General features: G+C 43.1%; 1 protein-coding gene across 1 annotated transcript; it reads left to right on the plus strand.

The window, feature by feature from the left end:
- The first annotated feature begins 4970 nt into the window (after positions 1–4970).
- SOCS5 (suppressor of cytokine signaling 5) lies at positions 4971–59435 on the plus strand. Its single transcript, XM_040993209.1, has 2 exons — positions 4971–5165; positions 55267–59435. The coding sequence occupies exon 2, from the start codon at positions 55279–55281 to the stop codon at positions 56887–56889; it is 1611 nt and encodes a 536-aa protein (XP_040849143.1). The 5' UTR covers positions 4971–5165; positions 55267–55278; the 3' UTR covers positions 56890–59435.
- The last annotated feature ends 12654 nt before the right edge of the window (positions 59436–72089 follow it).

Genomic DNA, 72089 nt, shown 5'->3' on the forward strand with positions numbered 1-72089 from the left:
TCTAGGGGACAGGCAGGCCCAAGTGTTAGGCCCAGATGAAGAAGGGATATAAAGATGACAGATGTTGGCTTTGCACTCAAGACACCTGAAGTTTATCAGGAGTTATAGCTTGAAATTATATCTGATATCTACACAGTGCAAATCACATTCACATTCACAATAACCTCATCCAATCACCATGAGAGTCCCATGAGGTAGGGCATTATTATGATTGTTTTACGACAATCTTATAAACTATATAACTGAAACTCAGAAAGGTGATATGCACTGTTTTGGGTGGCACAGTGAAAGAGAATGACAGTCATTTAAATCTAGATTTTCTGATGGGGCTCTCCTGTTTTATTTCATCACCATGTCTACTCAATGGGATGAACGTATGTGCAACATGTTATGAAAGGCTTGGGTGACACAGAGGACTGTTTTAAAGGAAAGATCACTTGAATGGGACTGTGAAAGAAAGTTAAAGTTTTCAGGTGGTACAAAAGGCCCATTTCAAGCAAAGAGTTGATGAATAGCACAAAAAGATGAAAATGAATCAGGTACTACATTGAGGAGGGGCAAAGGAGGCCAGAAGGCAAGAGTGGGACAACACAGTGAAAGATTTCGGTGCCATTCTGTCTGCAGATGAGCAGTCCAAGAAAGCAGGAGCGTGTCAGGTTGGTGGCTGAACTGGAACATGAAGAAAAGGGTAGATTTCTTATTTTTGCTTTTGTTTTGGAGGAGGCCATCATGAAGGTGAGATAAGTGTGTGAGTAAGGATGGCAGAAATGAGAAATGGAAGGAGGTTTGTGTGAGTTAGAATCATTTATTGACTTGGGGAAGTAAATGGAAGGGGGAGAATAGAAAAAAAAATTTTATAAGCTTCTGGTGTATGTGTCTTCCTTAGCTAAATTGGGTAGTGTTGAAAATGTGGTTTGAGAAGTAAGTGGCAGGTATGAGACAAAACTTTTTTTTTTTTCTGGTACTTAATATAGAGCATTTGTCCATAGTCATGTTTGGCTTGAGGTGCCTATTTGTAGCATCCAGGTAGACATGTTTCGCAAGTAACTGTAAATATAGGTATAGCATTTGAAAACAAAATTGAAGCTAGAGATTTAGATTTTGGAATCACCCAACTACACATTATATTAAAATTTGTTTAGGCATTAGGGTATTCAGGGACCCAAGCACTTAAACCATATTCTGCTACTTTCTCTATTGGTAGGGAGCTGGATAGAAAGTAGAAGGGACAGGCAGGACTCGAACAGGCACCCATCTGGGATGCTGGCATCATAGGCAGCAGATAGCTTGCTATGCCACAGCACTGGCCCTGACAGTGATACACAAAGGTATATATGAGATTACTTCAAAAAGTTTACGGTAAATGGAATACAAAGGTAAGTTTATTTTGGTGTGAAAACATTTTGAAATCCATGTATAGTTTTGACGTAACATGCATTTCTAGGAACTTTTTAAAGTACCCTCCTATGTCTCAAAACATATCAAACTGGTAGTAAAACTTCAGTGAATTGCCTTGTAAAACATCCTAAATACTAAATAAACTGCTTACAGATTATCAATTATTTCAGAAAAGAAAGAGAAATTGTTCTTCCCCTATCAATTAGAAAGCAGTGGCTGGCAATATGGAGGCCACCATGATTTCAGCTGATTCAGAAGCCAATGCTGGATGCACCCTTTTCCTGGCTATTTTGGGAGTTCTCTATTCAAAGAGACTTGCTCCTTCCCAAAACCACCTCCACCCTCCTTGTATCCTTCCTCAGCCCACGCCTCCCAACCCTGTACCACGTGGGATGACTTCCTCATTTGGAGTAGCTCAGATACCTGAAGAATATACTATGACTCATTGCCGGACAAGAAGTCTTTCCTCATTGATTGATTTTAGGCTCCTGGCCAGTTTGGCCTCCTCATTTGGCACCATTCCTTCAGCATCACTTCTGAATTGTGCTCAGCTGAAAATCTACTTTGTACAAGAAGCCATTTTAATTTGATAGAAGAGCTGAAATCTGATACCTATAATCCACTCTAAGGATACAATTACCAACTTCTATATTTGTGTGGGAAGCTCAGTTTCTGTAATTCACTCTTTGTGACCTTGAGGAAAAGAGGGATAATGAAATCTACCTTTCAGGGCGGTGCAGATTAAGTCAGAAAGCACAGGTGAACATGCCAAGTATAGTACCAAGCAGCCGCTAATAAATGGCAGACTTCCTGTCAACCATGACAGCGCCTTCTGAATTATTTAGCCTATAAATTTCTTGAAAGCAAAAGGGTTCTTTCTTATGCGTTGTATTCACATCCTAATACAATGTCATATATCCTCAGGAGACACTGTGGAATGATGCTTAGGAAGCAGGTCAAGGATAAAGCTGGACAAGATTTATGGGACAAATATGTAAATGAAAAGAGGTCATTCCGGGGAGATGGAAAAAAAGAAATTCGATTCAGAGGCGGTGGCAAAGGTCTTTCCCTTATTTCCTCTTTCCATTCATTTAAAATTTTATCTTTCTGAACAGAGGGAAAAGAAAGTCTCATTCTGATGAATGCGGAGCAGCAGGACTATGTGCCAATACACCTGGTATTGATTCATGCCAGCTGGGAGAGGAGCTTGGCTTCTCAGTGTTTTACTACTGTGGTTTCCTGGGCTGGGCAGCTGGGTGCCTAATAATGATTAAAAAAAAATAATAATACTTCATAATACATACTGCCCTTTGCCAGAACTTGGATTTAACTACAATGATGATGATGGAACTGGCAATATCCAACTCCCCGCTGGGGTGCAATACCCAAGGGCCTGGAAATTCAAAGTGACATGGCAAGTATAACCTACTGCAAGGCCTTATCCTGGCAACTCACTCAGGATCTCCTGGAGGTGAAGCTCATCACCAGAAGTAAAGAGGAATTTTAAACGGCCCACATATTTTTGATCCCTTTATGAAGCAACAACTACAGCAAGTGGTGCAGAGCATCATGGAGCCCCCAAGGCGTGAAAGGGACCAAACCAGGTCATCTCATTCCTGACCCTATCCCCTGCCTCGAGGTATCAAGGCACATTTACACTCAGACTGGCTTTATACTCAGACCTTCCCGCTCTGTTTGGGCAGGAGGAGCTTGGGGGATAGCATGTTTCAGCTACCAGGGCACCCACCAATTCCCTCAACACTCATTCTGTAAACACCTATTCTGACTCATCGCCCTGGAGGGGCACTGTGTTGTATAAAAGATGACACCTGACCTTAAAGAGCTTATATCCAGCTGCAGGATCTGTATTCAGGCAGCTGTATAATACAAGAAAAGAAAGGTCTAGGAAAGTCCTCGCAGATGAACAAAGGTGATTATTGTGCTGGACCCCACCAACTCTCAATTCTATTACTTACTAATCTACTCACCATCTGCCTCACCCTTTCAGGATCCTTGTCAGTTTTGTTCACCCTGAGTTCGCGAGCACCTCAAAACAATGCCTGACACATTCGGCAAGTAACCAGCCTAAAGAATAAATGATGCAAGTGAGGCAGTGGCAGTAGACAAGGAGAACCATGAGCACTCAGCAAATACAGGTATCATCAATACAGCCCGGGTAGAAGGGTAGATATGAGAGCACTGGAGTGGCACTGGAGACTACTCCCAGGTCCCGGGGTGAGGTAAGTGAGTGCATGGATGGGGTATTGTCACAGAGGACCAAGCACACTGCTTCTCCAGGTTTGATGGGCTTCCAATTTGGGCATGTCATACTGGACTGCAAAGAGCGGATCTCCCACCAGCCTGTGCAGAGCTGGAACTCACTGCCCGTCTGCTCAGCTGTTAGAATGCTTAGATCACCTGCTTGTACAGGACTATGCACCTTCTGGGCAGAGGTCAGATACTGTGATTGTCTTACAGAGTGGAGGGAGAACTGGAGGAGAAAACCACCTAAGGGCACAGGGTGGCCAGGGAAAGCAGGGAGAGAAGTCTTCAAGGAGGCTGATAAAATTGGCCCTCCCACTGAGTCCTGTGGTACAGTGATTTAGCGAGAATAATGTAACCTCTACTTTAAATGAAGGATGAGGGTCTCAGAGGTGCTTCTGGGGTTACCTCCTTAAGGTTGCACGTGTTGGAACACCATCACGGGTAGGTTCAGCCCTGACGACGGGGCGACAGAAAGGGCAGTTCTAAAGGCATCCGCCACTAAGCTTCCCTACGCCATTTCTCAGGCCAGGGCCCTTCCATGCAGAGTGCAGCCAAAAAGAGGGAGATAGAATATCCTTCCCACTGATTTCTGAGTCATGTCTGAAGCGGAGGGAAGTTAGAAGGGACTTGAATTAGATGAGGTGCCAGAATTCCCGTGGATCTTGGAATGGAGAGACTGGATGGTTCCATGCTAGAGGGAGCTAGGAAGACTCATTCACATTTTCCTACCCGACACTCACGCACTCCATTCAGCATTTTGCTCTCCTTCTCCTTGATACTCTGGGAATCAGGGACGAAAATTTCTTTCTCCCACCTCACACTAACCTTCCACCGCTGGCCCTTCTCCTAACACGTGACCCTTCTCAGCCCCGTGACTCGTCGCCACCGACCCCTCCCCTTAGGCTGCAGCCCGCTTTGCCCCGCCCCTGGGCCACGTGACCGCCTCTCTCCCACCTGACTGGCTCCTCCCTTTCACCGGACCGTACCCGGTCTCCGTCGCAGCTGCCCGACTCCAAAATGGCAGCCGCGCACCGCGAGCACCCGAACGGCCGGACCTGCCTGACTCCCGGGCCGTCTCAATCTCGCTCCCTGCCTCCCTCCTTCGGCCTTCACCTACCCGCCTCCGGATTGGCCGCCGGAAATCCCGCCCCTCCAAGGCCCCGCCTGCTATTGGTCACGGTAGGCTGTCCTTCAGAGAGGCGTGCCCCCGCCCGCCCCCCGCCCCGGGAGGTATTTTCCATTCCGGTGGGGGTTGGGGGGAGGGGGGAGGGGAAGAGGGTGAAGAAGGGGGAGGCGGCCGGGAAGGGGGTGGGGGCCTGGCGGGGGCATCCGGCGAAGCTGGGGTCCCCGGGCTCCGTCCGGAGGAAGCGAGGCTGGGCCGCCAGAGGGGACGGGACGCGCTGGCGGGCGGACTCGCCCTGTCGGTGGTGACTGCGCCGTCCCGGGCCCGTCCTGCCTGGCCGCAGGTGCCCTGGATGAGGCCGCCCCGCGCGCCGCGACCGGTGAGTATCCCCGCAGTCGCGCCCGGCTGGCCGCCCGTAGCGGCGCCTCTCAGTCCCCGCGTGCCCGCGCCCGGCACAGTCCGCCTTCGGTCAGCGCTGCCTCGGCAGTCCGGGCGGGCGGCAGCCCCAGCCCTCGGGCCGGGATGGGCTGACCGGGGGAGAGGACGGCGAGCCCGGGCCGAGCGCCCGTGCAGCCCACGCCGCGCGTAGTGAGAGCTTGCATTCAGCCGACTGTCGGTGCATTTCCGTGGAACTGCTTGTCTGGTTGACGAAACCTAGGGCACCTGAGGGGAAGAGGGGGTCGTCTCAGGCTATGCGGAGGGCGTTCGATATCCTGGTCGCGGGGAGGCGACTGGACACAAGCAGCAGCAATAAAGGGGTGACGGACCGGCCAAATCACTTGGGCTTGTAAGTCCCCGATGGGGGAAGGGGGTCAAGGTCGCCGAGAAAAATTCTTGGGGGGTAGGGGAAATAAGGAAGGGAACCGGAAAGCATGGATGGGGAAGCGACTTGTTCACCTTGGGGACCTTAACCGGAGCTAGTTAGGGATGTGGGGGCGGTCGCTGAGAGGAGCCCTCTGCAACTCCCGGGGCTCCTAAGATTATTTGGCCCCGGGGTTTCCGCTGTCCCAGTGGTTGGAGAGGAGAGGCAGTTCCAGGTAAAGAGGGATGCTCTTCTTGGTTCTAAACTTTAGCTTGGGGATGGTTGGGCGTCCAGAGGAGGAGGTTTTGACGTTTGTCTATGTTATTTAAGCCAAAAAAAAAAAAAAAAGTAGCTTGCTAATGGACTCCATCAGTGGTCCTTCTCTTCAACATGCATATGTATGTTCGATGGTGTTTTTTTTTTTAAATCAGTTATCGATTATGCTGGGAACCCTCGTGAGTACATTCTGAGATTCTTGTAGCAGCCTCTTCATCTATAGTGATGTCCCAACTTGTTCCCGTTGAACGTTTAGACTGGACTGGGCGATTGTAATTTATTACTGATTTGTTCTAGAAGATGAAGAAGTAATTCACATGCTTTCTTTTCCTTTTGCCTCTTTACAAGGTCATGCAAGATTGAACTGTAATACTATAGAAGCTTTCACATCTTTTAACTTTAGGGCACTGAATGGGGAAGGAGATGTTGGTAAGCTGAGCTCTAGGAAGCCACACTGAAATCAGGTTTAGTTTTCTGATAGTTTGGGATCTGGACGTTGGGTGCAGTCACGTATTTACATAACACTCTTGAGGATGGATCAGGCACCTAGAAAAGCACCTGTTTGCCAGTGGTCTGGTCTTAGGAGGACCCCAGGGTCTGCCTCTGTGGCTGTGGGTGGGGGTCTTGATCTCATTCCACTCTGAAACGTAAGCTAAGGATTACACAGCTAGATCTTTTATCTTGTTAGCATTTTCTTGGTCGTGTATGGTACTAATCTCTCAAATTTGTTGAGTAATTTACAAAACAAAAAGTCTGTTTGATTGGAGAGTACTTGAAGATATTTTAGAAGAATGTGTAGATCATATCCTGCCCTTCAGTGCATTAATCAGAGAAAACATTGCAGAAGGTTGTTAATATTTTCAGTTGGCGCCTTCTCAGTTCTTGAACAGCTAACTAATTGCGAGTTGGTGGGGTTTTTGTTTGTTTTTTGTTTTTTCCTTCCCCTCCTTCCTATTGTCCTTGAATTTTACTATTTGTCCTTAAGGGAGAATGTACTGGCATACAAAACAGCCGCCTAAAATATTGAAACCTAACACCTTTTAACATTATAATAGCTTCTACATAAATCACCTTGATAATCATCCCAGCCAACCAGTGGCCAGGAATGCTTTCCTCTCCCATGCTGCGAGAGGGCTGTTTTCTCTTGTAGAAGTGAGAGAAAATAGAGCTTGCTGGCTGCGAAGTGGTGGTGATAACCAAGCAGCAGCGAGTGGTGTGTGGGAATCACATTTCCTTTGGCGCTGGAAGAGTACCTCATACAGGAGCCTAGGGTCCACAGGAGCCTAGGGTCCGCAGCAGCTGGAGGAACTGAATGGCTGCTTACTGGGGGAGCCAGCATTGACAGGCAGGTCTCTGGACTCAAGTCCAAATTGTTTTCTGCTCTGTGATATTCACATTGTTTATTTCTGCCAAACTGTACATGATTTTCAGATCATTTGTGATACCGGTCCCTTCTAAGGATCAAGAGCTTCGAGTTAACAATTTTTAGGCATAAAATGATGTAAAACTGGGTGGATTTAAAACTTCAAAAGGATGTGCTGCCATATTCGTGGGAGTGCTAATTCCCTCACATTGGAATAAGACAGACAGCTAAAATGTTGGACCAGTCTTAGGGTTGGTCTGTATTCTTTAATTTTTATGTTAAAATTAATTGTTTTGGGCCCGGCGCGGTGGCGCAGTGGTTAAGGTCCTCGCCTTGCACGCCCGGGATCCCATATCGGCGCCGGTTCTAATCCCGGCGGCCCCGCTTCCCATCCAGCTCCCTGCTTGTGGCCTGGGAAAGCAGACAGGACAGCCCAAAGCTTTGGGATGCTGCACCCGCGTGGGAGACCGGGAAGAGGCTCCTGCCTTCGGATCGGCATAGCATCGACTGTTGTGCTCACTTGGGGAGTGAATCATCAGACGGAAGATCTTCCTCTCTGTCTCTCCTCTCTGTATATCCGCCTTTCCAATAAAAATAAAAAATAAATCTTTAAAAAAAAATAAAATTAATTGTTTTAAGGATCTTCAGAATTCAAAAGGCCCTTCTTTCCAACTGAATTGTAAAGAATTATTTCCAGTTAAGTATGAGGGTTTTGTTAAATTGAGTTTTAGTATGCTTAGGCAGTAATAGAATTACATAATAATTATGAAAATAATTTTTGTGAAGTTATAGCAAAGAAAGACAATGTTTTTATCTCAGTCACTTAATATGGACTCAGCCAAGGGCTTTAGCCCCCAAGTCTCTTGAGTTTCCTCATCTGATAAGTGAGGAGCTTATTACCATGGTGATGAAGACCAGCTACCCAGCACCTGTAGGGGCGTGGTGGACATTGCACATTATTCTCTGTGTTGGTGTGAGCAGGTACCGCTGTGGGCTTCCTTGTTGAATGCATTCACCGTAAGGGAACAACACAGTCTTCCAGCAGTCTGCCTTTGGGGACAGTCATTGCAAATGCGCTCTTGGGCTTCGTTGGTGTTTTGCTTGCACTGGACCATCATCGGGGCTGCACATCATGTTAGCAGACCGGGTCTGCTGTTCTGCACGCTGTGGCAAATTCAGATATCCATATCAAAGTGTGCTTCTTTGGGGTATTTTGCGATGGCTATTCAGAGGGACTTCAGACATAGGAATAGCTTTGAAAAGCCATCCTTGTCCAGGGGAAATTTTCCTCTCTAAAGGAAATCTGTGCTTGTGAAGTAAACAGCAGATGTACACAGGCTTTGCCTGAGGTCCCTTATCTGCTTGTATAGCACCCATGCACTTTCAAATAAGAAGTGTATATGTCTTTTCTCTTGCTAATCTGTTTTCAGTTTATTTTATAGACTTGGATATTGACTTGAACTCAAGGAGGGAACCTTTCACTTCTGCAGTGTCACTGGGAGACCCTTGTTGCAGTTTCATTATTCTAGAGCCAAGTGAATAATTGATTTGAAGAAGTTATACATGGAAAAAAAGAGCTAATTGATATGCAGATATTCTAGTGAAAATACAGTAAGTTCTAGAGATCTACAAGGTAATCTTTTTTTAAAGTTTCTAATTAAAAGATTTTTTTTCTTGTTTTATGCCACTTTTTTTTTTTTAAGATTTATTTATTTATTGGAAAGTCAGACATACAGAGAGGAGGAGAGACAGAGAGGAAGATCTTCCGTACGATGATTCACTCCCCAAGTGAGTGCAACGGCTGATGCTATGCTGATCTGAAGCCTGGAGCCAGGAACTTTCTTCCAGGTCTTCCACACGGGTGCAGGGTCCCAAGGCTTTGGGCCGTCCTCAACTGCTTTCCCAGGCCACAAGCAGGGAGCTGGATGGGAAGTGGAGCTGCCGGGATTAGAACCGGCGCCCATATGGGATCCTGGGTGCGTTCAAGGCAAGGACTTTAGCTGCTAGGCCACGCCGCCGGGCCCTTATGCCACATTTTGATAGGCATTGGCTCTCCCTTCCCCTCCCCATGTTTCATTCCCTCCCCATTGTTCTCCCCTCCAGTTCGACAATAAGTCAAGATAATCTTAAACGAGGAAGTCAGTAATTTAGAAGGTCTGTTTTTGGTTACAGCTCTTCCACCAATGGAACTAAGAGAAAAATCTTTGAACTTTAATTTTTTTATTATATCCATATGTATTTGCTTTTAAGGTCCATTCATTTTCATTGGAAAAGTAGACACAGAGAAAAGGAGACAGAGAAGGATATTCCATCCATTAGTTGACTCTCCAAGTGGCCACAACCCTGGAGCTGAACCATTCTGAAGCCAGGAGCCAGTAAGATTCTTGATCTCCTATACGGGTGCAGGGTCTCAAGGCTTTGGGCCACCCTCTACTGCTTTCCCAGGCTGTATGCAGGGAGCTGGATGAGAAGTGGAACAACTGGGACACAAACTGGTGCCCACATGGGATTCTGGGCATGCAAGACCAAGGCGAGGACTCAGCCACTAGGACATTGCACCAGGCCCTACATCTGTATGTTGATAACTTCACTAAACTGTTAAGTTTTAGTGATAAAATTCATATAATTAAAATTTTCGAACATTCAATTGTTTGTTTTTTAAAAGACCCATCTATTTTTTCTTGAACGTTAGAGTTACAGAAAGAGAGGGAGATACGAAGAGAGAGGTCCTCCCTCTGCTGGTTCACTGCCCGAATGGTGACAGTGACCAGAGCTGAGCCAAAGCCGGAAGCCCCCTCCAGATCTCCCACAGGGCCACAGGGGCATAAGGCCTCAGGCCATCCTCCACTGCCCTTTCAGGCCTCCAACCAGGAGCTAGATCAGAAGTGGAGCACCTGGGACTTGAACCAATGCCCATATGGAACACCAGCACTGTGGATAGAGGATCAGCTTACTATGCCACCACTTCAGCTCCCATACAGTTATTTTATAACTCCGGTCCTGCTAGTGATGACCATGTAATATATCAGATCGTTTTTTATTTTACTGATTTATTTCAAAGGCAGGACAACAGAAAGAGAGAGACAGAGATCTTCATCAGTAGTTTATTCCCCAAATGGCCACAAGAGCCACTGGGACAGGCTGAAGTTAGATAACAGGAACTCCTTCCTGATTTCACAAGGGTGGCGGAACACAAGTACTTGGGCCATCTTTCCCTCTCCCAGATGTATTAACAGGGAGCTGAATTAAAAATGGAACAGCCAGGACTGGCACTCTGCTTTGGCGTGCCGTTGTTTTAAGTGGCGACTTACAGTATCAAAGTTGTTGCCAAGCCTCCCCTCACCATTTTGTTTTCTTCTCCTCTTTACTCCTTTCTTTGCTTTTCTTTTTTTTTTTTCCATACACAGCTTTCATCTATTTACCCAGTTCTCAGATCCCCATAATCACTGGGGCTGTGCTATGGCTAGTACGTGGGAATTCAGTCCAGGGCTCCCATTGGGTGGTAGGAACCCAAGTAATTGGAACCATTATTGCCATTATTGTCTCCCAGGGTCTTTGTTGCTAGAGTCAGGAACTGAAGCTGGGAATTGGACCCAGGCACTCCTTCGTGGTACACAGGCATCTTTAACCACTGGGCCAAAACCTATTCCTAACAAGTGCTTTTGGTGGAGACAATTTGAGGTTAGTGATCTCAGAGTCTTGGTCAGTTGTGTAATACTTAGACAATGGTGGATTTGGGGGAGGTATTTGCTTTTGTATTCTCAGCTTCTATAGTAGCTTTTTGTGTGTGACTCTTCCATAGTAGCTCTCCTTCCATGTGTAGGCATCAGTATTTGAGTCTCATGTCTCTTTGTGGTCTTTTACAATGTCTTGGCCTTGTGTCATCATGCATGGCTTACCTGTCACTCAGGAGCTTTAAAAATTATTTTGTTTATTTTAAGAGTGAGAGAAAAAGAAAGATCTTCCATCTGCTGGTTTGCTCTCCAAATGGCTACAACAGCCAGGTCTGGACAGGATAAAGCCAGGAACTCCATCTGGGTTTCCCACATGGGTGTCAGGGGCCCAGGTACTTGGGTCATCTTCAACTATCTTCTCTCGGCACATTGATAGGGAGCTAAGTTAGACATGGGAGTAAATGGGACTCAAACTGGTGTTATGAAATAATGTGCTGGTGTTACAAACAGTGGCTTAACCCACTGTACCACAGAGCTTACCATTAACTTTATTTTTAAATGTATCTCGCATGGTTTCTTTTAATTGCTCTTATTTTTAGAGTTTTGTTCAAGTTAAAAATGCTTTGTAGCTGAGGGATTAAAATTACAAGCTAGTTTTAGCTCAAAAGCATTTTTATTATGGCAGTAGGAGTTTTGCTGTTGTTTTACATCTCAGACAGGTATGTTTCTGGTGGAACTTCAGATGTTAAATACGTGGGACTAACAAAGCGATGCTAGTAGAACTAAGAGTGACATGGAACCATCAGAAGTTTGTGTAGTTGATTTTTTTCTCCAATGCATAATTTTGATTGTGGATTTTGATTTTGACTAAAAAGTAATCAGTTCTTTGATGAGCTATTAAAAGGGTTATATAATTATAATTTGTTGGACATTTCTGAATTTTGTACAGTGCAGACAGGTAAGTCATTTTATAAGGTCTGTTATAGTATAATTATGCGAATAAGTAGTTTAGTTATAGTTTTCAGGAACATTGGAGAGGAGAGACAGAGAGGAAGATCTTCCTTCCGATTGTTCACTCCCCAAGTGGCCACGACAGCTAGAGTTGAGCCAATCCAAAGCCAGAAGCCAGGAACCTCTTCCGTGTCTCCCATGTGGGTACAGGGTCCCAAGGCTTTAGGCTGTCCTTGACTGCTTTCCCAGGCCACAAGCAGGGAGCTGGATGGAAGTAGAGCCACCAGGATTAGAATCGGCGACAATATTGGATCCTGAGGCTTGCAAGGTGAGGATGCTAACCACTATGCTATAGCACTGGGTCCTGTAGGCTGCCTCTTTAACTTCTAGGTGGGTGTTAAAGCATGAAGGAAGAAAATATGAATTGTTGCTCAATACAACTTAATAATAATATTCTTCATCTGCCTTTGCCAGCTATCCTGCTTAGGGAAGAATAGTTTTTGAATTAGGTGACAGCAGTGGTGGTCTTGAAAGTGTAGTTAGGGTGAATTGTGCTTTCGTTTAAGATTTGTTTATTGTTGGAAGGGCAGAGTAACAGATGGGGAGATGGAGAAAGATCTTCCATCCACTTGCTGACTTCCGAAATGCCTGTCAAAGCCCAGGTAAGGCCAGGCAAAAACCAGGAGCTAGGAACTCCACTGGGGTCTCCATGTGGGTGGCAGGGACCCCAACTCTTGGGCTGTCACCCAGAGCCTGAATCAGAGGCACAGAGCATTTGACACTCGCATGGGCATTCTGCCCCGTGGGATGTCCCAGGCAGCACTGGCAGGCTCTGCCCTCGTCCTGGTCCTTGTGTTTTGTCCCATGTATGTACATAGGCAGTTGGCCTGGTGTTTCTGAGGATTCAAGCAACCATGGATCTAAAATATTTGGGGGGAAAATGTGCCTGCCCTGAGCTCAGGTAGAGTTTTGTTTTCTTGTCATACTCCAAGCAATACAGCATAGCAGCTAGTCACAAGGCATTCACGTTGCGTCAGGGGAGTATGGGCAACTGGAGATGATCAGTTTGGGGATTGTTTGCTAACACTGGGCTATGTTATGTAGGGATTTATGCATCTGCAGGTTTGGTGTCCACTGAGGTCCTACAGCATGTCACACAAAACTGAAGGATGCCTGGGTCCTCTAACCTTAAAAATTGAATTCACCAATCAGAAACACAAACTTAGAAGTGTCCACACATTTTTAAAGGGTTAATTTATGCATGCAGACAAAAGGGAGCTGGCTTTCTTCATTATTTGCCCTTTGGGTTTGGCTACTGTGTGAGACGGTAGGCCAGTACCCTTCAGGTGATCAGTGCTGGGACCAGTCTTACTCATTTTTATAAATGACTTAAAAGATAGACTGGCAGTGAAAGTTGCCAGATTTGCAGCAGACTCTGTGCCGTTCCAGGTAGTTAAAAGCCAAGCCAATAAGGAGAGCTGCAGCAGCTTCCTTTGATGCGTTGTCATGTGGCATAGAGAAAGAGAATACATTTAGGAGAAGATTTTCCAAATTGTATTTATAGGACCTGGGTTGTGACCCAGGAAGGGAATCCAGAAGTTATATAGATGACTTCCTTGAAGGCATTCATTGTAGTAGTTCCTGGGCCAGCAAGTCCAAGAATATGTTGGATATTGTTGAGCCTGGCTCTGAAACCAAAAATGATATTAAATATAAAAAGTTGTCATGGAAGAGGTTATCATTTGTTGACTGTTACGTTCAGGCTAAGTGATTTACAGCCCTTTTAATTAAATTCACTGATTCTGAAAGATCTGTGGCCTTATCCACTTTTACAGCGGAGGAAGTTTGACACAAAGTTGAAGGGGTGTTCCCCAGCGAGCCAGTCTGTATTGGAGTTGGAAACTAAGACTTTCATCTTCTGATTATTAATCCTGAGCATTTCCCACAATGTTAGGAGGTATCTCTTAAAAAACTTGTAATGGGTTAATTTAGGGTTTATAAAGTATCACTCAGAGTTGCTGTGGTCAGACTGGAATGTCATTACCCACAAGGATGGTCTCTAACACTTTGAATGGATTTAGAGACATTCCTTAAATTCTTGATTTTTAGAGGATGGCTAGAGAGGTATTGGTATACTGTTTTTGCCCGTTGAGATTGGTAAATCAGTTCTGGCTACTCATGAAACGTTTTCACCTTGAATTTATAAAATGCTTGTTCATTAATAGTCACTAATAAAAGGTAACAATGAATGGGGGAAGATTGTTGAGTGGAAAACTCACCAGAGTAGGAGTTTGGAGACCTGGATGCTTCTTGGTGTATGAAGTGGTAATGTGAAAAATATTGCAGTAGTGTTAGGACAAGCGGAATATTCTTGCTGTAGGAGTGCAGGAAGCTTCAACGGTGTCTTGAAGAGCTGAAGAGGGATTGTGGAGGCCGAGGCAAAGGGGCCAGAAACATACTACATGAATCACTGCAATTTTTAGAACTGCAGTTTCACAACTGAGATATATAAAACAAAGCAGCAAGGGCACCGTTCCTATATATAAACTTTATACATACTGCTAATTAATGCCGTGTATTCTTTGGAAGTACATACACACATAATTGTATTGACTGTTTTTGGAATCCCAAGAATGCGCTTGTAAAGACCAAGTAGAAATATGTGATAGTGATTTGTAGTTGTTAAATGCTGTGCAAGTGAGGGTGATGGAGGCACACGGACGTTCTGATGAATAGTGACACAGAGAATTCAGTAAACACAGAGGTGGTGGAAGAGAGAGGAACAGCAGAAATGAGGGAAGATGTGTGAAAGAGGAAGATGGAATTATCCCAAAAGGTAGGGAAGAAGTTGTTGAAGAGTTTGTGCCTTAATTGCTGTGGGGAGGAAACTCAGCAGGCAGCGGATAGATTTTATTCACCCTTCCCCTTTGTCTGCCCTGACCCTGTTAATAAAGCAGTACAAATAAGCTGGCCTAGAGTGGGCTGCATTGTCTGATTGTTTTTTCACTCATTACCTCTGCACAGCTTTAGCTGATGCCTTGAAATGGTGTACGAGGGCTCATAATAGTGAAATAAGCTGGACAGTGTTTCTATTTATTCTAGATTATTGCAAATGAAAGGGCATTGTGTCTAAGGAGAAGGGAGGGATTTAATCTTCAAGTGGATGTAAAAGAAAATTAGGAAATCAGGCAGAAGCAGGTTTGAATGGGGGCAAAATGCCAGACATCCTAGGAGTTTGGATGTTCATTTTGTTTTTGGAGGTGGGGAAGTAATGCAGACAGCTCCGTGTTTTAGAATTGTTTACAGCAGTAATAATAATCCAGAGGAGAAGAAATTGGACATATATTCATCAAATAATTATTGAGCAAATACTACAGAGACAAGGTGAGTAAATGAGGCAGTTCTCTCTGGCTTGTGACTTTTGGTCTGAGTTGATATATGAGGAATTTGAAATGGGGACGGAAATCACTGATTTCAGAGAGTTTGGAATTTTAAGTGCTGCAGACATGATTAGCGTTTGGGGTAGTAGAAACTGAAGGTGAGTCTGAAGGTGGCAGAAGCAAATTTGGGAGACCGAGGGTACTGAGTTGGATTCCGGTTGAGTAATGATGCTTTAAATAAGTAAACGACATGAACAAGATAACAGTTGGAAAGAAGGATCTTGTCAAGTTTAGTTTATGAGGCTTGGAAGGCATGTAGTTATAGTTTAAAATCATGGAATTAGACAAATCATAATCATTTCTAAATGTTAGTGCATTCACAACAAATCCAATGTCCAATAATACATTTGGCTCAAGAGCATAGACCTTTTAAAACTACTTCTTTATTGTCCACTACCACCCGAAACTCCACTACCTAGCTTTATGAAAAATATATAAAAATATTCACTGTTAGAAATTCAGAAATATTGTGTTGCCTTTGAAACAGTGTGCCAGCTGAGATGTTGCCTCCTGCCTTGGGCACTCTATCTAGCCCTCCCGAACAACGTAGGAATTCTTAGACAGCCGTCCTGTTCCTCACTGAGCATTGCTTTTGGAATCCTTGTTTGCTTGCTTGGGCTGATAAGCTGGCCTGAACGAATATTGACTTCTGAGGACTTTTTTTTTTTACCCGGTTTGAAACCTAGATCCCTGAGGAACCAGCTCTTTACCTCTCTCCTTCAGTCTGCTCCAGCTTAAGGCCCTGGTAACTCAAAAAGGGAAAGGAAAAAAAACAAGAGGGCTGTAACTTTATGCTTCTTCCCCAGAGGTTCTACTCTCTGAACAAGGATAGGGAGTTTGTGAGTCATTTACATGAGATGTCCAGTCTCCACAAAATAAATACACCCATTAGGAGCAGATTCTTCAAATGCTGAGGGAATCCAGAAAGAATCTGACTTAGGTGGTTTAGTATTAGGTGGAAAAGATGGGTTTTGGTTCAGTTTTAAAGAAGGTAAAAAGAAATGGTTGTGTAGAAAGAAAAGGTCGTGCCATAAAAAGTAGGAATCACACCATTAAGAGATGGGGAAAATAAGACTATGAAAGCAAAATAGTATGAAGAAAAAGCATAAGATGTGACCAGATTTCCTTAACTAAAATATACAGTTTTTTTAAAAAATTTTTTCTTTTAATTTATTTGAAAGACAGCTACAGAGAAAGAGGAGAGGGAGAAGGAAGGAGGGCTGAGAGATGGATCTTTCATCTCTTCTGGTTCATTTCCCAAAGAACCTCAGTGGCTGGGGCCAGACTGTGCCAAAGCCAAGAGCCAGAAGCTATGGGTTCACGGGCCCAAACAGTTGAGCCATCTACAACTGCTTTCCCAGGCCTTTAGCGGGGACTGGCCAGCATCACAGGCAGAGGCTTAACCTAATATGCCACTTTGTTGGTCCCTAAAATATACAGTTTGAGTTAGGATAAATGAGTAATTAGGGTAGGTTGAAAACTAAAGTTTAGAATTGGAATTCCTTGAAGATTCTAAGTAGGAAGTTGTGAACAGAACACTACAGTAACAATTTAAATAACTGTTCAGCACTTAAATGACAGCTGTTATTGTTTTGTAATGTATATAGCACTGACTACTGAATTCATACTGAATCTGAATCCTCTGCAACAGTGATCCTCAAGCTTTTCTGGGCCTGAGAATTGTATGGGACTCCTGTTTAAAATACAGATTTCCAGGCCCATATGCCTTTACCCACTCCTGAATTCTGGTTCAGTAAGTTAGGAATGGGGCCTAAGTGATTCTGATAAATATGGCCCACAGGCCAAACTTTCTTCTAGGAGGTGGGCAGAGAGCAAGGAAGTATAATTCTAATTTTTAGATGTTGTTTCCTTTTGTATATATGTATATATATAAAGTATGTGTATAATTCACATATAGGAAAATATGCAGCTGATCAGATACAGTTCCATAGTTTTATATCCTTGTAATTCACAGTTGCCATCATCCCAAAAGACCCTTTGTACCCCTTCCCACTCTGTCTTTGCTGTCTCTTCTCTCAGCCAAGGCCATTGTTGTTTCTTTCACCGTAAGATTAACCGCCTGTCTAGGATTCCGTACAAATGGGATCGTGCAGCGTGTTCTCTTTTGTGTCTGGTTCCTTTTGATTAGTTTGATGTTTTTGAGGTTTGCCCATGTTGTGTGTGATAGTGCTTTGCTCCTTTTTGTCACAGACTAGTATTGCAAGGGTCGGTTATCATACGAAGGGCTGTTTGCAGTTTGCAACTGTTATGGATAAAGCCGCTGAGAACTTTCTTGCACAAGTCTTTTGTGACACAGGTTTGCTTTTGTCTTGAGTATCTCCAAGTGTGATTGCTGGATTGTAAGGTATGTGTGTATTTTGCGTAAGGAACTTCCAGGACAATTTCCGAGATGATTTTGCCTTTTAAGTTCCACTACTGATGTTATGACAGCTCTGTTTACTGCGTATCAGTTTGCTCCTTTGAGGGCATCACATTGTGGTTTGAAATTTGCATTTTTTGGTGGTAACTGTCGAGCTCAGAGGCCATCTGTGAATCTTCCTTCCTTTGTGACATGTTCGTTTAGTTGCCAGTTTTAAAGGGTATTTTTTCATGTTACTACTGTGTTTTGGGATTTATATACTTGTATATTATTGAATATGAGTTCTTTTTCATGCATATGTGTCAGATTTTTCTCCCACTTTGTAACTTGCCTATTCATTATCTTAAGGATATCTTACAGTGAGATAAAATTTTGAACTTGATAAAGTGTTCTGTTACTGTTGTCTTTATCATTAGTGTTTTCTGGATCCTAAGACTCTTACTGTTCACAGTTGTGAAGATACTCCTGTTCCCTTCCGGGTGCTTGATAGAAGTAGCTTTTATTTTTAGGTTTATGCATTATCTCAGTTTAAGTTTTGTGTGTTGGAGTGACGTAATGGTTGAGGTTATAGATAGCCAGCTGTTCCAGTACAATGCAGTAAGAAGATTTTCCTTTCCCAGTGAGTGTTGCTGTCTTCATCAACGACTATGTAAACCCATGTAGGTTTGTTTCTAATTCTATTCTGTTCAATGATCTCTATGTCTTTATGCCAACATTATCCTGTCTTAATTAACATGCCTTCTTTGAGTCTCAAAATAAGGTGATGGGTAAGTACTCTTGTGTGGTACTTCTTTTTCAGAATTGTTTTGGCTTTTCTAAAAACACCATGAGTATTGCATAATTCTATATAAGTTTTAGTAGTACTTTATAAACATCTTTAAAAAGCCTGCTGAAATTTTTGTTGGAGTTATATGAATCTATGAATTTAGAGAAAATTGACTTCCTTAATAACAGGATCTTTTTATGAACATGATATAGCCCTATTTACTTAGTTCGTTAACTTTTTGTCATATTTTATACTTTTTGGTTTTATGACAATTTTCTAAATCATTATCTAAATTTTATACTTAAGCATTTTTATGGTGGTATACATGGTATTTAATTTTTCAGTAGTGGTGTGTTGCTCATCCATGGATTCAGTGAGGAATATTGGTTTATAGCTTTTTTCTGATGCCATTAACTTACTATGTGTCTTGCTAAATAACAAAAAATAAGGAGGCAGGTAGGAAAAATAATGTTACTTTTTTGGGACTAGCAGAGCATTGTCTTGGGAATACACATTACATTATAAGCCTGTTGTAAGAGGTTGAGTGCAAAGGAAGGTTTTTTGTTTGTCTTTTTAAGTTTTTTTTTTAAAATTTATTTTAAAGGCAGATTTTATAGAGAGGTTTTTCCATTTGATGGTTCACTCCCCGACGGCAGCAATGGCTAGAGCTGAGTCAGTCCGAAGCCAGGAGCCAGGAGCCTCCTCTGGATCCACCGTGTGGGTGCAAGTGCCCAAGGAGTTGAGCCATCCTGCATTGCTTTCCCAGGTCATAAGCAGGAAGCTGGATTGGAAGTGGATCAGCCAGGACATGAACTGGTCCCCATATGGGTTCCCGGTGCCACAGCTGGAGGATTAGCCTGCCTAGCCCCTGTGGTGGTGTTTCTTTCTTTCTTTTAAGTCTTTTTTTAAGGAACATAAGGCAGATTACATCAGATATGTTGAAACAGTAATCTTTTGTCACAGTGATTAACAAGGGTGGAGGGTGGTGTTAATGTTCAGTTAACAGACAGTTGCTGGGCACATGCCTGTGAGGCATGCTTTTTTTTTGCAAAAGGTTGTGGTAGCCTCCATGTAATGTAGTTCTGGCAGTCTTGTGATAATTACTAGCAGGCAACTAAATGTAAGAATGTTCCTTAGAGTCATGCTGTGGTGTAGTAGGTTAGTTAAGTCCCTGCTTACGATACTGGATTCCATTTGTGCACCAAATTGTAGTCCTGAGTGGTCCACTTCCCTTTTAACTTCCTGCTAATTCACCTGGGAAGGCAGCAGCAAATGCCTGTTTCCATTCATGTGAGAGACCCAGGTGGAATTCCTGCCTCTGGCTTCAGCCTGCCTCAGGTGTTATGGCCATTTGGAGAGTGAACCATGGAATGAAAGATCTTTCTCTCCCCTACTGCTCCGACTCTCCTACTTTCTGGATCACCCTGTCCTTTGGACTCTCCCCCTCTATCTTTGTCTCTTCCTCTATCACTCTGCCTTCCAGATAAATAAAATCAGAATCTTTCTTCATAACTGCTTGACTTTTATTTTGGTTAGGATTGAAGCAAGAGACAATCTCATTACCAGAGTCATACTGACTTTGTAAAGTGATTAATGACATGTTTCCATCAGATTTTGTGTCCTGTTTCAGGCTTGGCTAACAGTGCTGTTGGGCATATGTGCAAATAGTATTATTAAACCTTGATGAATTGGCCCCTCTGTCTTCACGAAATATCTCTGTTGCAGTTTCCCTGTTCTCGAGCGTCTGTATCTGATGCAAAGATTTCTCTTGCAGGCAGAAGACATAATAGGTTAAGCTGCCCCATGCCACGCCAGCATCTCATATAAGTACTGGTTCAAGTCCCGGCTGCTCAGTTTCCAATCTAGCTCCTTGCTGATGTGCCTGGGGAAACAGCTGAAGATATCCCATGTGCCTGGGCCTCTACCACCCACATGGGAGTTCCAGGCTCCTGGCTTCTAGATGGCCCAGCCCTGGCCATTACGGCCACCTGGGAAGTGAGCCCAGGGATGGAAGATTCTCTTTCCTTGTCTCTCTCCCTCTCTGTGTGGCTCTGCCTTGCAGTCTATTTACATCACTACATGTAAAGTGAGTTTCTTGTTTTAGTCAGCTCTTTGCCACCACAATGAAATGCCTAGGAAAAGCTGTTTATAAAGGAAAGAGATGATTTCAGCTTACAGTTTGGAGGTGCACATTCAAAGATTAGGCAGGTCCCATTGGTTCTGCCATCTGGGGAGGCCAGGTGATGGCAGTGATGGAGTGCTCATGGAAGAGTAATCACATGTTAAGCCAGGAAGCAGAGGGAGAGAGAAGAACTGGGCCTAACTTTCTTGTGAGAACTGCTTTCCAAGAGTGTACCCACAGTAACTTAAACACCAGCTCCTGAGCTGTATTGGATCACATTGCCAATGTCCATGGGTCTTAAGACTTCAGGAATTAAATGTCGCCATGAGTTTGAGAGCCATGTCTTGTTCAAACCATAACAAACGTGTAGTTTGGGTTTTGCTTTATATGGGAATCTCTGTGGATTGGTATGTTTAGACCAGGGATTGGCAAACCATGGCCAAAAGTCCAAATCTGGACTACCATGTATTTATGTAAGTCAAGTTTTGCTGGAATACAGCCATGCTGATGCCAAGCAGTGATTTTAGACTGATACATTGAATATAATTATTGATGTAGTTGTACTAAAATGTCCTGTTTTCAGGGCTGGCACTGTGGCATAGTAGGTTAAACCTCTGCCTGCAGTGCTGACATCTCATATGGGCGTGAGTTCATGTCCCGGCTATTGCCCTTCCCAGCCAGTTCTGTGATTGTGGTCTGGGAAAGCAGGCTCACAAAGAGGATGGCCCAAAGCCTTGGGACTCTGCGACCAAGTGCAGGAAGCTCCTGGCTCCTGGCTTCTATTGATGAATACAACAGAGGCATACCTCTGTTGCGAGCTCCAGATTGCCCTCCACTAAAAACTACTTGGGAATTGCCCTCAGACAATTCCATAGGATAGGTATGCTATAATTTCTTTATCTAGTTCTGTTTCAGTGGACACCTGGGTTGTTTCCATGTCTTTGCTATTATAGATTGTACTGCCTTAAGTATAAGGTTACAGGGCACTTTCTCATATGCAGATTTCATTTCCTTTGGCTGTATTCCCAGACATAGGACAGCTGGGTCATAGGCAGATCAATTTTCAGTTCTCTTAGCACTCTCCATACTGGCTTTCATAGAATTGTACTAGCCTACACACGCTCCTGTTTGACAGTGAAGGAGTTTACCTTTCTCCCTACATCCATGCCAGCAGGTGCTGTAAGTTATTTTCAAAAAATAATGCTATTTCATACTTCAATTTTCAGGTGATTTCTAGAGATAACAGAAGGAAAAGTAATTCATAATCTCAAAACCCAGAGCTTATCATAGCTATCTCAGCATCATTTCAGACATACATTATTGTACATATACTTATAGAAGGGTAGCTTAATCTTACAAATGGTTTTATATGATTCAGGCTATTTTAAATTAAGATTTTTTTTAATTTTCAGAGAGATGTTCATTCCAAAGCAATGTAAGTTGTTCAGCTGCGGGTGTTTCCTCAGTACAGTGGCTGCTACTTCTTGTGAGATTTTCCACCAAGCTTAAGAAACAGGATGATAAAGGTCCCAGTGTGATGGCCAGTGTATAAATCCTGGTCTTACATATGCTGCCATCTCATATGAGCACCAGATCGTGTCCCAGATCCTCTACTTCCCATCCAGCTTCCTCTTTGTGGCCTGGGATTCAGCAGCAGATGCCCCAAAGCTGCACCCTCATGGGAGGTCCAGAAGAGACTCATGGCTCTTGGCTTCAGGTCTGCACCAGCATTTGCAACTACTTGGGGAGTGAGGCAGCAGATGGAAGATCTTTCTGTATCTCCTCTCTGTAAAGCTGCTTTTCTAAGAAAACAAATCTTTAAAACATGTATATAAATATATATATATAATATATATGTATAATGATATTAACTACATCTTCAGATTAATCTCTTTAAAGGAATAAAAAATTAGGCGATACCTACTGATGATGAGAACCTACATTTATTTCTAAAGGATAGTTTGGCAATATTCAGAATCCTTAAAATGCTCATATCTTTTGCCCTCAAATTGCGTTTTCAGGATTTTATTAGAAGGAAGAGGGCCCAGCACGGTAGCCTAGCAGTTTAAGTCCTCGCCTTGAATGTGCCAGGATCCTATATGGGCACTGGTTCTAATTCTAGCAACCCCACTTCCTATCCAGCTGCCTGCCTGTGGCCTGAGAAAGCAGTTGAGGACAACCCAAAGCCTTGGGACCCTGCACCCGCATGGGAGACCCGGAAGAAGTGTCTGGCTCCTGGCTTCAGATCAGCACAGCACCGGCTTTTGTGGCCACTTGGCGAGTGAATGAGCTGAAGATCTTCCTCTCTGTCTCTCCCCCTCTCTGTATAACTGATTTTGCAATAAGAATAAACAGATCTTTAAAAAAGAAGGAATAAGAGATGCATACACATGTTATCTGGTATTTACTTATTACAGTGGCATTTATAGTGTTAAGAAGGTAGGAACATCTTAAAATCATTAAATTTTGTTGAAGCCATGTAATCATGTGCCATAAAACTATTACAAATTGTGTTCTTTATCATTTTTGCTTAGTATACTGCTTATAAGTTTTTAAATGTCATATTTAAAAACCCTGAGTTTTAGGATGTTAAGAATTGTGAGACAATGCTCATAATATTCTAAATGAAAATAGTATGATGATACTTTTGAGTTTCTTTTTTAAATTATCATTTAAAAGGAAAAGAGAGGGAAAGAGATCTTCCATCCTCTGATTGACTCCCCAAGTTTTTGCAACAGCTTGGCTTGGGGCAGGCTGAAGCTGGGAGCTCAGGACTCGATCCAGATCTCCATGTGGATGGTAGGGACTCACATATTTGAACTATCATCTGTCGCCTCATCAGCAGAAAGCTGGATGGAAAGCAGATACTTAGTGGAGGGCCAGAATTCTGACATGGGGTTTCAGCTTAACTAGTACCCCTATCACCCATACCTTAAATTTCTTAAGAAAAATCAGTTTAGAAATAGAATATAAAATGGGATACACTGATTTTGAGTATTTAAAGTATTTTTTTTAAGATTTATTTATTTTGATTGGAAGTCAGATATACAGAGGAAGAGAGACAGAGAGGAAGATTTTCTGTCCACTGATTCGCTCCCCAAGTGGCAACAAGGGCCAGAGCCGAGTTGATCTAAAGCTAGAAGCCTGGAGCCTCTTCCAGGTCTCCCAGGCAGGTGCAGGGTCCCAGGGCTTTGGGCCGTCCTCGACTGCTTTCCCGGGCCATAAGCAGGGAGCTGGATGGGAAGCAGGGCTACTGGGTTAGAACCAGCACTCATATGGGATACCGAGCATGCACAGTGAGGACTTTAGTCACTAGGCTATCATGCCAGGCCCCAATTATGTATTTTTTAAATTTTTCAAAATTCTTTAATAAAATTTATAAAATACATCTTTGAGAATAATTTTCTTGGCTTGAATTGTTTTTTTTCACCTCCCAACAAAAATGCAAAATGATCAGCACCCACACACATGTGCACTCAAAACTGCAGTAACACATTCTCTGTACAGAAAGAACTACACTAGATACAGTCTGAAACGTCAGGAGAATCCCAAAGAGTGATTGCAGACAGTGTTGCTTCCTTCGGAAGGATTTTTTTTAACCATCTCATCCTTTTTAATACTTATCTCTAGTAAGAATGTACTCTGTTGCATACCATCCAAAGAACAGCACACTTGAGTTTTACTTGCCAAGTGGCTACAGTGGGCCAGCCTGGGCCAAGTTGAAGCCAGCAGCTAAGACCTCCATTTGTGTCTCCCACATGGGTTCAGGGCTCCAAGCATTTGGACCATCCTCTACTATTTTTCCAGGTATATCAGCAAGGAACTGATCAGAATTGAAACAACGAGTGGCCCGGCGCAATAGCCTAGCAACAAAAGTCCTCGCCTTGCACACTTGGGATACCATATGGACGCCAGTTCTAATGCCGGCAGCCCAGCTTCCTGTCCAGCTCCCTGCTTGTGGCCTGGGAAAGCAGTCGAGGATGGCCCAAAGCCTTGAGACCCTGCACCTGCCTGGGAGACCTAGAAAAGGCTCCTGACTCCTGGCTTTGGATCACTGCAGCTCCGGCCATTGCGACTGCTTGGGGAATGAATCAGTGGACGGAAGACCTTCCTCTCTGTCTCCCCTCCTCTCTGTATATCTGACTTTCTAATAAAAATAAATCTTAAAAAAAAAGTGAAGCAATGGGAACTCAAACTGGTCTCTATTGAGGATGCCAGCTGTGCAGGCAGTGACTTGATCTGATACGTCACAGTGTCAGCTCCAGCTTATCTTACTTTTTTTTAAAAGATTTATTTATTTATTGGAAAGTCAGATATACAGAGGAGGAGAAGAGACAGAGAGGAAGATCTTCTGTCTGATGATTCACTCCCCCAAGTGAGTGCAATGGCTGATGCTATGCCGATCCAAAGCCAGGAGCCTCTTCCGGGTCTCCCACGCGGGTGCAGGGTCCCAAGGCTCTGGGCCGTCTTCCACTGCTTTCCCAGGCCACAAGCAGGGAGCTGGATGGGAGGAGGGGCCTCTGGGATTAGAACCGGCGCCCATATGGGATCCCGGTGCGTTCAAGGCGAGGACTTTAGCTGCTAGGCCATGCTGCCGGGCCCAAGTTTATCTTACTTTGATCATGTTTTTTTTTTTCTTTTTTGTGGTTAGATTGAGTTTTACTGAGCATCATCTTATAAGTTTAAAGAAATTTATCTCTGTAATATATACACCCTCAATTTTTCTTGAGCTAAGGCAGTTTCCCATGTTTTAGTTGGAATTGTGTTTCCCATCAAGGACTTCTTTATGTACTTAAAACAATTTAATATTGCATTCTTTCTTTCCATTTTTTTCCCACAGAGCTGATTTTCAGAGTTTTTGTCCTAGTGTCTCTACCACTATTAGTACCTTGCAGTTATTTCTTGCAGGCGTTGTTGTCCTTGTGTTAAAAAAAAAATGAGAATAAAACATCTTTGGTTTCTTCATAAAATCCTCTTTGCTGTCTCCATCCCTGGCATCTGAAGCATATGGACTGCATGCTCTTCAGGAACTCACTGTGGTGACTCAGCATCACATATTTTGCTATATATAGAAGATGTTAGAAATCCAGAGCAGCAAGTTCATATTTGAGAGACAAAGGAGTGTTACACTTAATGGGCAAAGAACTAGACATGGCCTTTAGAGAGGCACCATTCACAGCCAACGTCAGTGAACAACTTAGAGTTAAATTGTCCAGCCTGTTTCTCAGCATTTGCAGATCCAAAAACTCATGGTGGTAGAACCAACTAGTTTCATTGTTAGCAAACCTATTAGAAAAAACAAAAAAACCTTACAGGAAAAAATAGATCCAAATTATAACTTTATGTTAAGAAATGGGACTGCAGTTTAACCCCTGCTTTTCACTCCTGTATCCCATATTGGAGTGCCATTTGAGTCCCACCTGCCCTGCTTCCACCCCCCACCTTCTTGCTAATGTGCCTGGAAAAGTGATAGAGGGCCCAGGTGAAAGATGTCCCAGGAGATCCAAATGGAGTTCCTCAGTGCTGGTTGTAACCTGACCCGGATTCAACTCTCAGGGGCCAGCGGATGAAAGCGCTCTCTGTCAGCTCTACCTTTCCAACAGTGGATAACCCAGGTCTTTCTTCCAGGGCTGTGTCTGTGGAAAGGATGTGAGTGATTATTGCTTCTGCTCATCCCAGCATGTTTTCCTCAAGTCTTGAATCAGAAATGATTCTTCTTTTCCACCTTATTTCTAGGCTTGAAAAAGAGTTCTGTAGCTCTGGACAAGTTAATTAGCCACCTGTGCCTCCACTTTGTTTCATTGTTCAAAAAAAAAGATTTATTTATTTTTATTGGAAAGGCACATTTATGGATTGAAGGAGAGACAAAGATCTTTCATCTGCTGGATTACTCCCCAAATGACTGCAATATAGCTGAAGCTAAGCCAATTCGAAGTCAGGAGCCAGGAGCTTCTTCCAGGTTTCCCACATGGGTACAGGGTTCCAAGGACCTGGGCCATCTTCCACCAGGCCACAAACAGGAAGCTGGATCAGATGAGGAGCAGTAGAAACACAAACCAACACCCAATTTAGATTATTGGATGCTGGCGCTTATATAGAAGGAAGATTAGCTGGTTGAGCCATTATGGTAGCCGGGTTTTTGTTTTGTTTTGTTTCATTGTTAAAATAGTGACAACATGTAGAGGCCTCATAGGATTGTTGTGAGCACGAATTAAGGTGATCCAGGTAAACTGATACAATGTCTAGCTCATCGATTTGGTTCAGTGATTGTTAAGACTATTTTCTTCCACATCTGAAATTGCAGTCTGAAACTTAAGAAGGGTATTACTGATCTTTTCATGCTGCCTGGAGATGTCATTGAGAACTTGCGGCTCTTGGTGTTGCAGAATTACTGATGTTACTTGGTTGGTACGATTGTGGGGCCGCCGTCATTGGTGCCACAGATTGGACTGTCACTGAAATGGCCACATCCCATATTGGAGTGCCTGGTTCAAGTCCTAGGTGCTCTACATTTCCAGTGTAGCTTCATATTGGCGTGTCTGGGAAGCAGTGGATGGTGATGCGAGTACTTGGGTTCCTGTCAGTCGCTTGGGAGACCTGCATGGAGTTCTGGCTCCTGACTTAGGTCTGGTGTAGCTCAGGCTGTTGCAGGCATTTGGGGAATGAATCAGCAGGTGGGTGATGTTTCTCTATCACCCTGCCTTTCTGATAAATAAATAAATATTTATAAGAATGAGATTATTGTTCTGAGTGTTAAAATGCTTAAGGTTTATTTGTTTGAAAGAGTCAGAGAGAGATTGTCCATCTGCCAGTTCATCTCCCACGTGGCCGCCATGGCCAGGGTGGAGCCAGGCGGAAGTGGGAGCCAGGAACTCCATCTGGGTCTCCTACATGGGAGCAGGGACGCAGACACTTGGACCATCTTCCACTGCTTTCCCAGGTGTGTTATCAGGAAGATAAATCCGAAGTGGAAAAGCCCGGCCTAGAACCAGCATTTGTATGGGATACCAGTGTTGCAGCTGGGAGCTTAACTTGCTGTGTCACAACACTGAACTCTAGTAAATCTGCTAAAGAACTATGAGGAATTTCTGCCTGGATTATATATTACAGTAAGAAACAGCCATTTGGGCACGGCGCTGTGGACTAGAGGCTAAAGTCCTCGCCTTGAACGCATCCCATATGGTTGCCGGTTCTAATCCCAGCGGCCCCACTTACCATCCAGCTTGTGGCCTGGGAAAGCAGTCGAGCATAGCCCAAAGCCTTGGGACCCTGCACCCTCATGGGAGATCTGAAAGAGCTCCTGGCTCCTGGCTTCGGATTGGTGCAGTACCGGCCGTTGTGGTCACTTGGGGGAGTGAATCAGTGAACAGAAGATCTTCCTCTCTGTCTCTCCTCCTCTCTGTGTATCTGACTTTCCAATACAAATAAATAAATATTTAAAAAGAAAGAAAGAAAGAAACAGCCATTTGGGTATTGTGAAACTAAGACAAGAGTTTCCTTTAGGAATTCAGTAGTGCTTGGTTTTCCAGTTTAGTGTTTCTAAAACAACTTGATGTTTCACATGAAACAAACAAGTCTAGATAATGTATTTAATAAGCACTGTAAAGATCTGTGTTCTATGGTTGATATTTCTTAATTGTCATATTTGCAAACTGATGTACTGGATCTGCTCCAATTCCCTCTGTTTCAGATGGCTTTTTGAGACTCTGAGAACCAAAGTGCCACTGATGCCTGGTAGGGGGTCTCTGGGACCACGAGGTGCCAAGTGCAGCTGGGGCTAGTACAGCGAAGCCCTTGATCTGAGTGTTTGTACTCCAGAGGAGGCAAGGAGAGCAGCCAGCTCCTCCTTTTGGGTGTCAGCTTCCCTTCTTTCTCATGACTGTGAGAGGGTGGTATTCACTTTAAACAGCGAACTTGCTGTGCCATGATACAGACGTTTTGAGTGAGTCCTTTCTAGAGGGAGCCCCTGCCTGGGCCTCCTTTTTTGCTCTGCCAAATCCAAATCAGAGGCAAATGAACAAACGTCCTTTTTGTGTCAGGTGTCCTGTCAACACCAAGTGCCATAGAGTGGTTGGGACTCACCCCAGCTGGTCTCCAGGCTGCAACAGCACATAGTACCTCCCTTCTTCCAATGGGTTTACTTTCAGTCGCAGGAATGGACTGCTGAGGCAGACTTGCTCAAGAAGACTTTGACTGCTGTTTAAGTGTTAATGCCTTAATGGTACCACATGGTGCTGCTTAATGTACAGGTCTACATGTCCCTGAGGACCTGTGTTACTTGGCTGTCTCTTTTGTATGACCCTGAGCTGGGAATATTTTAAGCATCCAATAACATTGTTGATTATTAGGTAAGCATTTGTTGTTAATTTTTAAAACTATATCCAATTTTATAATCTAACACAATAGAAAGGCATGAATGGAAAAAGATTTGCTGCTTAAACCTCATATCCTCAGAAGACTTAAATTACAATTATGGAATGATCTAAGCACAGCAGTCATTTCAAAGGTGCTTAGTGTTCCTACATTAGATTTATACTTAGTGAAATAGATCACATAGCTTTTTAGTCATCTGGTTGTGTTGCTGTGTCTTAATCACTATCTAGAAAGAACTACTAACTTTTAGTAATCTGATTTGGTGTGGGTTTTCTTTGTTGTTGAGGAAAGAAATATTTCCTGCTTTCTTAGAATAATTGCAGTTACAGCAGTCAGTATTTGATCCCAGATAGCATTCTTCAAAGTGCTTGTTTTGGGTGTCAAAGGAGATCAGGAAAGAAACACTTGGAAAGATGAGTGTATCTGTGGCTGCTATGAGGAAAAAAAAAAAAGCAAGGCCAGTGAATATCCAGTGGAAATTTAAACTTGTGTTTGATTTGCGTGTGCTGGAGCCCAGCTGGGAGCTCAGCCCAGGTCTGCCATGTGGGTGATAGGGGCCCCACTACTTGGGGTATCACCTGCTGCCTCCTAGGCTGCAATGGCGGGAAGCTGGAATCGGAAGCCAGAGCTGGGATTGAAACTGAAATGGGATATAGACCTCTTATTAGGTATTGCTGGACCAGACAGCCATGCTGGCAGACCTCTTGGTATATCCCATAAGCCCTTGAGGTTCTTTTCTAACTTTTATTTCTCTTTATTGTTCATACCAGATCATTTCCTTTCATGTTTCCATTCATTGACTGTCCATCTTCATTTTGCTTATTAAGCTAATCCAGTGTCTGTCAGTTCCATTTGATTTTACAGTAGACCACTCTTACATGTGGTTTCACTTTCTGCTATTTCAGTTAAATATATTCTGAAAATACTAAATGGAAAGCTTCAGAATTAAACACTTATAAGTTTTAGATTGTGCACCATTCCAGGGAAATCCCCGCCTTCCCTTTTTCCACTTGGAACATAAATCGTCTGTCCAGCATATCCAGCTGTTATATAGTACTCATTGGAGTAACTTTCTCATGTTTCAAATCAACTGGTTCAGTGTCACAGTTCTGTGTATAAGATTGGTACTGTCGGTGATGTCAGATACCCATGGGGGGGGGTCTTCATGTCTCCTGGGGATAAGAGGCACTACTGCTGTTTTGTGGCCTCTTTGTCTTTACTGAGACCCTCTGTTTCAAGAGTCCTGTCTTTTCTTGAGGTGTTTTTATAAAAGCTACTGTGATGTCCATGTCATAAAATTTAGCATGATTTCCTGTTTCACCACATGCCAACTAATTTTGAATTACATTCTGGATATTTTTAATATAATGGGACTGGGTCTTGCTTGTATACTGTGAAAGATGTGGATACTTGTGTTTCAGCAGTCATTCAAGTATTTTGGGTTCAGCTTTCAAGTCACAACCAGCTTGCCGTAATTGCAGTGTCTGTGGGTTTGAAAACCTGTAGTGCTGTGCTATTTTGGTCTGCATGTGCACTACTGGGTGCCCAGTGGGAGATACAGAGCTCACTTTGTCAAGGATTTTCATGTGCTGCTTAGGTTGAATTCCATGCCATGTTTGCTCTGAGGTTCATAATCAGCTTTATGAATGGCTTTTCTGAGCTTCTCTCTCTCCGCTGTTTCCCCTGTGGTCGAAGCCTGCTGGGAACCCCCTGCTCAGTCTTGTGAGGAAGCCTCTCACTTTCTGTGGTGGCACCCATACTCTTGAAACGTCACTTGCTGGGACTACAGAAGAGGAACACTTCCCTTTGTTAGTATTTTGGGTGCTAGTGGGCCCCAGTCCTTACCTGCCAGGAGACCTTTTTGTCTGTTTCTTCAGCCTAGCTGGAGTGCCATTCCTGGAGCCCTGCTTTGACAGCTTCTTCCAGATTTCCTCCATCTCAACGTGGCGGCACACAGGAGGCGACCAGAGGCCATTGTTTTCATGATACTTTGAATTCTAATCTCCATTCTACCTGCTACCACTTAATTTTCAGTCTTTTAAAAGCTGTTGCATGACTTCAGATTTTATAGCTTGAGTTAGTAGAAAAGAGAGGATAAGGAGTTTTTAATCTGTTTATCCACCGCTGAAACAGTGTGTACTGGAAGTACAGTGTACATTTTGTGGCTGTATTCAGTAAGAGAGGATGGAGTGTTCTTATTCCATTTTGGCTGGCACTGACATGGTGTGTACTAAGTATAGAATTTACTTATTCCACCAACCTACGTACGTACGTGGCTGTTATCCACCATGCATTGAACACTTTACACATATCATTTCCATTCTCCAACAACCCTCCTCTTCTTAGTCATGAGAAGATTGAGGGTAAAACTGTTCAGCTATGTCCAGAGTATATAGATACTAAATGACAAGTAGGGATTTGAACACAGTATCCCTAAACCAAAACTTTAGCTTTTTTTTTTTCCCCCCCCCGAATGCCAGTGGTTCTCAATGTGAAATCCAAGAGCTAACATTACTAGACTTTCCTGGGACTGTGTTTGAAATGCTACATCTCTGGCCGTATCTCAGATCTACTAAACCAGTGAAGCTGGGAATGAGGGCCAGTGATTTGTTTTGACAGGCCTTCTGTTATCCTGATGCTTGCTAACCTCTGTATGCTATATGTCTTCACAAGCACCAGTTATGGTTTAGTTTCTTTTTTTTTTTTTTTTTTTTTTTTTTTTTTTTTTAAAGATTTATTTTTTTATTATTTTTTATTGGAAAGGCGGATATACAGAGAGGAGAGACAGAGAGGAAGATCTTCCATCCGATGATTCACTCCCCAAGTGAGCCGCAACGGGTCGATACTATGCCGATCCGAAGCCAGGAGCCTCTTCCGGGTCTCCCACGCGGGTGCAGGGTCCCAAAGCTTTGGGCCGTCCTCAACTGCCTTCCCAGGCCACAGGCAGGGAGCTGGAAGGGAAGCGGGGCTGCCGGGATTAGAACCGGCGCCCATATGGGATCCCGGGCGTGCAAGGCGAGGACTTAACCACTTGCGCCACCGCGCCGGGCCCTATGGTTTAGTTTCTTAGCAGATTAATATAAGAAGCTAAAACAAACTTTTTACCATTGTTTGAAAAGCATACTAGTACATTTAGGTCTAATTTTTTACTTAAGTCACAAGTATGTAGGTGAAAATTCACACCTATTCTATTACTCAATTCAACAGTAGTTAAAATATAGGTGGTGACTTAAAAATTTTACATATAGGCAAATACATATGTGTATGTGTATGAATATATGTGTGTATATAAGAAAATCGAATTTAGGTATGGTTTGGTGCCAACAAAATACTTAGACTCTGGCAATTTCTATGTTACCTGTATTTTAAATTTCCAGATATTAATATTATTTGACATAGATTTCAAAATGGTTTTTTACATTTTTTAAAGATTTATTTTTATTGGAAAGTCAGATATACAGAGTGAAGGAGAGACAGAGAAAAAGATCTTCCATCTACTGGTTTATTCCTCAAGTGGCCACAAGTGCTGGAGCCAAGCCAACCTGAAGCCAGGAGCTGGGAGCTTCTTCTGGATCTCCCACTCAGGTGCAGGATCCCAAGGCTTTGGGCCATTCTTGACTGTTTTCCCAGGCCTCAAACAAGGAGCTGAGAGGGAGGTGGAGAAACTGGGATACGAACAAGTGCCCACATGGGGCCCCCGGCGCTCATATGGGACCATGGGCACATGCAAGACGAGGACTTTAGCCACTAGACTGCTGTGCCAAGCCTGCAGGATAATTTTTAAATTGACTTGAATTAAGATTCTATTTAATTAAAGTGGGTCTTATTTGGAGGATGGATCCTATTTTGTTTAAATTTTTTCCACAGGACTACATATATGTAGTTATTACTAAATTTAACTTGTATACTCTTATATGTTTTATAAGATTATCAATCAGAAAATAAAATGCCAGTCACCTCTCCAGAAACTCTTTGATTTTTCAATTGTTGTTTAGTTCACAATTACCTGGAGGTATGTGGAGGTTTCTAGGAGAAATGTGTACGTATATGTAGATATTTTTTAGTTGGTTTAGAACATTGATTCTCATGTAGTAAACTCAGGTGAAAACACTGGCATTCAGATCCCAGCTCTCCTTTTATTAAAATGATTGACATTGTTTGGCCCAGGACAGATATTGCTAATTCTCCATTGTAGGAACTGATTTTCTAGTCTTTACTAATTGTTGTTAGGTTTTAAAACCAGCACATTGTGGTATCAGTATCAAAGAAAAAGAGCCGTTATAGACTTATTATATCCCCCCAGAATTCCTACAGTGATACTAATCTCTGGTGGGATTACATTAGCAGGACTTTTCAAGGCAATTAAAACAGAGGTAGAATCTTTAGTCATGGTGTAGTGCTGTTATACATGTTAAAGAGATAAAAGTTTGCCTTCTACCACTTGTGGTATCTGTGAGAAGCTGAAGAAATCATTGTTACTGTAATTCTACTTCTTGACTGTAAGGACCATAAGGATCAGATCCGTCAGTTACTCTTCCATATGCTGATGAGTCTGGTAAGCTTGCAGCCAGCATTCACAATAGCTAATCTTATTGTTATTTATTCTTGCACTGTTTAAAATATGGTATAGTGAATCAGCAGTGGAGAAGTTGAACATCTTTATGTGCACTCACTGGGAAATAATGACATGAATCAAAGGCCTCTTGGCCCACTGGGTTCCATTTTTTCCCAGGTTATTTAAAAATAAGTAACTATTGTTACGGATAAGTAAATACCAGGTGAAGTTCAAGGGTTAAGAAATTTTGTGACTATATTCTTTGAAGCAAAAGGTTATATTTGGATACAACTGATTATAACAACAAGTCTAAATTTTAAAATCCATGTATCTTGTTGTCTAAAAAAATTAATATTTTCTCACATTGTTCCTTAATATTTTGATATCTGTTACAGAGTAATGATCTAGCATAGTCTAGCTGAAAATGCCAAAGATATGCTAAAAATGGAAACAAGACTGTTGGACTGTTGAAGAAAGCCACGTCCTCTAGTTTGTCAGGAAACTCCACTGTATTTGGGATATAATCAGCCAGTAGTATTTGCTAAAAGGCTAAAATGTAGTACACCTAAATCAAGGGAGGGTTAGAGACAAAAATAATGAAAACAATACAAAGGTTTTGTTTTCTTTTTTGTTAGTTTGTTTTAGAAGTTTGTAATCTTGGCAGCTGCAGGGTACAATTCCTGGGTTGCAGATCCACAGAGATCGATCATGTGCTGCTCAGTACTTTGTCTCTGACATTTGGATGATGCAGAGTGCAGACCTGAAGTAATAGTCTCTTAGCGGTAGTTATTGCCCTCAGTCTACTATGCAAGGAGGTAGAGATACCTGCCTTTACTTAATGTAGACAGTGCCAAATTATACCTATCATCCATATTTCTTTCTCTCACGAGTTATCAGCTTTCCTTTATGCTAATATTACCTTTTTTATTGTATTTACTGGAAAAGCAGATTCATAGAGAGAAGGAGAGACAGAAAGAAAGATCTTCCATCTGCTGGCTCACTCACCAAGCATCAGCTGATGATGAGGTGCCTCTCCTGGATCTCCGATTACATGCAGGGTCTCAAGGCCCTTGGGCATCTTCTCCTGCTTTCCCAGGCCACAAGCAGGGAGCTGGACAGGAGGTAGAGCAGCTGGCACATGAGCCAGTGTCCCTATGGAATGTTGGGTGAGGATTGACCAGTTGAACCATCATGCCATGTCTAATATTATCTTTTCTGATCCTCAGCATTTACTAAAATAATAGTGTGCCTGTCTCATAGATGTAGGATTCTCTTTTTCTCTTTCACAACCTCTGCTCACTATAACTGAATCCATCTGCTTTGTTTTCTCACTGAGCTGTCTAGCTCTAGTAGGGACTGTGCAGTCATCTACGGAGCCATAGGCATTTCATGAGACCAAGTCCAAGGCTCAGAGTGCCCTTCCAAGTCTCTCTGAGCTTTTCAAGTCCCTTTTTCTCTGGCTTTATTTCACTGGTGCTGTCTTCCAGACAGCTGAACACGCCTTAGCTTTTAGAAGGCCAGGTTCTTTCCTGGATCTGAACCTTTGGCACCATCTCTGTTTGATGTGCTTTCTTTTACTTGATAGGTAGCTATTCATTCTTGAAAACCAAGCTAAAAAAAAAAAAGAAAAAAAAGAAAACCAAACTCAAGGGCATGGCAAGGAAGCCTAGTGGCAAAAGTCCTCACTTTGCAGGTGCCAAGGATCCCATATGAGCATCAGTTTGTGTCCCAACTGCTCCACTTCCCTTCCAACTCCCTGCTTGAGGCCTGGGAAATCATTCAAGGATGGCCCAAAACCTTGGGACCCTGCACCTATGTGGGAGACCTGGAGGAAGCTCCCAGCTTCTGGCTTCAGGTCAGCTCAGCTCTAACACTTGTGGCCACTTCGGGAGTGAACCAGTAGATGGAAGATCTTTCTGTCTCTCCTCTGTGTAAATGTCACTGTCAAATATAAATGAATCTTACCAAAAACAAACAAACAAAAAACAAAAAACAAGCTCAAGGTCATCTTTTGTAGGAAGCTTTACCTGGCTTTGTACACTGGATTGCAAGCTGAGGAACCGAGACTTGATTCAAGCACTGCCATCTGAGATGCTGGCATTCCAGGGAACCATCTTAACTTTTGTAACCAAGCAGGCTCTACATGGAAATTAATTTAGTGATGATAGTTATTATTATATGATTTGCTAATAATTTGCCAAGTTCCCAGAAAATTTTGGTTTGGGACCTCTCTCCCAGAAAATTTATGGTCAAAATTAACAGTCAATTCTTTTACCAAGATTCTGTGGTCAGGTTTTTAAATAATCGTCTCTTTAAATAAAATATATATCTGGTTCTCCAAACAGAATCTCCTGGAAGCTTTCCCATTGATACCGATTATTCCGTTTGATAAAATGGCAAGTCCAGCTTCCTCAGCAAGCACATAGATGGAGCCAAGACCACAGAGCCAGAGTAATTTAGACTGGAGACATTATTATGTCTAAGAAATACAGGTATAAACTTCTTTCCCTCTGTTAGGTACTTTGGGTATGAGAATCAATATAAGACACTTTGTTTTTCTTTTGAATGGTACAGTACAGATGTGGAGAAAAACTGACATGTCTGAAGTAATCAGCAAGGAGACATTAGAACTTGACCAGGATGTTAAAACTAGGATTCTTGCCATAAGGAGCCAAGTGCTAGGTGTGTTTCCGAGGAAGAAGAATGAGGTTTGGGTGAAGCAGGGGCTAATTAGGGATGGCTGTGAGTGAGTGTCAGGTACACAGTGTTGTAACTGTTCACTGTTCCTGAAAGGACATGAATCAAACAGGACAGGAGAGAATATAGTGTTGTAGAAATCTAAAAATGTAAAAAAAGAAATCTGGACACAGTTACTGGCAGTGAAAGTGGGGGAAATAAGTTGTGTTTGAGGACCATTCAGAATAAAAGAGACCCTTTAAGTAAGTAACATTAAATATGATGGTGCTAAGTGGAGGAAGAGTAAGCACTATTTTTCCAAGAAATTGAGTAGAAACATGGTACTGACATCCCAGTTTGGGGAGAAATTTTAGATATTGTGATTTTGAATCTTATATAAGATTAATTTGAAGTACCTTGAAGAATGGCCAAATTAGGACTCTTGCCTGCTAGAGACTGAAGAGTGTATGAGTGTGCGAACTTACACATCCCATAGTATTGGTATTCTGTTACTGGCAACATCTAGAACAGGGAGAAGAAGGCAGAGTCTTCAATAAAGATCATCTTAAAGTGAACAGGAATTGTGTTAGGATAATGTCATGTCATGTCAAGAAGAGTTAGGACCCAGCACGGTGACATGGTGGCTAAATCCTCACCTTGCTGTGCCAAGATCCCATATGCGTGCCAGTTTTTGTCCTGTGTGTTCCACGTCCCATCCATCTCCCTCCTTATAGCCTAGGAAGGCAGTAGAGAATGGCCCAAAGCCTTGGGACCCTGAGCTTGTGTGGAGACCCAAAAGAAGCTCCAGGCTCCTGGCTTTGGATTGGCTCAGCTCTGACCCATTGCAGCCATTGGGGAGTGAACTATCAAATGGAAGATCTTTCTCTGTGTCTCCTTCTTTCTGTAAAATCTGCCTTCCCAATTAAAAAAAAAAAACAAGAGAATAGACAGCAGCCAGTGCTGGGTTAGGCCAGAAGAAGCTCCTGGCTTTGGATTGGCTCGGCTGTAGTCATTGTAGCCACTTGGGAAATGATCTTTTTCTTTCCTCTCTATAAACTTTCTTTTCCAATCAAAAATAAATAATACTTTTTTAAAAAAAGTTATTCCTGAATAATTAAAGTTACATTACTGAATCTGCTATTTCACATAATTTACTTAATTTTACAAGTGCCTGAAGTGTGTAGTAACGTTTCATGCTTTCCTTGGGGCATTTGGTCCTGCTAAATGCTTGTAGCTTTTTCTCAATCAGAAGGACTGTATGTAGACAGTAGAATCCATGGAGTCAAGTAGAAAAAAACTCAGCAACGGGATTTTTCCTATTACTATTGGGTCAGACATCGTCTGAAGGTATACAGGCTTACGGTAGTGAGAGAGGGGTTGTACTTGGAGACAATGGTCCATTCGGTGGGGGAACCACTGTTTGGGTTTCTCTGAAGGATACCTTGAAGTGGTGGTGTTAGTAGTACCTATAAGCACACTCTCTCTCATGTATGTTTTCTTATTAGCTTTTAAGTACCCTTTCTTTTTGTTCTAAAATATAGCATGTGTATTAAACAATGAATAAAATGTAAAAATGCAGCTTAATAAATTAAGTATTTTTTCATCCAGATTAAGAAATAGAACATTGCCAGTATGCCAGAAGCCTGCTCTGTGCCCCTTCCTAGTCAGACCCCATCTGTGTACCCCCATGACCCCCAGTGCAATTGTTTTCACTCTAGTGAAAATCACTTTTCCCTTTCTTCTATAAGGCTTTTATGTATGCTCCATTAAATGATACGTATTAGTTTTATCTCTTTCCTATACACACATGTAAATATGTGCATAGGTTTTCATTTCTCTGATTTATTGAAGATACATTTTTCTGCTGTGTCATGGAGTCTTCAGAAGGTTCTTGTAAAATAGGTGGTGGAAATACTATGCCTGGAATTCAAGAGTTTTTGCACCAGAATAAGGCTGTAATGTCATTCCATTTTCCATGAACTCTGAAGTAGCCTTGTGTTCTGCTCTATTTCAACTATGACTATTTTTGTAAGTGTGGTGTGTGTGTGTGTGTGTGTGTGTGTGTGTGTGTGTGTATAGACACCAGTATCTCAAGAGTTTAAACATGGGAATGGAATTACTGGATCATAAGAAATTCATATCTTCAAATTCACAGGACATTGTCAATTTTCCAAAGTAAGTATATCAATTTATATTGTTCTTTTAAAATATTTGTAAGACAGAGCAGTAACAGGGAGTGGTGGGACAAAGAGAGAAATCTCCCATCTGCTGATCACTGCCCAAATGGCTATAGTGGCCAGAAGCTTGAAATTCCCACACAGGTGTTAGCAGCTCAGGTCCCTGGACCATCTTGCACTGCTTTCCCAGGCACATGAGAGAGCTGGGTTAGAGGCAGTCAGGATTGGAATGAGTGCTCACATGAGACGTCAGTGACAGTGGCGTAAATTGCTGTGCTGGCCATAGGAAGTTCTTAATTTCAGCATATCAGTTAGCATTCTTGTATCATGAAGAAATGTGGACTGTCCCCCTCACTGCAAAAAAAAAAGTATGTAGAATAAGCATTTGGCTTGGTCATTATGACACCAGCTAAGAAATCCATATCCCACAATGTAGTTCCTTACTCCAGCTGCTTAGACTTCTCCACCTTTCCTTTTTCGTCTTGCTTCGCTTGGGGTTTAAATAGCCCATCGTGAGTCTCCTAGGGGTGGCATGAGGATGAAGTTTAGTTGTATTTCAGCTCTTTGGAATTTCAGCTGAATGTGGAGCAGGAGTTCCTTGGACTGTCCACCTTTTGATGACTCTGTGACCTAGCACTTGCCTTTGTCAGTCTTCTTTGGAGGCCAGTCAGAGACCTGGTTGGCTGAGACCTGTCTGCAGGTACGCTTGGGGTCAGCGTGTCTTAGAGGCACAGTATCCCATTACATCTCTGCATTCTCACTTGGTGTTGAGAGTTGGTCTGGCAGTTTCCCACCATCTTGTCAGGCTTTTACTTTAAGGTATTTTGTCTTTTTGTTTAGTTTTTGTGTGTGGAATTGTGGATTTTTTTTTTTTTTTTTTTGGTTTTCAGCAGGAAGATTGCTCTGAAAGTCCAATCTGTCATCCCTGGAAATAGTAGTCATTTTGGTTTTACTTTTCACATTTAGTCTTCTTTTTCCCATTTTCCTTTTAACCTCCTATTTAGGACTTAGTTTCACAAACATTCATAGGATGAGCATCTGGTGTGTACCAAGCATAGCATGAAAAAAAAATCCCTGCTTCCTCAGAACTCATATGTTGGTGATTTTTAGATTGTGGAAGAAGTTGTAACATCGCAGCTCAGTGTTCTGCAAAACCAGTACTCAAGAGTCCTGGTATCCCTGGAGAGCTTAGTAGCTAGTAAGTACGTCCAAGAGACTGTCCTCTTTTTAGGGAGCTAAGCGGAAACCTTTGTGGAAGACCCCTCTGCATCTTGTGGTGTGCTAGAATTCCAGGGAGTGTGATGAGTAAAATGCTTTACCAGGAGCCCAAACATCTCTTAATGTGTTACTGTTCTCACTGTCATGTCTGAGCGGAATATTTGCTGAGGGAGTAGACCAAGGCAGCTGTGCTCTCACATTCAGAAAGATGCTACCTTGCTTGGCCAGAGGTGGTGGAACTGGCATGAGTCCCCAAATGTAAGACAGCACTATTAGGTCAGCCACTGGCCAACCAAATAGACAAGCACAGAAAGCTGTGTCCAAATGGGAATGAGCTTAACCTATCAGGTTCCGCAGGCTTATCCTTGACTAATTAGGGAAACAGATTTTTAAATATAGCTCTCCTTTTAAGTTTGCGACTGGACTTTCTCCCCACACAAGGTAAAGTGGTGGTTCCTGTAAGGATACAAATGTTGCTGTGGATCATAAAATTCACACACACACACACAGAGAACCAGAACTTAGCAATTAAGCATTGAATTTGAAAAGGCAAGAGAAAAAGAAAGGCTGAGAATTTGTACCACCCCTGCTGCTGGTCCCTGGGGCAGTGCCAGAACCGGACAGGGTTCTTAGTGCCAGGATCCTCCAGGGCTTCTTTTTAAAAATATTTTTATTATATATATACATATATAAAAATATCTATATATAAATATATAATACATATTTAAGATTTGTTTATTTGAAAGGTAGATTTTGTAGAGAAAGGGAATGAGAAAGAAGGAATCATCTGCCAGCTTTTCCCAGGCACAGTAGCAGGGAGCTGGATAGGAAGGAGAGCATCTGAGACTCAAAACCAGCATCCATATGGGATGCTGGCATCACAGATGGCAGATTAACTAGCTGTGCCAAAACACCAGCTGCCCAGCCCACTTCTGTTGCTCTTTTTGGTCTTGGATTTCTGTGAGAATTCTTCTTTGCCTTGTAAAATCCATGCTTGAAAATCAGGATCTTCCCTAGACACATACACACACACCCTCTACATTTGAATATCAGAACTTTGAAGCCAGAATTGACTGGTAAATGGGTAAAATTGATAGTTACAAGAAATGGCACAATGGCTCAACTGGTTAATCCTCTACCTCTTAGCGCCAGCATCCCTGATGGGCACCATTTAGTGTCTTGACTGCTCAAGTACTAATCCAGCTCCCTGCTCTTTACCTGGCAAAGCAGTGGTGGGTGGCCCTAGTTCTGCTCCTGTGTAAGAGACCCGGAAGAAACTCTTGGCTCCTGACTTCGGATCGGCTCAGCTTTGGCTGTTGTGGCCTTTTGGGGAATGATAGAGTGGATGGAAGATCTTTCTCTCTTGTCTTTCCTCTCTATAAATCTGCCTTTCCGATTAAAATTTAAAAATAAGGTGACAGTTACATTCATGACTGTAAGGGCCTGGCATGTGGTGAGCTTCCTGCCTGTGACACCAGCATCCCATTGGGTGACAGTTCTACTCTGCTAACTTCCAGATGAAGCTTCTTTCTCCTAGCTTAAGATTGACCCAATCCTGGCCATTGCAATCATTTGGGGGAGTAGACTAATGGATAGAAGCTCGCTTGCTCGCCCTCTCTCCATCCATGTCTCTCCCAGTCCATGGCTCTAAATAGTGGGTTGCCCCCTTTGCTGTCACTGCTTTTCTTCTTCTTGTTATTACATTTTGGAAACTCATCTTCTGAGTTCTGCTGTACTAGTTATTAAATGGCATCTCATAACCTATTTCTTTTGTTTAGCCTATAAATAGTATCTCCATATACAAACAAATGCACATTACTTATTATTGGCCCTCTTTTGGAAAGGGCATTTTCTGTTTCTCTACCTAGTCATAATCACCACTAATCCCCAGTACCGTTTGAGAGTCAGCTTTGGCACTAGTGGAGGCCTCTATATTTATCAGTAATTTCTCCACTGATTGTGTTCTTCTGTTTCTTTGTGTACCTCTTTCCTTCTTCACTGTTGCCATATGTTCTCCTTTAAAAGTTTCTTTTTTAATTAATTAATTTTTATTGGAAAGGCTGAGTTATGAAGAGAATAATCTTCCATTTGCTGGGTCATTCCCCAAATGGCTTCAATGACTGGAGCTGAGCCAATTGGAAGCTGGGAGCCAGGAGCTTCTTTCAGGTCTCCCATACACTGCAGAATCTCAAAGCTTTGAGTCATTTTCACTGCTTTCCCATGCCATAAGCAGGGGGCTGATTGATAGTGGAGCAGCTGGTACATAAGCTGGCACCCATATGGATGCTGGCACTCTTAAGCAAAGGATTAACCAGTTGAGCCACTGCACTGGCCCTGGAAAGTTTTTGTTTGTTTGTTTGTTTCTAATGAATACTTCATTATTCAGTTCTTCTGTGTTTTATTTGTAACTTTGGCTTTATAACATGAAATTCAACTCATTTTTCAAGATCTCCTTCCTTTTTAAATAGCATTTTCCCCAAAGTCAGTGTTGAATCTATTTTTTGAAAAATCAGTAGAATTGCAGTAACCACACAGTATTCATGGATAACCACAGAGGTATTTCCTACCCATAATCTTTTTTTAAAAATGTGTGTTCGTATATACACAGGTATATGTATGTTGAGGTTAACTTAAACATACTATTTTTAGCCACTTTCATTTAATTTTATGAACGTTTCCAGAATAGTGAGTGCTCTAAAAACACAGTGTTTTTAAAGACTTAGTTATTTTTATTTGAAAGGCAGATTTAAATAGAGACAGATACACACACAAGGAGAAAGAAAAAAAGAGAAATCTCCCATCTTCTGGTTCAGTCCGCAACTGTCCACAATGCTGCTTTTTCCAATATCATGTACTAAATAGTATCATTAAAATGTGAAGTAAACAGGGATTGGTGTTGTGTTGTAGAGAGATAAGCTGCCATCTTGATACCAGCATACTGTATGAGTAGATGCCAGTTCCTGTCCTGGCTGCTACACTTTGGATCCCAGCTCCCTGCCTGGACCTGGGAAAGCTGAAGAGGATGGCCCACGTGCTTGGGTCGCTCCACCCATATAGAAAACCTAGAAGAAACTCCTGGATTCTGGCTTTGGCCCAGCCCAGCCCTGGCTGTAGGCAGCGATTTGGGAAGTAAAATCTCTTGTCTCTCTCTAAGTCTGCCTTTAAAATAAATGAATAAATCTTTTTTTTAATGTGAAAGAAAATAATTTTACACTAAAAGTCCTGCCATTTTAATTTGAATGTCATTAATAGATTTCAAGAATGATTTTTTTTTCATATGTAAGAGGACTTCAGAAAAAAATTCATGGATATAAATAAAAGATTCATTTATTTCAGTACAAAATAGTTTTGAAATCTACACATTGTTTTTCATTACACATTTTCCATAGACTTTATATTCATTCCATAGACCCTTTAGATTTATTGACAAAGTTTGAGATTTCTAATTGATCTAGATATTGCTTTTGTCCTTTGCCATTTTGTGTTGAATTACGTATTTCATTTTTTATATATAAATTCATTTTATTAACACTTTGTCATGCTGAAAATATTTGACCTTTTATTTTTGTTTATGGCATTTTTTTCAATATGCAGAAGTTTTAAATGTTACATCAAATGTTTAAACCGTCTCCCTTTGGTTTCTGTCTTCAGCATTTTACCATCTCTTCAGAGATACCATGTGCTTGCTTATATTTTCTACTTTTTTTTTTAATGGTGAGTTTCTCTACTTTTATAGTCAATTGACATTCTCACCAGTTCCATTTCTGGGAACATTTGAGCTAACTCAGTTTTAGATACAGAAGCATAGTTTTTTCCTGTCAAGACACTTTAGACTGTGTTAATTCCATCTACATGCAAAAGAAAAAAAGCTGATTAACAGACATGTGATTATTGGTTAGCACTTATGTCAGTGACCTGGAAAGGGGTCTCCAAGTATGTCAGAAGCTTAAGCTAAGACATCCCGACTAGATTTCCTGTTTGTAATAGCAGAAGAAAAGCAGGAGAACAGGTGATCTGCTTTCATTTTCTGCTTCCAGGCTACGTATCAGCTGTGTTTTGTCTTTGGGAGAGTAGCCTTCACGGTAAAGGCAAAGAGGAAGTTTTTTGGGCCTGTATGTAATCTGTTCATGAGAGTTGATCTCTTGGATATCATTGGAATGGGAAATAAAGTAAAACCATTTACTTTATGAACTCTTGGTATCATTATTTTGACATAATATGAAGTTGTAATTATAGTAAAGCATTTGTGTAGGAAGCCAAAAATAATACAAAGCACATGTGTGTCCATCCAGAGAAGGTATTGATAAGGTATTGGGCGCCTATGAATGGTTGGATATTAATCAAAGGAACTATTACAGGTAATTTTGCCTGATTTTGACTTGTATATATTTATGGTTTCTAGTCAGTATGTGGAAACGTATCAACTGAGTGTGGTGTGGCTTTAACCACATTAGATCCAGGTGTTTAACTGGAAAGTTTGGCATTTTATTGTGAAAATCAACATTGTTATTTAATTTTTTTAATTGGAAAGGCAAATGTACAAAGAGAAAAAGAGATCTTCCTTCCCCTGGATCCAAAGTGATCCAAAGCCAGGAGCTTCTTCCCACTCACCAACGCCTGGGGCAAGATCCCAATGTCTTTGGCCATCCTCTACTGTTTTCCCAGGCCATGGGAAGTGGAACAGCTGGGACATGAACCAGTGCCCATATGGAATCCCGGCAGATGCAAGATGGGGATTTAGCCATTAGGCTATTGCGCTGGGCCCCAGTATGTTATTTAACAAGGTGCAGAATCAGGAGTATGGGCCCTGGAATCGCCAGCAAGCAGTAGCAGTCGGTTCTTGCCTTTCCCACCTCACAACTTGACGTGGCTCTTAAAGTAAATAGGATATTTTACTCGTTTCAAATTTGACAGAATGAATTTGAATCTTCATGAAATTCAAAACTCCATTGTCAGAGAACACTGAGAATTAACTCCACTTTAAATCTACTTTATTCATCTTTGAGACTGCTTAAGCAACTTTGCTTTTTTATGTACTAAAAATTCATTTAAAGCTGTGTTTCTGGAGAAGTAGGTATACTTTAAATTGTGTAGGAAGTTTTGTTTTTAGGGGCAGACAGAAAAACTCAATATGTTATGCTTCTATTAGGCGTTTGTTGCAGCTGGCGCTAAACTTACACAAGGCTAAAATTGAATATTAATTTACACCTGATCGAAACATAACCAGCTATAGAATACGAGGCTGTTTGGATAATTAGAGGGTGGCATAACTGGAATCAAGAATTGTAACTGCTGTGCTAATGTAGACCTTAAATAACTCCAGTCTATTTGTGGAATGTGATGCTTATTTTGAAAATTCTATTAGGAAAGCGCTCAGCACTCCTGAAGGTGGAGGAGTCAGCTGCTGGTGGAGGAAGGACTCCCCGGCTGCCTCAGGCGGACGTAGACTGATCTCTGGGTGCCTGTAGCTTTTAACCATTTTAAAATGTTTTTTGAGAGTGTGCTTGGTTTCAGCCTTAAACAGGCTTAAACCAAGAAACCAATCCTATTTCCTCTTCTTAAAAAAAAAAAAAAAAACTGTGCAAAAAACAGCCGTTTTCACCTCCATTCTCAGTCAGCTGTGTTGTCTCTGTGTTCCTACATGGTAATCCTGGTTGCTGTGGTTTGGCTGCTCCTTTTGCACCCAGTTCATAAACTGGAGAAAGCAGCTGAACAGAGAGTATCCTTCTATCTTTTTCTCTGATAAGTTTGAAATTCCGGGACGGGTGCCGTGGGGGTGTTGCCGAGTCAGATTCAAGGGAGCTGGGCTATTTAGGTGGTACTTGGTGTGGGTCGTGCCAGGCAGGGTGAGGGCTGAGCCAGGCTGGGAGGGGGCGCTGCAGGCCACGTTCACAGGGCTCCCCACTGTGCGGGGTGAGCTCCAGGACAGCCAGCGTGCTTCTGGCCTTGCCATTATAGTGCTGGGGGCCTGTGCAAGCAGAAGAATTACCAGGGAGTTCATTTCATTTTAATGAAATATCCCGTCAGTAAGTCGCTAGATTCTTTGACTTTCAATCTCTACATGCTTTTTAGTATGTGGTTAGGTAGTTAACTTTTGTACGTTGATCTTGTGTCTTGTTACCCTGCTTACTTAATTCAGAGTTTTCTGAATTGTGCTTTTATTGAGATTGCTTAGAATTTGCTAAATGTGGAAAGCGGGCATTTGTATTGGAAAGCAGGCAGTTTGAGATCTTGTGTTCCTTTTGCTCTGGCCGTGAATGGTTTGAAATCAGTGTTGTTTCAGGTAGAAAAGCCAAGCTATCGATGCTGGGTTTAATGACTGATTCAGAGTCATTCAAAGTTACTGACTGTTGAAGTTTCTTTTTATTTCTTTTTGAATCTTGTTAATCTGGCTTTTTAAAAATTAGCCATCTCTTGCAGGTTAAAATCCTGTGGCTTGTAGTTTCTGATGACGGTCTTTAGACTTGTAAACCTTTATTGTATGTCTCGGCGCGATCCTTTTCTGTGTGGCCCAGAGAGGTCATGCTTGCTCTTGAGCTGCTTTGGTCTTGTCGTTGTTGCTTGGACATCACACTTCTCTCTAACCGCTCTCCATCTCCTGTAATTTCCAGCTTCTCAGCTGCTATGTGCTTGGTGTCCAGAAAAAAAATCTTTGTTTAAATTGTAGGTCAATTTAGAGTAAATATGCATGAGGCAGGGGCTTAAGGAATTCTTGTGTGAGAGCCTGAATTTTATCGTAATGTCTTCCACATGTGGTACTTTTAAAAAAGTTAAAATGAGCATTTCCTGAAATATCTTTTTAGCTTTTTTGTTTCTCAAGTTTGATAGGTGAGATTTTATTTCTGTTCTCTTTAACAAATCAAAGGTTTTATTGTAATTTTAAAAACTGCTTTTGTGACAATCGTTTTAAAAAATCGAGCTGTGTATGTGATTTCTGATCTGTAACTGTGCTTCTCTTTACATTTATCTTCCTAAATGGATAAAAGGGTAGCTACTTGCCTTTACTTCTTTTAGTACTATTCTCAAATGTCTTCCTAAAGAATAGTCTAACTTTGAGATGTTGCAATTATCTGTCCCTAGGTAATAAAGAAGCTAGATCAAAAAAGGGAAGTTGTCCCGATGTTCTATCTTGCTTGAATTTTTTACAAATTTTCAAGTTACTTGAAGCCTTTTAGTTTTCCTCAGATCTGAGCTGAACATAGGAGAGAGTAACACCCTTAAGTTTATAAATTGATGTTCCAAGTATTCCAAGCAGTTGTAGATAAAAAGTAGAAGGGAAGTGTTATCCATTTTCATCTTTGGAGGCCTTGCATTTCTTGTTTAAACTACTGGAATTATAAACTGGCCATCCTTCCTAGGGAAGGAAATGGTCCAGATTACATTTGCTCACCTGCCATGGGTGATTGAATATTCTTCGTAAATTATTAGCAAGATGACAGTGAGCACACAGGGACACCACTCTCCAGTCAGAGGTTCTTCTGGATTTCCGCTCTCAGCTGAAGTCGTTTGCTTTGTTGGGTTTTTGTTTGTTTCGGCCCGCCCCTGGGTTTGAAGGGGGCTGGGTACCGGCTCCCATTCCTGCCTAACTGTGGAGGCAGTGAGGGCAGTATTGGCCAGACAGGTAGAAGGCCTAGCCTTCCTGAGAGAGGGAAACAAAGGCAAGACTAACACAGCGATACCGACCCGCTACATATACAGCAGCAGATTCTCACTAACAATGTGCCTTTCTCTGGTGTGGACTGTCAACTCTGAAGAAGCCACTATTCTGTATTCAGCCTTGGGAGACAAGGGTGGCTGTTGCTGAGACATAGATCACACAGAGCTAGTGAGCAGTGAAGCGGGGGTAGGTGCCCTGTCTCCGAAGCGTGTTCTGTTTGTTATACTACGGCCTGCCAATAATGCGTCTGATAAGAAACATTTCGGTGAGAGATCTATTAGTATCTTTCTTTTTTTTTTTTTTTATTGTTGCTTACATTATATTATGTAGTACAGTTTTATAGGCGCTGGGGATCCCCCTATTAGTATCTTTCTTACCTAAGATGTTTTCTCCACAAAAAAAAAAAGAAAGAAACAGAACTTTTTAAGATTTTATACCTCTCTAGTATACAGTATCTGTAGAGTAAAATTTAAATTGTGGCAATGTTAAAAAAATTTTTTAAAAGAGTTCAAAGTCCTTCTCACCCACACCCGCTGCCGCCACCAAGAAAAAAGGAGGAGGCCTGTGCTCCTGGGCCTTGCCCAGTTCTCTCCAGATCAGTTCTCCTTGGTTGATGGTGTGGGTGAGCTGTGGCTCCAGCTGCGGCGGACTGTGGAAATCCCCATAGCGTTTCTGCGTTCCAGTGATGGATAGCACTTACCGCCTGGCAGATCCTGTACGCAGGAAGGGCTGAATGGAAGACTGATTTCCCGAAAGAAGGGAAAGCCAAAGATGCTGGATACCGCTGATGACATTTGTAAGACCTCTGTGTTTTGAGTGTCTCCTGTGCTTTCTGTTGTTTTTAATCCTCACATTGAACACACAAGGTAATATTATTTTTATTGTACCATGAGGCAAGTTTAGGTTCATAAATACATTCAAGTTCATAATATTCTTAGTGGAAAAGCTGGAATCTCCCTCGCCCCGCCCCATCCAAGCCCTCTTGCCCCTGGCTTTTGATTAAATGGCCCTTCCGTATGGGCAGTGTATCTACATGACATCCAGGCCTCAGAATGGCCTTCCTGCTTGGCCTGGAGTGTCCTCCTAGCCGGTGCTAGAAATTAGCAATGTGTGGGTAGAGATGGAAGTACAAAACTGTCAGCTGGCAGGTGTATGTCACTGCAGAGTCTGTAAAATATTGTAAGTGCTTCATTTTTCATTATGTCCCCTTCTATTCTTTGGATGGACCACTGTGTACAGAGATAAATATAGAACTTCCTAAATTTCATGCCTAGAAGTTAGGCAGGTGTCTTTGCACTCATTCTGAACTATTATTTCGTTAAAAAGTAGTAGTCTCTCAGAAACCAGTCATGCGGCTGCACAAGTTCCAGGCCTGTCAGATGCCTGTGTGGAGGAGCACTCCCAGGAGGCCTGGGAATACACCTCTTCCTGAGGACTCTGATGAGAGGACTGATTCATTACAGCTAAAGGTTTGTAAGCCTTTTTGGCTCATGGACCAATTCTAGGTGACCTACAACTTTTTTTATATAGTTCATTTTAAAATGTTTTTTTTTAAAAAAAAATCAGAATAATATTTTCTAATAGCATAGTTGTTATAGAATGTCTGTGCCCACATTTCAGGTTGTAGTGACAGTGGTCAGTAACTGCCTCAGAGACCTATGGCCCACAGAATCTAAAATGACTTACTTACAATGTGGCGATTTCTAAAAGTGCTTGCTGAGAAGCAAGCCTATATAGTTCAGTGCTCTGCCGTTCTTTTTGTTGTTATGCTGCTGTCCTTTTATATTTTTTTTTCCTTTTTAATATTTACATGGTTGAGAGGGATGCACAGCCATGTGAGCCTGTGAGCCTCTGATTAGGGTGGAAAGGGTTAGGTGTGGACGAAGGTGTTGGGACACATGCTTCAGTTTTGTTTTGTTTTGTTTTGTTTACTCCTGTGTCCTCAGGGAAGCAAAGGAAGGGACCACTCCTTGCTGTCAAACTACATCGGCACCTGAGTGTTAGGACCTGTCATTTGATGATGCCTTAGCAACTCGGATATGGGGAAAAGGTATTCTGAGGGTGTTACTTGAGTGGTTTTAATACTTCTGAGAAGTTGTTGGTCCCATTGATTCAGGATTGAGAAAATCTTCCCAAGGTCTGCCGGTTAACAAAGTCCACCTTAGTGCATCCACAGACCCAGGAACATGCTGCAGAGCTTGGCTAGGAGAGTGAGTGGTCCAACCTGTTCTGCTTTCTATCGTCTGACAATACCGTCGATGTACCTTGCTGGCATACATGAGCTAGCCATCATGTCCACCGTGTGTACTTGAGCATGCTGTCCACTACACAGGTCTCAGCAGCTGAGGAGGCCCAGTCCAGATACATGCACTCCAAGGTCAGGTCAAACATCCTGTAATTTTTCCCTGTGGCAGGGGTCTAAGTCCAGTGGTCTAGTTGGGGAGCCCCTAAAGAAACCTTGTCTGGAGAGACCTCAGACTTCCTCTTGTGTGCACCTGCCAGTGCAGGGTCAGGTCACCTGCACCCACCTGTACCCACCAATGAACATACCAGTGCATGCAGCTACCTGTCATTTCTGCCTAGCCTCATATCTCCCACAAACCTACAGGTGCTATGGCCTGACCCAGCCAGCCTGCCACAGACCTGGTGTGCACACCAGCAGGTTATTGACCTGGTCAATAACCTGGACCAGGTTCACCCCCAACCACGTATTTTGTGCATGCCAGTCTCTGCTACGGTCTACTCCAGCCCAACCTATATTCCATCCTGCTATCGTGCACACCCATGAATGCCATAGCTTAGCTCAGCCCAACCAGTCCTTACATATGCCAACAGATGCTGTCACTTTATCCACCCTGGCTTGCCCCAGCCTTGCTTCTCATTTGCACCAGCAGTAGGTAGAGCCTAGCAGGGGAGTGGCAACAGTTCCCCCTGCCGGACATGCTCCCAGCCCTGGATTTTGTACATTCTGGGGGTATTACCCAGGACTCTTACCCAGTCCTGGCACTTGACAGCTGGTGCTGCAGCCTAGCCTGACTGGCCTTCCCTGAGTCCCAGCTCTCAGACTCACCCTTGGAAGCAGCAGCCCAGCAAGGGAGTCCCTAAAGTTCCCAAACCAGACCCACTCCCAGCTCTGGATCCTGTGTGTGCCAACAGGTGCTGTGGTCAGTCTGAGATGACTTATCTTTAGTTGCAGCTCTCACCAGTGAGTGCAGCTCTCACCAGTGAGTGCAGCAACCTAGCCCTAGCGTGGCCTACCTGTAGCCCTCATATGAACTGGCAGGTTTTGTGATCCAGCCAGCCTGGTCTGCATCCCATTGTGATTCTCACTCATGCCAGTGTGCACTGGGAACTGATCCTGCCCAGCCCACCCCCAGACCCAGCTCACATGTTTGCTGCAGCCCAGCCTGGCCTATCCTGCTCCCAAATATGGCTCTCATGCTCACCAGTGGGAGCTATTGCCTAGTAGGGGAATTCCCCAAATTCCCCTACCAAGGCCTACTCCCAGCAGTGGATCTGTTGTGTGCCTGTGGGTGCTGCTGCTCAGACTGACATGGCAGCTCCAAGTCCTGGCACTCACTGGCAGGAACTGCAGCCTAGCCTGACTGCCCTGCATGCTACACCACTGTGTTGGCACCTACATTTTTAATTTTTTAAATTTTCATTTATATATTTTTTTATTTTTAACTGATGTAAACTATTTCTAAACATTTGTGGAGTGCTATGTGACATTTGATATGTATATGCCATGTATGATACTTGGATCAGAATAAGTGTAATAAATAATAATTTTTCATTTTGAATCCTTTTATCTAAGAGTTAAGATAATTTTGGTTTTCTTCATCTTTCTGTTTAGTGCTTGGTTATTAATTCCCATTGCAGTCAAAAGGATAAGAGGACAAGAAAGAAAGCTGACACTGCAATGACAACTACCGAGGTCCAAGTTAAGGAAGAGCTGGGTCATGGCAGTAAGAGCTGACTGAGGCGCGTTTCTGACAGAGATGCTATTTCAGAAAAGACAGACAAGAGACAGAACAGTTCAGTAAGTGGGGAGTTCAAGAGTTAATGAATCCAATTTTAAAAATGATGTAGCTGTGCCTGTTTTGGAGCCATGGATGTAGATACTCACTAGTCCACTGGTTTATGTTCAGAGATGGAAGGATATTAAGCCGCAGCTCCTGGCATCAATACACACAAGTCTCCAGAACACAACACAGACAGGAACGATAACAGTTGGGTACAGCCATTACCTTCCAAGCAAGCAAACAACTAAAGGCAGTGTTCAGGACACTTACATACAAACACATGGCAAAGGGAAGCAAGCCGAGGCAACAGGGGCCTGCAGATGGGGTGAGCAAACAGGAAAGGCTCTTAGCTTCTAAAACTCTGGAATTTTGTTTCTTAAGTCTGGGTTATGGCACATGGTTTTTGTTGATGAACTCTCTTTAGACTCCACTTAGGATATACCACCTTCCCTGCACATAATACAATGTACAATAACACTTAAAAAAAAAACTAAACAGATTATATTCTGATCACAATGGGAACTAACAACCAAGTACTAAATGAAGAAAACTAAGGAAAACAAGAGCCTCTTAACTCTTAAATGAGGAATTCAGTGAGGAGTTAAATGAGGAATTCAAATAAAAAATTACAGTCTATTCAAAAATTAGGAAATAAAAATATTTGGAGTCTATTTTTTTTTTTTTTTTGCTAATTCAGTGAAATTTCTCAAAGTGTCCCCATTCTTCCAGTTGACAATTAATTATTCTACATTAAAGGATTACTCTAAAGATAGCAGCATTCCCCAGCTGTAGGCAACTGCCAAGGTTGCCCTGTACCTGGGAGAAAAGCAGTTAGTAGCTGGCAGACATTCTGGGCATGGTTAATACCAAATTTGTGTTTACTATACCAGTATGCCAACATCATTGCTTAAAAAAAAAATGTTAAGTGGGAAAGGCAGAACATGCCACCCCAGCTCCCAGGTGAGGGGAGAGGGTTTCAGACTGGTTGGGAAAGGGGGTCTAGGGACCTGCTGGAGTGGTTAAAAGGCATGTTTGATAAGGGAGGAATGACTTCTGGGGTTTTTATGTATGTATCTTAATACTCTGCTTTAGAGACTGTGACTATGACCATTTTTCAGTCTTTTGATTAAGAAGTTAAGGCCTTTTCTTTAAGAACATAACCACTCATTGTAGATCATGTTACCTGTCTTGAAGAAACCACACCCATATTGTACAACCCAAATTCCAAAAGTATTGGAAAGTGACGATATAGGCATCTACTAAAAGTAGAAAAGACAAAATATGCAAACAGAAAACAGCAGATTATCAAAACATGAGCCTCCATGATGGAAAGGACTTTCTCAGTGGAGGGAGGGCTGTGGGGAGAGCACTGACAGGACCCAGCCCAGGGAAAGTGCCGAGAAGCAGATGCAGCCAGGAGACAGGATGCAGTGTTACAGCTGCCTTGTCAGTCGCTGTAATGAAGTTAGAGACAGTACAGTCCAGAATTCTGAGGATGAAGAACATCCCCATGCGTGGGCAAAGAGGTTGCTGCTTGAATGATGGTGAAGGGGTCAGGGAGTAACAGCATGTAAGCAGTCTGACTTTTCAAAGAGTTGTTTTACAGTTCCGTTGAAGAATCTGAGAAAGAATGCAACAGATGCAGAGGATACCAAGCAAACAGAAGAAGGACAGGCACTCTAGGAAAAACAATCATACCAGAACAGAAAAAAAAAAAAATGGCTTAACTGTACAATATACACTTGGTCAAAATGAACAGTAATACTTTGGCCACAAAATCAATGTTAGCAGGAACAAGGAGGAATAAGGGGAAATGTGTGTTGATGCTGTGGTTTAAGAAAAAGTTAAAACCATAAAGTCACACCTAGAGTACACCTAGTATGAATTCAGTAGATAATCTAAAGCTAAAAACGAAATAGAAGTGGAGAAGGCAGTAACAGCAAAAGCAGCTGTAATTTCCTTGATTATCTAGGAGTGGGAATTGAACACAGGAAGGATATGGCATGCAGTACTTTTTTTTCTTTTAATTAAATTCCTTGAATTGGCAAAAATGAAAAGCAACTTTAGAGAAATGAGAAGAAACCAGGAGAGTGAAAAAAAAAAGTGCATTTACAGAAATCATGGGGTCACCAAGAATATAGCAGGAATTAGAATATGTGTAGTAAGAACTGTCCAAGCCCTGGCTCATGAACCAGGCTGAAGCCAGGAGCCAGGAACCCCATCCGGCTCTCCCATGTGAGTGGCAGGAATGTAATCAGCTACTTTCCTGAGGACATTAGCAGGGAGCTGGATCAGCACTCGCCGAACTGGCACTCCAACATGGGATCTGGCTGGATCAGCACTCGCTGAACTGGCACTCCAGCATGGGATCTGGCACACTGCCCTACTGCCAGCTGGATCTTTTCTTTATTAAGAAACAATCTGGGCCTGGTGTGATAGCCTAGTGGCTAAAATCCTCACCTTGCATGCACCAGGATCCCATATAGGTGCTGGTTTGCATCCTGGTGACCATGCTTCCCACCAAGCTCCCTGCTTGTGGCCTGGGAAAGCAGTGGAGGATGGCTCAAAGCCTTGGGACCCTGCAGCCACATGGGGGACCAGAAGGAGGATCCTGGCACCTAGCTTCAGATTGGCTCAGCTCTGGCCATTGTGGCCACTTGGGGAGTGAATCAATGGACAGATCATCCTCTCTGTGTATCTGACTTTCCAATAAAAATTAAAAAAAAAAAAAAGGAAGAAGCATTCTGTTAGGCACATACAAGTCTACATGCCAACTGCTATCTGTTCTCATAAAAAAATCTGTCAGATAAGAACTGCTGGGCCTCGTGAAACCTATCAGCATACTCTACCTCATCCCTCTTGTAAAATAAGCCTTTTCGGAGACTGATACCATTTGAATTTAACATATCTTATTATCAGTTATTCTCCTTAAATTAAGATTTCAGTTTCTTGCTCATATTTTATTCTATGTAGTTCTCTTAAGCCTTGTCAGCTTGTTAGAGAAATACAAGTATTTGACAAAGGGAATTATTCCAAATTTTGAAGTAACAGTTCTGATGACTCTCACCAGTATAAGAAAAATACTTAGTTTTCTGATACTACTGATGCTATAGAGTGTAAATAATAGTGCACAATGAGATATTAAGCATAAAAAAATTCTGAAAAAAATGGAAAATATCACATTTATTAAAACACAAAATAAAGAGACCTTTCTCCACAATCGCGATGTGGCAAGACTAGTTAAATTTTTATTTTAGCTTTTCCATTTCTTCAGTGTTGGTGTTCATATTGCTGAAATGACATAGCGCGCATGTCAAAATTGTAGTCCTACAAGAATTCATTGTGAAATGCTTTAGATTTTTATTGAAAGGAACAATAAAGATGTCAAGTGCAGATTGCATTTTTGTTTTCATTTTGCTAATATGGTGTTATAGCTTTCTGTCTATTCTGTTACTTTCAAACTCTCAGGTTTGAGAAAGATATCATTTATTTTAGACCTAAATATGAGGCACTCTCTTTCCTCCTGTTTTCTTCATATTCAGACTGCTTCTTCCAGTTATGGATAAAATTTGATGGGAAACCAGGTGATTACTCTGCAAGCTCATGAATATCAGTAAAGGGGTTGATGGAGGATATTTGAGAAGATGGTTGTTGAGCTAATTTCAATGTGTTACACAAAAGTGGACTGATTGTCACCCGTGACTGTTGAACACTGGGCTGCTTCACAACACCTAAGGCCTAACGTATTTTCCCTTTGTGTCATACTCAAAGCAGTGTTGCATTTACTCAGTAAGGATACAGACCTCCTCTGAGAATGAAATCAGGTTGCTGCCAGGGCTAAACAAACAGGGCCGCTGGGAGGCTTTCTTTCCTTGCACTTGAATTTGGGGGAGACAGGGTGCGAGGACACAGCTCCCGTGGCCTGGAGTCCCACCTCCTCTCTGGAAAGGGACCTGGTGAGAAGCCGGCTCAGAGAGGCACTGCCTCACACACTGATCAATGCCTTGTTCCTGTTTTGTCTTTAGGTCTCTTAATCCATGGATAAAGTGGGGAAAATGTGGAATAACTTCAAATACCGGTGTCAGAATCTCTTCGGTCATGAGGGAGGAAGCCGTGGTGAGAGCGTGGACATGAACTCCAACCGATGTCTGTCTGTCAAAGAGAAAAGCCTGAGTGTGGGGGACCCCGCTCCCCAGCAACAAAGCAGTCCCTTAAGAGAAAATGTTGCCTTACAGCTGGGGTTAAGCCCTGCAAAGAGCTCTGCCAGGAGAAGCCAGAACTGTGCTGCGGAAATCCCGCAAATTGTGGAAATCAGCATCGAGAAGGAGAACGAGGCGGGCGGGCCACCCGGCACCAGGCTTGCACGGAGAGATTCTTACTCTCGGCACGCTCCGTGGGGTGGGAAGAAGAAACATTCCTGTTCTACCAAGACCCAGAGCTCGCTGGATAGCGACAAGAAATTCGGGCGAGCCCGGGGCGGACTGCCGAGGAGAGAGCGGCGCTGTGGGGCCAGCTCGGCGCACGACCTGGACAGCGTTTCCAGCCGAGCCGTGGGGAGCCGCTCGCTGCGCCAGCGGCTGCAGGACACCGTGGGCTTGTGCTTTCCCGTGCGAACCTACAGCAAGCAGGCCAAGCCCCTGTTTTCCAACAAAAGGAAGATCCATCTCTCTGAACTAATGCTAGAGAAATGCCCTTTCCCTGCCGGCTCTGACCTAGCTCAAAAGTGGCATCTGATCAAACAGCATACGGCTCCCGTGAGCCCACACTCCACCTTCTTTGATACCTTTGATCCATCACTGGTTTCGACAGAAGATGAGGAAGACCGGCTGCGAGAGAGACGGCGGCTCAGCATTGAAGAAGGGGTGGACCCCCCTCCCAACGCACAGATCCACACATTTGAGGCTACTGCACAGGTGAATCCGCTGTATAAACTGGGACCAAAGTTAGCTCCTGGGATGACTGAGATGAGCGGGGATGGCTCTGCAGTTCCGCAGGCCACCTGTGACTTGGAAGAGGACACCACCACCTTATGCTTGCAGTCACGGCGGCAGAAGCAGCGTCAGGTGTCCGGAGACAGCCACATGCACGTGAGCAGGCAGGGGGCGTGGAAGGTCCACACCCAGATCGATTACATACACTGCCTAGTGCCGGACCTGCTGCAGATTACTGGCAATCCCTGCTACTGGGGAGTGATGGACCGCTACGAAGCCGAGGCCCTTCTGGAAGGGAAGCCGGAGGGCACGTTCTTGCTCAGGGACTCTGCGCAGGAGGACTACCTCTTCTCCGTGAGCTTCCGCCGCTACAACCGATCCCTGCATGCTCGAATCGAGCAGTGGAACCACAACTTCAGTTTCGATGCTCACGACCCATGTGTGTTTCACTCCTCCACTGTAACAGGACTTTTAGAACATTATAAAGACCCCAGCTCTTGCATGTTTTTCGAGCCGTTGCTGACGATCTCGCTGAACAGGACTTTCCCCTTCAGCCTGCAGTATATCTGCCGGGCGGTGATCTGCAGGTGCACCACGTATGATGGGATTGACGGGCTCCCTTTGCCATCGGTGTTGCAGGATTTTTTAAAAGAGTATCATTACAAACAGAAAGTTAGGGTCCGCTGGTTAGAGCGAGAGCCAGTCAAGGCCAAGTAAACCCTCCTGTTCCCCAAGGGCATTAGCTAGGTCTCCTTTTGCGGGCACCAGACAGTCCAGCTGTAGCAAGCACAGGGTTGGTGCCAGGTTTTCCCACAACGTGTGTAAAGACAGCGTTAGTTTCTCTCAGATGCGGCCTACTGTTACTCAGAGCAGTGTGGGGCCTGTTGAAGCTGCAGGCTAGAACTACAAGTGCTGGGTAAGATTGCAACCCATTCTGCCAGTTTGGCCACGTTTGGGTTTTTAATGGCCATGGTAACTGAGGGAGGCAACTCTGGGGCATTTGCTATGAAGAATTCTATTTCTTACTGAAGAACAAATTATTAATAATGGATGAGCATTTCAACAGTGTGACTGATGTTTAAAATTATTTTTTCTAAGAGTTTTTCTATAACCTTCCAAAAGTAGTGATGTTTGTAGTTACTGTAAGTCAAGCTTTGAAAGTCCAACAGAATTTAAAGAAAAAAAAAACTGCCTTCCTTTTAGAAAAAAAAAAATGCAATTTTCTGGCCATAAGGGCATAGTGCAGTTCTCTTAGGTATTGATGTAGTTTATAGTCAGCATACTTTTACCTTCTGCAAAAGGTACTGTTAAGTAAACCAGGTTTTCTAAATAGCTATTCTTCTTACAATTCCAGACTTAGAGAGTTAATCGTAGGATTTTATTCAAGGCCCTAGGTATAACCTTTTGAACAAGTGCTTGCACTTAACAACAAGCATTCAGAATAGCTGCTGCAGTGTAGTCCTGCATGTGATTTCCCAAGTTGACATGCGCAGTCTAATGTTTGTTTCCTTAAGAAGTTGGATCTTCTGCCATGCTCATGATAAGTTCGTGAACCACGAGGAAAATGAGAGTAGAAATTGCCCAAACAAGTCAGATAATAGTAACTTCATGGTCGCCGGTGTATTATTATGGTGACACGGTAATTAATAATTTGGATGGCAGTATTTACCTCTCTGTTGTAAACTCTCATAGCTGAATTGCTCAAGTATAATTCATAGGATTTCAGTGCAGTTAATCCTTAATGGAAAATCTGAAACCTAAACTGCAGATTTAAAAGGTACTGTACAACCGTTGTATGTGTAAATAACTTTACTTAGCACCTTTTCATCACTTAGAATAGTAGGTAATACAACTGGAGTGAGCTCCTCTTGGAAGTAATACAAAGTTCTAGTGACTGCTTCTTAGTATTGAACTGCTTTTCCAGTTCTGTCCTAGAGATTTTGCACTGAAGTAGCCAAATCCATTTTTGTGTCTTTTTGTTGGTGTGCTCTGTACCCCTTGAGTGCTCCCTGGATCCCCTACCAGCCGCTGCAGAAAGGTGTCACATCCCCCCAGCTCCTCCTTATGTATACAGCGCTGTGTCTGTACGCAACACTAGCCTTTAAACTGCTAATGTATGTTTCTGCTTGCCGTGCCTTGTTCTGGCTGCTTTCTTGTGCTAATAAAGTATGTTTGGTGTTCTCCTTGTAAATGTGCTGTTTTATACATTTACAATAGTTCCCCTTGTACGTGGAATGGTTTGGGTTATTTTTTTTTTTAATAAGCATTACCTGGCAACCTACTCTGGTTAATGCGGAGTTACTGTGCAGTCTATATTGGCTTACTAGAACAAGCCGAGCTTAAATTCAGTGCTCTACGGCTTTCTAGTCATAATCATATATAATGTGGAACAGTATCTACAGTTGCTGCAAATTACTGTACAGTTGAGGTTATAATTGAAAACACAGAAATAATAAAGTCTGCTGATTTCTCTGCAGCTAGTGCAAAGCTGGAACTATCAATGACATATTAAACCATTATGTATAGCATCCCACTGCATCAGAAACAGATTGAACCAAGTCTCATGAGCTAATGACACATCACCATTTATTGGTGGTTTGGGGACCATTTTAATTGAGAATTAACACCCAAATTATAGTTTAACCAAAGACTTGTCCATTTTAACAAAATGGGGGTTGAGGGGACTTAGAATTTCTGTGTTTCTAGTAGAAGTCCCTGAATGAACACATACCAAAGTAATTGAGAACTTCATCCAAACCTACTTTAAAGCATTATGTGCAATTAAGTTGTTATGACATAAGTATATTGCATTATTGTTGGGTCTGTTTTCTTGAGCTTATAATATATCTGGAAAATAAACCTCTTGGGGGAAAACAAGTCTGTGTTGATTATTGGAGAACTATATATGCAAGCAAGATCATGTTTAAAAGAGGTCACTTGAAACTCCAAGAAAGCACTTGATGTTTTATATGCTTGTAGCAAATTGATGTTCTAATTAGTTTTATAGAAAATATTAATGCTTTTCTGTATTTCAGAACTTTCACTTTTCACATGGAAATTGTTTTAAATGTGTAACTGTATGAGTTTATGTAAGCATGTATACACTGTGCTATAAGTCACTTATGTTTCAGTTTGTGTACAATATTAATATGCAACTTCTGGTTTAAATTTTTTCGTAAAATATTAGTGGCTTACATTTTAAAAAAGAAAAATCACCAGCATGAAACTACACACAAATCTATATCACTGTGTCTTTTTCTGAATCCATTGTGATGAATTTTGTGTTTAAGTAGTCTTTTTCTATATGCATTTTTGTATAAGCCAGGAATTCTTGAGAGATTGGGATATATCTTTGTAGTGGGATAACTAACCCAAGGAAAGATTGGTTAACATTCACTCATCCATTCATTCATTCCCTTCACTTGCATGCACTTTTTTCTACCTCTCCATCTTTTTGTGTAAATATATACATATACATTTATACCGACAAGCACACATATATACATTTATGGAGTTAGTGTTATGTTAGATCATTTGTCATCCAATTTAAAATCATTTAGAGTCCTGAGTCTGAGGATCCCACTTGAGTATTATTGGACCTTTAAATTGTATAATCTGTGCTTCAGGTGGAGCCTGCTCTACAGTCATCTTAGTAATGCAGTCACCTTAAGTGTTCTCTTCTTTTGTTTCAAGTAAGTGATGAAGAGTCATAGCTAAATTTCCATGTCCTAAACAAAAGTTGAACCCAAATAATACTTCTCAAGAACGTATCTATGGTCTTCATCTTAAAAACCTTATTCCATAAAATAAAGGGTTTTTTAAATCCCTGACATTCAAATTCTAAGCTTCCTTTCATAAAATACAAAATTTATGAACTTGTTGTTTGACTTGTTTTAAGATTAATTGTATTGGAAAGGCAGTTATACAGAGAGAAGGAGAGGTAGAAGGATCCTTTGTCCACTGAATCACTCCCCAAGTGGCCACAGTTACCAGAGCTGGGTTGATCCAAAGCCAAGAGCTTCCTCCAGGTCTCCCACGTAAGTGTAGGATCCAAAGGTTTTGGATCATCCTCTACTGCTTTCCCAGGCCACAAGCAGAGAGCTGGAAGGGAAGTGGAGCAGCCAGGATACAAGCTGGTACTCATATAGGATCCCAGCAGATACAAGGTGAGGATTTAGCCACGAGGCTGTTGCACCGTTCTGTTGTTCTGACCTTTTGTAAGGCCTGTTTCACTTTTTGATTTAGTTGCCATTTCTTTCCTTGCAGAGATTCCTTGGCTCCCTGGAAGTCCATTGTAATTTGATAAGCTTTATTGAAACTCATCTTAAAATTCTTATCTCTATAATAAATGGTCAAAGTCGCCTTTTTGGTACAGGCAAAGAGCCTGTTGAGTGTCTGACTCTTCCTAAGAGAGGGGGCAGCCCTCCTCTAACCAGGTTAACACAGGGCATTGTCTCATACCTCAGCACATATGGTTTTACTTGTATGGGATTAAATACAAATGCACACAAAGCTCCAACTTAGGAGTGAGAAAGTTGCCGAAGAGGACAATTGTGTGTGTATATAAAAACTACCTAGATATAAGACTAGTTTCATGATTTTATAACAAATGATAGCAAAACATGGGTTTTTTTTTCTTTCCTGTTTTGGATTTTTTTTTTTTTTAAAGAGTTACACAGAGGCAGATCTTCCATCCTCTGGTTCACTCCACAAATGGCCACGATAGCCAGAGCTGGGCTAAGCCGAAGGAACCAGGAACTTCTCCTGGGTCTCACACATGGGTGTAAAGGCCCAAGCACTTGTTTTCCCCAGTGTGCTCTCAGGGAACTGGTATCACAGGTTGCAACTGAACATGACACTGGCCCAGAACCATGGCTTCTTAAATGGGATGCTCAGAGAATGTTTGAGCTGGGGTCTTTGTGCAAGGTCGTGGTAAGCTGTGAGCTAGAGGCAGGCTGGCAAAGCCATGGGTGTGTTAGGGTGACTCTACCCAGGCCTGGGAAGTTGAATTGAATATGCAGATTCAGCAAATCCCCTTTCAGGGACTGGGTCGACACTGGGGTACCCAAGAGTCACAGCTTAAAGCAGAGGGCACAGTGGCCACAGCAGGAGGTTCTGCTTGGGATTCAGTATCTCTTAGGAGACAATTACAGCACTATTCATCTAGTTTGCCAACTTAAGATCCTATATCCATGTGAGGGGTTTTGTTTTGAAAGCCAGAGAAACAAAGAAGGAGTCATGAGTTGGGCCAGGCTAAAGCTGGAAGCTGTGGAGTCAGCAGTGGTAGGGAATCCATCGCTGAGCCATCACATGCTGCCTTCCAGTGCACATGAGCAAGCAGCTGGAGTCGGAGTCAGGACCCCAACCCAGGCACCCCAACAGAAAGTGGTGTCTATATAACATCCTAACGGTTAGGTCAACCGCCATGAACTTTTGTTTTTAAAGGAAACCATTCACTTTTCAATAGAAGACTTTTTTTTTTTTTTATTATCGGAAAGGCGGATATACAGAGAGGAGAGACAGAGAGGAAGATCTTCCGTCCGATGATTCACTCCCCAAGTGAGCACAACGGCTGGTGCTGAAGCCAGGAGACTCTTCCGGGTCTCCCGCGCTGGTGCAGGGTCCCAAAGCTTTGGGCCATCCTCGACTGCTTTCCCGGGCCACAGGCAGGGAGCTGGAAGGGAAGCGGGGCTGCCGGGATAGAACCGGCACCCATATGGGATCCCGGGCATGCAAGGCGAGGACCTTAACCACTTGCGCCACTGCGCCGGGCCCGAAGACTTATTTTTCAAAAAGCTTTAGAATAGTGGAGTCATAAATCTGAGTTATAAGATTATCCATGTCCCACTTGATTGTCACATTTTCCCTGTCAGACTTGCCTGTGTATCCTTCAGTGTGAGAGTTTCATATGAGAGATATACATACACAATGGAATAATTAGAAAGAAACGAGGACTGTCAGTATAAAAGTGCATAGGGGCCACCACCATGGCTTAGCAAGCTGATCTGCCTATTGTGCTGGCATCTCATATGGGAACTGGTTGGAGTCCTGGCTGCTGCACTTCTGATCCAGCTCACGGCTGGTAGCCTGGGAGAGCAGTGGAGGATGGGCCGGGGCCTTGCGCCCCTGCACCCATGTTAGAGACCTAGAGGTTCCTGGTTCTCACTTGGGATTAGGCCAGGCTGATTTGGGAAGTGAATCAATGGATGGGAGATCTTTTCTGTGATTCTGCCTTTCAAATAAAAATAATTTTTTAAAAAGTGCATACAGGGGCAGCTCCAAAAAGTTGATGGAAATAGAAATAAAAGTTGTTGAATTTCATGCAAAAAATGTCTTGAAATCTACATAGATGTATCACAATGCATGTTTTTGGTGACACCTTGAAGATTCCTCATTGGATCATTTTCTCTACCACCCCAACCCTGCCTCTTGCAATGTTCCCAGGAGAACTTGTAAACATGAGAAAGAGTGGAAGAAGTGCAGGCTTTGGATCACTTTTAAGCGAGTTTGTACTCGGATTTGCTCCCAATTCACCTCACGTGAGTCAGCCTGGCTTTCCATTCCTGGGTCACTTCTGTCCCATGAAGCAGACCTTTCAGCAATTGGACAACACATTGCAAAGGCACAGTTACTAAGAGATTTTAACAAGTTTTCAACAAGTTATAAATGGTAGTGACATGGGCCAATGAGAAGATATGGAAGTGGACCAAGAGTAAGTAAAAGTAAAAACAGTTCATGATCAGAAAAACTAGAAGTGATCCAAATGGGATCAAAGTGATTTAGGGAGACATCTTGAGTTTGTCGCATTAAGAGAGCTTAATCTCTCAGATTAGCTAGAAAGGCCAGGATTTAGAAGTATGGGGGTACTCAATAGGTGTTTGTGGAAAAGTGGTGTTAAACAATTTTTTAGAAAGAAACCTTATTTTTGAGAGAGCTCTGATCTCCTGGCTCATCCCTCCCCAATGCCTGCAATAGCCAGGTAAGCCAGAGAAGGCCAGAGGCAGAAGCCAGGGATTCAACCAAGGTTTTTCACGTGAAAGGCAGGAACTCATCCAGTTGAGCTGTCATCTGTTGCATCCTGGGCATTCATTATCAGGAAGCTGGAGTCAGGAGCCAGAACTGGGTACTCTGCTATAGAACACAGACCTCCTAACAGATGTCTTTCGTGCTAAGCATAACACCAGTCCCAAGGGACGTTTGTGTGCTACAAAAAATCTTGAAACTCATGGGTACCCTTTTTGCAATATGCATTTTCCATGAGTCTTTAAACACCTGCCATGTGCATATATGTCAGAAATCCTTCGTGCCAAGACATCTTAACACTCCACTCTGCACAAACTGAAATTACCTGGTAGAGTACTAGCAGGTGGCAACTAGAGAGGGACAGGATTGAGAAGGGAGACCTGGATGGTCTTAGCCCAGGCTGGGTTGACTGAACAGACAGAACCTGGAATCCTTAACAAGGGAAGAATGGGGGTTAGCATAGAGAGAGTAGGACTTGGGCCAGGAAAAGGTGGAGCCACAAAGTCCTGTGAAGGGTGTTAAGGTTGGATGGCGCTGCCTTTACACTGAGAAGCACATCAGAGAAATTGCCAAAGAAATTCCTCAGTTCTGAGTTAGGGAGCCCAATCAGTCTACTTACCTGGGAGATTTCTAGTTAAACATGCCAAGTTCTCCAAATTTAAGCAAATCATAAAGCCAAGCTCTGTTCCCCATTTAAGCGTATTTCTTATCTGTTGTTATAGGCACATGTCTAAACGCAAAAGTATTTTTAATGCAAAAAATAAATGTGGACTCAAATAATGAAAATCTTAACTATAGAAAAGAAGAAAACAGGAAACTCAGGTCAAACCTAAATGAACAACAAATTTCACTTGACAAGAGTACTCAGAAAGGGCAACAAAACTAAATTATAAGAGAGAGCTAAATCCCCCAAAATTCTATTATGACTGAGGATTTTTCTCAATTTTAAGTTTTAATAATTTTGAAAACTTCTGAGTTTCCTTATTGGGTAGTGCTGTATCTAGAGCATACAGTGTTACTACTGACATTTCCCTGGGAATTTATTATCCCTTCCTAACTAGAAACCAGAATTTTGGAAGTCTTTCTTTCCTTTTAATGTAAATCTGTCATCACACTGAAAAATTTAATTATTCTCTTTTAAAAGGTAATTTTGCACTTAATGCATTATATTGGCTTTATTTACTGAAGGATGTTATTCTAAATGTATAGAAATTTTCTTAAGAAAAAAAAGATTCATTTATTTGAATGGCAGAGTTAGAGAGCTCTTACATCCATTAACTCACTCCACAAATGGACACATTGGCTAGGACTGGGCTAGGCCAAAGGCAGGGTCCAGAAGCTTCTTCCAGGTCTCCCAGCTAGGTGCAGGTCTAGTCACTTCTTTCTTTCTTTCTTTCTTTCTTTCTTTCTTTCTTTCTTTCTTTCTTTCTTTCTTTCTTTCTTTCTTTCTTTCTTTCTTTCTTTCCTTCTTCCTTCTTCCTTCTTTCTTTCTTCCTTCCTTTCTTTCTTCCTTCCTTCCTTCTTTCTTTCTTTCTTCCTTCCTTCCTTCCTTCCTTCTTTCCTTCCTTCAATGGATCACCAAATTATTTGTTTGGTGCAGTGACACTCTAGTTGTTTTAACATTGTTCACATAGTTGAGAGGGATGCATACCCTTGTGGGTCTCTGATTAGGGTGGGGAGGTTGGAGTAATGGAAGAAAGTGGGTGGGGAAGATTTTTCCAGTTTTTTAAAACTCCTATATCCGCAGTGGGGGAAGAAGAGAGGCCACTCCTCACTGTCAAACTACATCAGCACGTGGGTTTGGGGAAACAGCCATTTGAGGTGCCTTAGGGACCTCAATATGGGGAAGAATGTTCCAAGGACACTTTGCATGTGCTAGCTAGTGCTGCAGCCTTGCTCCACCTGGCCCCCTCCCAGCCTTCCTGTGAGTGTCAAGTGAGTTCCATGGTCCAGCCTGGCTCAACTGGTTACCACCCTCAGCTCTCTATGCACAAACTGGTCCCACAGAGGCAAGCCCCTATTGAATCTGCCCCCAGATCTGGTTCTTTTGCATTCTGGTACCTGCTGTAGCCCAGCCTGGTGTGGGCCACCACTTACTCTAAAGCATGAGCAGGTACCATAGCCTAGCCTAGCCAGCATGTCTACCAGCCCCGGCTTTTACATGTTCCAGTGGGGGTGGTGGGTAATGCTGTTTATCCCAGCCCAGGTCTCCCATGTGGGCAGGTGCCTTTGCCTCAGCTAGACATGCCCTCCAGATTCTTCCCTCTAAGCCACTCCATCTCAGTTTCATTGCCTGCGTGTGAGTGCAGTAGGCCATCTTTTCACTATTCACTAGAGCATTAGCAAGGAGCTGGGTGGGAAGTGGAGCGGCTGAATCTCAAATCACTGCCCAGATGGGATGCTGTGTGACAGTGGCTTAACATGCTGTACCAAGTTAATTTCTGGAGTACAGCTATGCTGAATTTCGGAGTTGTTTAGTCATATTATCCAAGAAGCTGTGTAGCATATTGTTGATGTAAAGGAAATGAGTATGTACTTCCTACACTGGGTTTTCAAACACATAATTCAGTAAGAGGGTGAGCATTGTACCTGAAAATCTCCCAGGGAAGAGCTGCCAGGGTGATGTCGTGGCCAAGCAGACAAGCCGTACCTAACCTGATACAGCAGTGTGTACTTGGCAAGATTTACCTGAGCTGCCTCTGTCTAATGAACCACTTGCCTTGAGACTGGACTTAGATTATCAGTTGTCCAAGGACATAGAGAGGAAGAACATCAACTAGCCTGGACCTGAGCTCTAGGACTCGGGTTTTGTCAAGCATATTAGAATTTCTTCCAAGCTATTTTTTAAATTGGATTTCTAAGTGACAGTATATTAGAAATAAGATCAAAAGAGACAGCAAAATCTGCCATCCTCTGGTTCACTCCCCCAAAAGGCCACAGTGGCTGGGACTGGGTCAGACTGAAGCCAGGAACCTGGAACTACACCTGGGTCTCCCATGCAAGTGCAGGTATCCAAGCTCTTGGGCCATATTCCGTTGTTTTCCTAGGCACATTAGCAGGGAGGTAAAGCAGAAATGGAGCAGCTGCAACATGAACTCATGTTCATTTGAGATACTGGCATTGTAGGCAGTGGCTTAACCCACAGAGCCTCAATGGTGGCCCCTGCTCATCTTTCTAAATCTGAGATTGCACTGCCTATTCCCATCTGCTCCCATGTCATCATTTTTAAAATGATAAATCTGACATGAACTGTTCTTGCCAGATCCATGCTAGTTCCTGAAGCATACCTCTTTCTTTTACGAATTCTCCAAAGCCCAGAATGTTGTCCAAGATTGTTAAATTCATCGATCTGCGGTCTGTGAAATCAGCTGCTGCCCCTTTCTTGAGGACAGGAATCACTGGGCTCTGTGCTATCCACATTTCTTGCATTTTCCCCAACACCTGCTACTGATCCAAGCTCCAGAGACTTCAATGGGTGACTGTTAGTTCATTGGAAAAAAATAATCCAGGCCAGGGAATGCAAACCTATTGGTAACAAATCTGATCTAAAATTGCTTCACCCATTCTGGCCATTGATTCCATCTTACTAGCATTTGTTCTTTTTTAGAAAAGGTGGAAGTACAAGAGTTGGGTAGCTGAGCTTCTCCATCATCCGCTCACACGTGTACTATCTATTCATTGTCTTGTTCACAATGGAAGCTCTGTGATTGTGTGTTTTCAATCCAGATCCTTTTCTCATCGTGAGATCAAATAACTTTAACCATGCATTTGAATCATCTTCCTTGCATAGGCCACAGCTGTCCAGCAGAAACAGGCAACTAAAGAGTTCCTTGTGCGAATCCTGCACTTTAAGATAAAATATATGGTGGTAGATGCTAAAAGTATAACTAGGTTTTAAAAAGAATACAAGATAAATTTTTTCACTAAAGCCAGAAAATTGGAAATAGACTGTGTCTGAAACTTGAATAAACTATTGAAGAGAACAGAATTTTGGGAATCATCTCAGAGAAGAAATGACAAAATATCTATTGTTGAGTTTCAGAATTCTGGCATTAGAAAAAAACAGACATGTTGTAATTTATGTGTTTGAGCTAATATAAAATGGCAGATTTACTCAGTGTTCTTTACACAATGTTTTCCTTTTGAAGAACTCTTAATTTATTTCATAACTGTGCGTGTCATCAGAGTACTTGGCTGTGCTGTGCGTCAGCTCAGCTGCTTATTAACCAGTAAACATCTGGAGTCCTTCCAGGCATGGTGTCTTCATTTGGATCTCATGCTAGTATAGGATGGCTGTGTTGGATAATCTTTAGAAAGAACATGGCACATCTTGCTTAATAAACATTGGTATTGGGTGAGCATGATGGTGTTGCAAGCCTGCGGTGCCAACATCCCATATGGGCACCAATTCATGTCCAGGCTTCTCCACTTTTAATCCATCTCCTGTTTGTGCCCTGGGAAAGCAGCCAAGAATGGCTCGAGTGCTTGGGACCCCTGTACCCTTGTGAGAAACTCATCAGAAACTCCAGATTCCTGGCTTTGGAAGAGTCCAGTTCCAGCTGCTGCAGACATCTGGGGAGTGAACCAGCAGATGGAAGAGCTTTCTGTCTCTCCTTTTTCTAAGTAAATGCTGGGCGCGGAGGGCGCTCGGGGGATTTTGATATTCAGTCGAGTTAATTAGTCCAGGTTTGAACAATTGAGATTTCGGGCTTACCTGCCGCACTCTATATAGTATAAGTTGTAATCACTAATAATGTGGGCACAAATACAGACCATGCAGAAAGTGGGCTTGGGGTAGTCTGCCAAAAATCGCTCCACGGTGGCTAAAGTGTCAACAGGTGGGGAAGAGTAGATTGGTTACGAAGGAGCATAATAGCCACAAGCAAAACTAGAAAAGGAGGGAGCAAGGTCATGCCAAGTAGGCTCATGTCCTATGGTTGCGGGCAGGACACAAAGCACAGTGTCTAAGGCAGAGGTCGGGGGCCAGGGAGGAGCTGTGCTAGCTGAGTAGCGAAACCCTGGGAATGCGAGGTGAAGTGATTAATCGCTGGGAACAGACGGTTGGGGCAGCAAAGGGGACACTAGCAGGGGCTTGAGGTTCCACAAGAGGAGTGGCTGGAAGGGAGGCTGATTCGATTGATACAGTTGTGCTCTTGGCCCCAAAGTGTGGACTTGGATTGGAGCACGAACCGGGCTGGCCGACTCCCTTTTGTTCTGGAGGGACCAGGTCAGATGTGTGATAGAAGGCAAGGTTCACACACTGAGCTGTGTGAGCATACTTTTATTTATGGACAAGCATGGTGGTGGAACATCACAGCAGAACCAGTTGGGGTGGAAACGGAGGCAGTCAGGAAAGCCACAGTTCGCTATGAAGGAGGGTGGATGAGTGGATTGGTCTGGAACCCAAGTAAGCGTGTAACCTGGGCATTGGGGAGGTTCTGAAGGAGGCGCTGGGCAACTCACTGGCAGGACACAGACCGGAGGTCGCGCAAGACAACTGTAGGAAAGAGAGAAACAGGCATGGAAAGCTACACTGGCATAACTTGGCCGAGATAATAGGGGCCGACAGGCAGACTAGTCCACGTCATCCATGGCCAAAACCAGGGCAGTGTGGGTCGACTGGTACGGTTGCAACAAAAGATAGTAGCAAATAAGGACTGCCGAGGTGAGGTTGCCTGTACCGGCGGGGACCGCAGTGCCAACAGCTGGACAAGAAAGGAGGTAGGCAGAGCCAGCAGGGGAATAAGGGAGGGTTCCTTAGTGGCAGTATCTGTGGAGAGATGGGTGGGATGGGGGCAGACCGACAAGGCAGAGCTACCACACTGTGCGCCTCATGTGGACTAGATCAGGGAAACGCGGCTCGGTGGATTATTTCTACTGGTGCAAACAGAATAAAGTGGCGAGGTTTGTTTGGCAGCTGGGAATCTGGGAGTGGGAGAGGCCTCGGGTGGGTATAGTTGGGCGGCTCATTCTCTTGGGTTACCACTTCACGGGAGGAATAAAACTAAAACAGAGGTGGGGTGGTGAATGGGGTGTGGGCAGCTGGATTCCTGCTAACTTATGGCAAACAGGGTAGGGGCAGGTCTGGTGGGGGGTTATTGTGGGGTCGCTCCAACTAGGCTGCAGCTCCCACTGGTTTAGGTGAGGGCCAAGTAGGTGTGGGCAGAACCAGGCTGGACTGCAACACCCATTGGGTTCCAGTGGAATTCGGGAGTAGAAAAGAACAACCCAAGCAATTCGACAACCACCAGCTGATTGGAGGATGGACGTTGCCTTGGTGTACTTGGTTGACCTCCAGAAGTTTCTTTGGAGATCTACTAATCTAAAAGTGGATCAAGAACTCACGCAGCAAGAGGCGCAGACAGAACAGGTCAACCAACCATCCAGTATGATGGCATATGTCAATCAGTGGATTTTTCAAAAGACTCTAGTGCTTGGGGTGGCTGGGATTGCAGCGTTTCATAACTGTAGCAACATCAAAACCACTCGAGCAAGAACCTCAGAGCATTGCCCTACACCCGGTGACTTGGGCGGGTGGGAAATAGGGTTGGCCTTCTCCATAAACCCCCTTTTACCCATGAAGGTCCCATCTGGAAAACATATTAGTATTATCCAGTATCTGTAGGCTTGAACCTTCTTACCCTAATTAATCTGATCAACGACTGTCAAAATCAACTTTCATTAATAAAAAAAAAATAAATAAATAAATAAAATGAAAAATAAATGTTGGCACTTTTTCATTTGCCCTTCCATGATCTGTGCACCCCATCCCATTTGTGGAGATACCACACTGGAGTCTTTAGTTCCTGATCAAAACCAGGGTCTGCATGCTGCTGCTGGCTCAGTGAGGCCACACATTCAGCTGGTCATTCATTCCTCTGCACTGTTGGCTTAAGGTGGCGCTCAGGTGTGATCACAATGGTCAAATACTTTCTAAATCTTCATGGTGGGGGGAAATCTGCAGAACCTCTTGACTGGGGTGGGCATTTGACCTTACCGTTAACATGTTGCTTGAGATGTTTGTATCCCATTTGGGGGTGTCTGGATTCAATTTCCAGTTCCAGATTCCAGCTCCTGGCTTCAGCCTGGCCTAGTCTTGACCGTTGCAACTATTTGGGAGTGAACCAATGGATGAAGATCTGTCTGTCTCTCCTTCCATCTCTGTAACTTTACCTTTCAAAGAAATAAATCCTTTTAAGGAAAAGGCAGAAATTGTCAGAAAGGATTTTCCATTTAAAATAAGAATCAACTATAAACTACCCCGGAGACACACTTTAAACATAAAGGCAAGCAGAGGTCCATAGTAAATAGAAGAACAGATATATGTGATATTTTTGTGCTTTTTTTTTTTCTGCCTTTCTAGCAATGTTTAAAAATTTTCCTGTTTTACTTGCATTTTTGGTAATTGCTTCCCAGGTGCTCAATGTTTTTCATGCTGCTGTAAATGATACTGAATTCCAACAGACATTGTGTAGAAACCTGGCAATCTGTCCATGACTCAAAGCTACTGGAAGATTCAGACCATGTGATAGCTAATGTTTACTAGGCTAAGGAATACCTAGAGAACTGGGAAAGTGTCACCTCTGGGCATGCCTGTAAGGTGTTTCCAGGAACACTGGTGTTTAAGTCAGTGTCCTGAGCAACAAAATCTTCCCTCAGGATGGGCAGGTGCCCATCTAAGCAGCCAGGGGCCCAACTGCAGCCAAAGCAGAATGTCAGCTCCCTCTTCTTTCCTCAAACATCAGAATTCTAACCTTTCAGGAGAAGGTGGAGGAAATGGACAGAAGCAGGTGATTGCCATGTTGGTAACGTGCTAGCCGATGCACGGGGGATAGGGGGAGGAACTGGGACAGGTTCCAGAGGACAGAGTGGACACCACAGAGAAGCAGTGGCAGAATCCTGGAAAGCTGGGAGACGGCTTCCTGGCCTCAGTCCCTGTGGTTAAAGGTTCTTGTTTTAGCAGTCACCATTTCCTCCATGTGGGTCTTTGTGCAAACCTCTCTCCCGGAGCCAGCTCAAGGGGAAATCTGCCTCGGAGCCCCATCTGCTGCTCAAAGGGGGGTTCACTGACTATGCAAGGACAGAGCAGGAAGCCTGCACTGGGCAATGTGGCAACCACCAGGCACATGTGGCGTGCAAGCTCTCAGAATGTGGCCGGCCCAGATGGAGACATGCCGTGAGTGTAAAAGTAAACGCAGCTTCCTGGACAACTCAAGGTCAAAAAGTAGGTCAAATTCACCATGTTTACATGTGGAGTCTGTGCTGGAGAGGTAACATGTTGAAAGTGAATTAAAGTAAACCATTAAAATTCATCCCTCCTGTTTCTTTTTACATTGTAATGTGGCTACCAGGAAATCTACAGTGACGTAGGTGTCTTATGGTATATTTCTGTTGAGAAGCCTCATTTTGTACGGGGATAACCTCAGAACAAGAAATTGCTGTGTTAGCAATCACATGCATGGGTTCTAAGACCAAAAAGGGATCACCACACCCAGTTTCCTGCCTGCAGGCATGCTTGAGCCTAACCATGCGCAGATGAAGTGGTCCTGCTTCTAAAGCTCCCACCATCCCCAGGGAAATCATCCCCTCCCTCCGTGATGCTCATCATCTCTCCAGTTCCAAGCTGTGCTAGAGCTTCGAGAGCCTCAGCTGAGAGGATAGATGCAAGTTTCCCCACTAGGAAGACCCAGTGCAGATCTGACCACGATCAGATCATCCTTACAATGAGAACTGTGAAAACCATCTTGGGATGTCTCCTAGGTCGGGAATTTGCCAGGACTTCTGAAACAGTGATGCTCTATGCTAACAGCCCATCTCAGGACTCCCATGTGGACTGGTAAATCAGGCCCAAATAGATCTTATGGACTCTCCCCTCCAAACCAGCAGGTCTCAGT

This window comes from Ochotona curzoniae, unplaced genomic scaffold, assembly GCF_017591425.1.
Source record: "Ochotona curzoniae isolate NIBS_2020 unplaced genomic scaffold, NIBS_Ocur_1.0 contig_883, whole genome shotgun sequence".
Taxonomy (NCBI): domain Eukaryota; kingdom Metazoa; phylum Chordata; class Mammalia; order Lagomorpha; family Ochotonidae; genus Ochotona; species Ochotona curzoniae.

What these genes read in the sequence shown, in the direction of transcription:
- SOCS5 (XM_040993209.1), top strand. Translation starts at nt 55,279, where the DNA reads ATGGATAAAGTGGGGAAAATGTGGAATAACTTCAAATACCGGTGTCAG.